The 50,636-nt window shown below is 39.6% G+C and overlaps 2 protein-coding genes across 3 annotated transcripts; one reads left to right on the top strand and one right to left on the bottom strand.

Moving 5' to 3' along the window:
* Window positions 1–5,144: 5,144 nt before the first annotated feature.
* LRRC58 (leucine rich repeat containing 58) lies at window positions 5,145–29,144 on the bottom strand. 2 transcript variants are annotated; one of them, XR_009047725.1, is made up of 6 exons: window positions 28,527–29,144; window positions 19,499–19,627; window positions 17,842–18,119; window positions 8,411–14,959; window positions 7,019–7,306; window positions 5,145–5,504 (listed from the first exon to the last, which is right to left on the bottom strand). XR_009047725.1 is itself a non-coding variant. In XM_057697062.1 (4 exons), the coding sequence occupies exons 1-4, from the start codon at window positions 29,024–29,026 to the stop codon at window positions 14,751–14,753; spliced, it is 1,116 nt and encodes a 371-aa protein (XP_057553045.1). In that variant the 5' UTR covers window positions 29,027–29,144; the 3' UTR covers window positions 5,145–14,750. The 2 variants fall into 2 exon arrangements, 1 of the variants encoding a protein (XP_057553045.1); XM_057697062.1 differs by having other exon boundaries at window positions 5,145–14,959.
* An 8,930-nt stretch (window positions 29,145–38,074) lies between these two features.
* Window positions 38,075–38,986, top strand: LOC130829830 (F-box only protein 27-like). The gene has a single exon (XM_057696406.1). The coding sequence runs from the start codon at window positions 38,075–38,077 to the stop codon at window positions 38,984–38,986; it is 912 nt and encodes a 303-aa protein (XP_057552389.1).
* Window positions 38,987–50,636: the final 11,650 nt, after the last annotated feature.

Raw genomic sequence — 50,636 nt, 5'->3', positions numbered from 1 at the left:
AAAGAAGTATCAAGAGGAGAATAAGGAGCTGCAGGAGGAGTGAGTATGTGCGAAAGCTCCGAGGTGGCAATAAAAACAAGTTCAATGCCTTGCCTTGGACTCTCACTGAAGGCTATTGCACAGGAGGCTTGCTGGGGCTTTTATGGGGGTGGGGGTTCAGCAAGGAGTCAGGACAGGAATATTTCTCTGGAGTAAGTTGGGGAGGGGAATTTGGTACTCTTTTATTTTCACTAGAGCTGTGGTTACACTCTGCACTGTTGTGTGAAATTAAAGAGCAGGAGGGTTTATTGAGCAGAGTGACCAGTTTTCTACCTGAGTAACCAAGGGTTTGACTTACACAAAGTTCTGTACAAAACCTGGGCTGGATTCTTCATGGATGAGACACTGGCCTAGACTCTTGGGCTCCCTAGAATATCAGAGCTGGAAAGGGCCTCGGTTAGACCCTTCTTTTACTTGAGGTTACTGAGACCAGGGAGTGACATGTCCTGGTCCAAGTCACACAGAAACTCAGTGACTGAACTAGGATTGTCACTTGGGTCTCTGGACCCCTGGTCAAATACTATTTTTCTAAAGAAGTGATACCAGCACTATTCTAGTCATGGCTTGACTATCTTCACTCAGTTTCTCTTCCTGGTAACTGCCCAGCTGCTCATCAGATTTGAAGGTCTGGTGTTTGGTCATTTTTCCTTTGATGCGTTGCAGGATTCTGGCTGCCTGATACCCTAGAATGTTTGCACCTGTATTCCATATGTGAGATTATGGTTTTGCACTATTATTTTTCACCAGTTTTGTGACGCATATTGTTTCATGCTTTAGTATCCCTGAAATCAAGGTGCCACTGACAGTTGCCATAGGCCAGGCCTAAGTTGTGTCATGGCTGTTGTTGCTGGTGCCTGTGTGAACTTGTCGGAAACCTTCCATTGACACTTGCAGCAAGAGTATGAAAGCTGTGGCATCAAAACTTGCCAACGTCAGCAGTTTGGGAAAAAAAAAAAAAAAAAGCAACCCAGAGACAGCAATGGACCCTTCTCTTGGGAAAGGGGGTATTACCAACACTTTGGTGGTGTCGAGGACAATATTTTATGGAAAAATACAGACATCAGCAGCTTTGGATTGAAAAGCGATTCAGAAGAGCTTGACTCTAAGTATGAAGACCCTTTTTTATGATGCACAAGAGTGATAGAAGACAATCTTTTAAAATAAGCCTAAATTTGAGTAAATTTAAAATAAAAATTCCAAGTGCTAAGAAAGTATTTTTGTCATAAAATTATGTACATAAAATAATGTGAATTTTGGCATCATCAGCATCTTAGATTACATGAAATATGTCAACTATATCAAGCATTAATATTAAACCTTAAAATGAATTGAAGAGAGTCCCATTTTTTGCTCTAGGCTTTGACCGTTTAAAATAACACGAGAATTAACTAAAAGTCAACTAAGACTCCCCTATGAACCCATGTAATCCTGGGGTTTTTCCAATTCAAGGTTTTTAAGTACATTTCAAGGTTTTCTGTGCTAAGTGGTCTATTTATATTTATCTTATTTTAGGATCCATTTTGGTAATTAATATTTTTACTAGAAAATTACCCATTTTATTTGGGATGTCAGTTTGTTGCCATAGGTTTCTCTTATACTTTAAATTTCTCCTCTGTCATTTTCTACAGAATTCTTAATTTTATCTACTTTTGCTCAGTTTTTTTTCTTAATCAGGGCAGGTCTTATTCATCTTTTGCAAAAGAGGGCTTTGTATTTATTTGCACTTTCTCCTTCTTTTGTATTATATTAATTTTAGCTTTAATTTTGATTAATTCCCTCTTCCTAATTTCTTTTGGTTTACTTTGTTGCTCTTTTTTCCCTAATTTCTTAAGATGGAAACTAGCCTTATTTTTTATATTATTTTCTTTAATAATGAAAACATTTAAGGTATATATTTTCTTCTGAGTACAGTTTCCACTGTGACATTTGGGTTTTGGTGTAAAGTGTTCTTATTTTCTCTGCTTTATAGATATTTTCTAATTTTGTTTTGATTTCCTCTGTGTATGGTTTTTGGTCCTTACATTATTTATTTTCAACCTCATTAAACTAATATCAGACAATGTGGTTTTTAGAATTTGTTAAAGTTTTCTTTGTGGTCAAGTATGAGTGATTTTTGTAAATATTCTATCAGTACCCAAAATGTTTTGTTGTTGCTGTTTGTGTGAGGGATATTAGAGTCTTTACACAGGTAGTACATCACGTTTAGTGATTGTACTATTCAAATCCTATGCCATCCCATGTTCCTTCTATACTAGATTTGCCTAACTCTGAAATAAAGTATTAAAGTCTCTGCTATAATTGTGTTTTATCAAATTCTTCTTGCACCTCTTATAATTTTTTATGATTTCATAAATCATGGATGAGCTAGCCAGACAGTGCTTACTCTCCGTTACATTCACATCTTATATATTTAGCTGTTACATTGTTTGCTATAGATACACTTACACATTCTCAGGCTATGATGACCTTGCTCTATTTTTTTATCTATATATCTCTATGTTTTTATATTGATCCATTTATTTCAAGTTTTTTGCTTACTACCATCTCCTTCCTTCTTCATCACCTCACACTCTCTGTTATGGCTAATCTGGTTTTTGACCAGAGCCTTTCCTGAAGTATTTTCTTTAGGGGGGAATGTAGGTGTTAGTGTATGACTTCTTACATACCTGCAACTATCATTCTTTCACCGTGACAACTGAGTGTTGTCTTGGCTGGTCATAGAATTCTTGAGTTGCAGTCCTTTTTTGTCAGAAGTCTGTCGATGTTAATTCACAAAATTCTAGCTGCTGGTAATAAGACAAAATGTCTGATTGTGTCTTCTTTATAGTAAGGCAACTATTTTTTCTATGCGAAAGCTGGTAAAAATGTCTTTTCTTCCTTAGAGTTTAGAAATCTTACCAGGATATTTGTGTGTGTGTGTGTGTGTGTGTGTGTTTTCATCATTTCAGCTTGGACCTTGGAGAGTCCATTCAATCTGTAGGCTCAGGTGTTCCTTGTTGAAAGAAGAATGTCTCCTTTTATATATTTGATTATTGCCTTTCCTTCATATGTGGCTTTTTCTTCATCCTGAATTCCTAGTATTGTATGCTAAGCCTCTTGGATCTATCCTCAAGTCTCTTGTCTTTTCTCTCATGATTTCAATTATTTTTTATCTTTGCTCTGTGCTTTGAGATACTTTCTCTATTTGATTTTCTAGCCCAATAATTTAGCCTCAACAGTGACCATTCTCTCCGTTCATTCATGTACAGAATTAAGTTGGAAAATCTTTTTTTTCTTCCCTTTCCTTTTTTCCCTCCCTCCCTCTCTTTTTCCCATTCTTTTTCTTTCTTTCTCTCTCTTATTCTTTCTCTTCCTCCCTCCCTCTTTCCTTCTTCCTTCCTTCCTTCCTTTCTTTCTCTTTCTTTCTTTCTTTCTTTCTTTCTTTCTTTCTTTCTTTCTTTCTTTCTTTCTTTCTCTTTCTTTCATTCTTTCTTTCTTTCTTCTCCCTTTCTTTCAGCTCCAGAGGCCTTTCATTTTTCCTGTACTTGTATCTTTCTGGTATATGCTTTGTTCTGATTGACCTACCTTTCTGCTACTGAGCTCCTTTACATATATTGTTGTTTCCTTTGTTTACTCAGTGGGGCTCTAGGACTGGCACTGAGTTTCCTAAGAGGCCGCAGCCTTAGATATAGTGGAAGGCAAAGTGGTCTCTCTTTGAGCTCCCTGTGCGGAGCTAAGCTGTCCACAAGACTTCTACTGAAGCAGGGAGGAAGATGCCCTGCTCCCTGCTCTTTGTAGATTCTCTCAGCCTCAGAGGCAGGGAAGGCACAGCTCCCGTTCAATTCCTTCTTGTCTTCTTGGGACCAGAAAAATCAAGCGTTACCCTTAAGATCCACAAGATCTTTCAGAGCTGAGTTTTCCCTAGATTTAGTGGTTTATTCTTTCCCTGGGCATTTCTAATGGTGGTCTCTCTTGCAGGCTTTGGTAGGAGGACCTTGGACTCATACAGAGTCCACAGCCTCACTTTCATTCATACACTCAGAGTCTTAGCGGCCATTTGACAAAAGATTGGAGTTACTAGTTAAAGAAAAGTCAGCTATCCTCCATTTGCCGTCTTCTCAGTGTTCTAACTCTTAACTGCTCACTAAGCTGTTGGAAGGCACGACTGCCTCTTGTGTCCTCCACGTCTAATTCTGTGACCTGCACGTCATTATTATAATCAAGATGGAGAAGGAGAGGAAGAAGGGGAAGAAAACGAGGGGGAGGAGAATAAGAGAATGAGAAGGAAGAAAAGGAAGGAAAGCAAGATGCCGGCACTAAAAATCTTCAGTGATGCAGCTGTCTTTTGGAGATTGGTTCTTAGTGCCAAGGGATTTCCTTAAATCAGCATTTGCATCTACATGGCCTTCCTACCTGCCTGATTTTATGAGGGCACATGTCCGTGGGGCCTGTTTTCCTGGATCTGCTGGTGTACGAGGGCTTGCCTAGCCCTGATTTGCTGTTCATGCATTAAACAAAAGATTAGTTGCTGGCTACCTGGGACTAAAGGGCTCATATAGGTAAATCACCATCATCAGGGTAATAGGCTCATTAACGATAGCCAGATCCCTCCGAATCTCCATTTAAGAAAAGAGACATCCACTTTATGCCAGATCAAGTACTTTGCCTTTTCTCTAAGCTGGCTTTGGCACTGCACCTCTCAAAGGAGAAAAAAAATCAATCCTCTCACACAGTGAGCCCGGCACTGCCTGCAGTGTCACTTACCAGCTCATTTATTCCTCTCTGGGCCATGTGGTCAGGTGAAAGTGACAGGCGTGTTCTGCAATCTGTGCCCAATGACCAAACTTCAGTCTTTGGGTGTGCATGTGTGTATATTTGCACGGGGTATCTGTGTGTGTGTGTGTTTGGGATTGCATAAGGATTTGGGCTTCCCTGAATGTAAATACTGATTTGACCCAATTCAAGGCAGTTAGGAAGGTAGGAAGGTCATGTAGATGCAAATGTTGATTTGAGGCACTAAGAACCAATCTTCCTCTCATTAATGGTATCTTGAAGAGATTATATTTACCTGAGAGTTCAACCCTCCCCCCCCCAAAAAAAAGTAAAAGAGTAAATCTTTTCTTTGGGATAAGTTTATAACAATTAACATGTACGTAGACATATGTGGTGATTTCATGTAATATGAATATATAACCTCACTTTGGTTCACATATCTGTCGTCAACCTTTCTCACAGGGGGATCCATGAAACGTTGAGCCAAGCATCCTTTCTTCCTCTGGATACAGCACCTCCTGTATCTACACGAGTCAGGCTGCTTCTCAGTCAGGAACACTAGTCGGGAAGCTTCTTGAAAGCATCACTGTCAAGAATTCTCTTTTCTCCTCTCATCACAGCTTAATGTCCAGTTCTTTTATTATTGGATTTATGTCTCATCTGCATAGAACTGTGATCTTGTTGTTCTCTCATTTTTCTCTTCCCAATAGATGCTGCACAAACACAAAGTAGGAACTGTCGGAAGTGTGACTCCTGTGTGCATTGGCTTTTATAGTGGTGGGAGGAGTTTTGGATTAGGAAAAAGGACAGAGAGTGTACTGAGAAGAAGGGAGCAGCAGCATTTGGGAGCTGGGCAAAGGTACTAAGACAATATAATGTGTGTGCCTGCACATGGGCGCGCACACACACACTCACATAATACACTTTGGTCTCACTAGTGTCACTGTGCCTGTCTGCTGACATACATAGTTTAAAAGTTATCTTCACGTCAATCTGGCTAGCACAGATCACAAGAACCTTAGGAAATATTATATTTCCTCTAGTGACAATTGTTAAACTTTGGAATTGTTATAGAAGAAAATTATCTTCTCTAAGGTATTTAAAAATAGGATAGGTTTTCACCCTGATGGTTGAGTTGTTCTTCGCGTAAAGTGGTCTGAAGGTGACGTCTCAGATTCTCGCTGTCAAATCTCTGATTCTGTGATCACTTAGAACCAGAGAGAAATTCATATAGCAGGCCAGGGTTAAAAATGTAATTACAGCCATGCCAAAGCTTAAGTCACAGGGATCTAGCAATCATCTGATTCATTTTTATCCATTGGTCATTTATACAAATGCCTTTCTTTTATGAGATGCTGCCCTCAGCAGAAATAAGAAACATTGTTTCAAAGCTGCCTATTGACTTACCCACCACGACAAACCCTTGGAAATAATATAAAGGGTAGAATTTTAATTGCAGATTCAGGGGCAAAGTCCTCATTATTCCACTCGCACTGCCCCTGGCTGCACGTGCACTGGTTTAGGAGAAAAGATTAAAAGACCTAAACAGAGGTGACTAAAAAGGGTGTGGTGAGTGATGCAAGAACTTACAAATATTTGAGAGCCACAAAAAATAGAAAGGAGTTTCGAACACAAGTAATTGTAGACTCACAGTTAGGAAGAACCTCAGAGATCACTGTCGAGGTTACAAACAGGTGAAAGTTACAAATAATGACAAAATCCTAAAATTGTAGAAGTTTTTCTAACTGTAACATAAGCTTAATTTCCAAGAAGTTAAACTTATTTCACAAATCTTTATTTAATTCAGCTATAAAAACCCCAAAGCAACATTAAATTCAGTCTTTACTCATAGAAAGAAAATACCAATAGTAACATTTTAAGACTATTTTTTTCTTTGAGTTTCCTTGGCATCATGAGCAAGTTTACTTTTCCATTTAAATCTTCCATGTACTTACAGAGGTCTTAATTTTGCATTATTATTTAAGCAGTAAAATAATCGTGTCATCTTATAGCTAGATCTAAAAGAAACCAGGGTAGAAATCATGCATAGTGCTTATAAAAATGTGTAGTTGAATTGAACTTTTCTTACTGTTTTACTAGCAAAAGAATCTATGTTTATGGATGAACTATAGTGTTTTCTTCTAGGCAGATGTCTACATTTTCTTATCTCTCTTGGTAATGTCAACTTGTTCATCACTGCTGCTTAGGATGTTAGCCATTTGTTTACCTGTGGTGAAAAGAACCAGTGTATGACTTGATGGGGTTTTCCTCACCCATGGAAAGGCTATCTCGTGCCTTGTGGCTTTATCCTGAAATATTTGACCAAGCCATCCTTTTACGAATGTCTCTAGTCACATTGATCTGTTTTGCTGCTTCTGTGCTCCATGATTCAGCAGGTATTCTGCCTTAGTTGAAGCTGGCTTCAATATGGCCAATTCAATATTCCACTTGAATATACCATCTTATATCCAGGAAATGTACATCCAATTTACATTTCAGTTCAGGAAAAAGGTAACTGACAGGGAGAAGCAAAGAACATTGGATTAGTAATCAGTGCCTGGTTTAAAGTAGGCATTCAATTAAAAAATTTTTTTATTAAATAGGTGGATTCTAGCTCCAGCTCTGTCACGATTTATCTTAAAAGAACCTGGGCAAGTCACTTCACCACTTTGGGCCCATTTCTTCATCTGTAAAAATCCTAGTTCACCAACCTCAAGTTACTATAAAGGGATTTTCACAAAGGAATCATCACCCTTGCTGGGTAACTGAGTCACAGAGAAGAGCTTCTGTAACTATCGAACCCCAGACTCCACTTCTAAAGATCAGGTTTCAATTGGTCTGGGGACAGCGGCCCATAATTTTGTATATTTTGAAAGCTCCCATAGTGATCCTAAAGTGCGACCAGGGTTGAGAACAGCTGCCCAGAAAAAATCTTTTTAGATCTTTTTCCTCCCTGTGGGAGAAATACTAATTGGGCAGCACAACACAGCTTAAGATTTGACTTGACTTCCTTTGGATTTGTGGTGTTAGGGTCAGTCTTGCAAAATGCTATCTGGGGATAGAGGGCCCATGCAGAGGGAGCCTGATTTTGGTTGGTTATATTCAATTAAGGAGAATAGAAGTTCAACTCTGATTTGATAAAGCTGATATCTAGATCCCTTTCTCAAATCTATGTCAATTTCTTAATTGATTTCAAACTCAGAAGAGGGTAAAGCGTGTGACAAAACCACACCAACAAACTTCACCAAGTCCAGCCCTACCTCACAGTGTCATAAGGATTAAACAAGGTAGAGCCTTGAATGTACTTTGTAAACGTAATGAGCTACCCAGATATTTACTCTTATCTCAAGTTTCCCACTAGATGTAAAATTCCCACTAGATTAGTGAGGACAGCATCACTTTGATGCCGGTTGGCAGATTACAATGCAGTACCAATGCTGTTACTGATGTCCTGTCACACAGTAGAGTATTAAATAAAGAAAGCAGCATACTATAGTGTAGACAGCATTGATCTGGGAAACCAGAGGCTTGGATTTAAGATTTCACCATGTGAAGTCTTGGACAAGCCTCTCTGGGCTTAAATTTTTTCATCTCTCAAACAAGTGAGTCAGTTTCAGACCTTTGAGGTTTCCTCAAGCTCTAACATTCTAGGGCACGTGGATGGACCCGCTGGTAAAGCTGGCAATCACTGATGTTATGAATGTCCAAGTCTCACGTAGCTCCTGAAATGTTCTGGCTTCCCATGCAGTACCTAGAGAGATAAGTCATTAAAGAAGAAAAATTTCTTCTGACACTTGTTCTAAGGAGAACATCCTCAACTAGGCAGGTTAGTTTTATCCTCAGGAAAGATCAGTTACATCCAATGTTTTTTCCCTTGTGCCCTCAAACTTCTGAGCCCATCTGCACCAAGAAGACTTCCCTACATACCAACCACGGAAGTGCTGAGCTTTCTCCATTTCAGCAAATTTGAAATATCAGCTGTTTTGTGGACTGTGTCTTTCCCACCCATTCTGTTTACCTCAAGTCATAACCAATCACAATATTCCTCCAAATTCTGGAATCTAGAAATATGTCAGGTGTTCTAGGGTCACCAAAATAATGGCAGTAAATACTGCAATATCAATGTGCTCAGTTAATACTATACTACTTTGCATTAAGATTGTTTAATTCTGGACTAAATGCAAGAAGTAACTGACATTCATTAGCAAAATGACCTCACTAATTTCTTCTTAGAGTATGCATTCATAAGTCTGTTAAGATTGTGGAAGCAGAAGGAACTCTGATAGAAAGGATCTGGTCTAGTTCATCACTGCATCTAGCAGAGTATAAATACTAATACACGCTTAATGTATTATTCATGTATTGAAAAAATTCAATGAATAGATGAGCAATGGTATTGCAAGTAATCAGGCAAAAACCAACAGTATAAAGATTTTAGATTTTTTAAGTAAATGCTTGTCAATTAAAACTAAAATACTTTTACTTTTCCAGAATACAGAATTAGATTCCAACAAAACACTTTTAATAAAACAAGGCACAATGTTTGATAAGGCAAAATTCACACAGAGGGTTAATATTAGATCACATTCTTTTAAAAGGAGGTATAGAATTGAAGTAGCTTAAATATTCTTTTTAGAGCATTTCCATTACAAGGTAATATATAAATCTGATGCAATAAACTACATCTTATCTTGAAAATAAAATGTAATTATTGAGTCACATTGATGAATTACACTTATTATTACCATTGTTTTAAATATCTATATACCTACAGATATTCTTAATTCACAAGAATTCAAATACAGAAAATTAAGAAATCAGATAATAAAAAGTAATTTCACTAAAGTTAAAGTACATATATTTTCAATATCCTCTGTTGATACTTCAAAGTCCCAAACGTTATAAAAAGTTAAAATACTTGTTATTTAAAATATTTCTCCCATTATAGTTTCTCATGAATACAAAGTGGGCTCAGAAATGCAACAGACACCAATTGCAGGCACACAGTTCTCTTCATAGTTGTTGTAAAGTGATTGTTGACAATCCTTCTCCATAACACATCACTGTCAGCCATTCAAGTTAGTGACAGGATTCTCTTAAAACACCAGTTGCAGACAGAAGAATTAGCCAATTTAGTAATGTTTTTGTAGTACCAGCAATAGTGATGTCAAGCGTATCCCCAGTTTCTTCCCATAACTGGAATTGAAAATAAAATAGTTTTATCCAATGTATTCACAGCAAAAGGAAGAAAGTAACTTCTGGTGAATGCAGATAGTCTCTCCAACCATCACTTTCTGGTATAATGGTATATAAACAACCTTCATTATACTAACAAATTTTAACTAGATTGAATACTGCCCCTCACGAGACACTGAGACTGACAAGCAAGTGCTAGGTAAAAGTCTAGTAGCACCCAAATCAATATTACCCTGTGAGTATTCGATAATGTGTCATGTTTGTTGTTAGAGAACTTTTTCTACATCAATTCTTAGCAAATATTAACCAAGTACGGACAGAAAAAGAATGGGGACATTTATATGCAAAAATATTAAAACATACCCCCCTTTTAACCCAGTATTACAAAGAAAGCACAAAATATGCTAAGCCTCACGGCAATAATATCTTTATATAACGCTATTAATATGAATTGGTTAGGAACTGCTGTCATCCCTTAGTGGTAGCAGATATATTTTCTTTATAAAATAATATGAAGGAGAATATACCTTTCACTGATTTTATTTCGGGGACCCTAATCCTTCTATGACATATGCGTGATTGGGACTCCCTCTCCAGAAGCCCTGGACTTACAGATGTTAGGCCTAGTTTTATGGGAAGGAGTCCTTCAGGATCACAGTCATTCTCCCTCAATTCAAATGCAAAGGGTCATGACATAGTTCCTCAAACTTTGGCTCCAGAGAGGAAGATTTAAGGCACACACTTTCTAAGCACAACTGAGGGCACTGCTGCCTTTAAAAAGATCATAATTATAATAAAGAATACAAAGTTGGATGCTATTAAGTTCATCAGAGTAATGTTATACAGAGTATAGTGCTTAACACAGGAACAGTGAAGGTCAAATAACTTCTTTTCTATACGGTGGGAATCAGAACTATGGATTCCAGGTCATGTTGCTTACTGCCTACACAGCGGCCTTTACTGCTGTTAAATGCTCAACACGACTTCAAAGCTGACTATTTTGGACTAAATGGGGAGTGATATTTATACTGACATAATAAAATCTCTACTCTAGATAAGAAAGGGGGTCACAGGTAAAAATTATGTATTGCTAAATAAATGCAGCTTAACAAATTTTACACACTATATATACATACTATAACTGATAAAAAGTTCTGCCTACAAAGGGTCTTATTTAGAATAACTTTTTATATAAATAGCTACTGCTAAAATGCTTTACAAGATCAAACTTTATTTGTACTAATTATCTGTTTAGTATTTTTTCTCTTTTACATAGTGAAAAGGTAAACATTAACCAAGGGTGTACCACAAATTCCAGGTTAATGAGGTATTACTTTCTCCCTTTGGAAAGAGCAAGGTTGGCTGCAAGAAAATCCTATTATTTGCTGCCCCTTCATTATGGAGGGATGTGGACAATCTCCCATTAGCAGAAACTGAAGAAATTTAGTGATAAACAGGCTTTCAGATGGTAGTTAGTGGGTCACTTAATTTCAAAACAATTCAATATTACTTTAAAAAACTTTCTTGGCTCAGGGATCTCCCTGGGTGTCTGGTGACTTGCCTTTCCCTGCCTTTTCTGGTTTTTAAAGATTTCTTTCATTTAACATTCCAGCAATCAGCCTTTTCCTTGTCTTCTTTTGTTTAAAATTGGTACTTAACAATGTTTGGTAGAACTGGTCTGCAGTATTACCCTGCACTAGTGTGGAACTGCTTTTAACTTTAACACAAAAATTTCTCAAGTTTGAGGTACAGTTTATAATGCAAGGCTTTACTTTTACATTTAACTTGAAGTTCCAAATATCAGGAATTTTAGAGTAAGAGACTCCTTCAGCAAACATCTAGAAGTAAAATATAAACAGTAATCCTCAGATCTACATCCACTACACAAATACAGGGAATGCTGAGAACCCTGCCTAGCTTGTCCCTAGGTCAGCCAATCCCTGGCACCATGGAAGCAAAACATTATATTAGCTAATCTTCCTATTTCCTAAAATCCTAGGACTGTTTCACTGACTCAGTTTGGTGACACTGATAGAACTAGATTCCAGGAATAAAGATTATTAAGAATGTTCAATGTACCCATCTCAATTTCAAATATTAGCACTGAAGAATTCCATTCTAAACACATAAATGTTTTGGTTAAATAGTTTTATCCACTGCAGTTCTGGTCACTAAAACTGTCCAACTGGAGCAATATCAAAAACTTACACACAAACAAGTGACTCAGCAACTAGAGACTATCAAATACATAGACAGCTATAGGACTCTGGAACTGTATCTCACTTCTGGTTAATTTCTACAGTCACCAGTCATGAAAACAGGGAAGGTAGAGAAAAGAAACAGGGAAAAGCTTAGAAATTATTAGCAGCTTTTATGAAAGGTTAGGTCAAAGATTAAAAAAAAAAAAAGATAAAACTAGCAGCTTAAATATAGATTTCAGTAAGTCACCAAAGAGCTGCACACTGATCAGAGATTTTCAAATGTACATACAAAGAAGCATAATGAACGTTTTGTTGAAAGACATTTTGCTGTATACAATGCATATATCTACATTACACAGCAAAGACTAGGGACTGTTTCTGGTTGGACCTATTTACATCTGTAAAAGATCAATCAGTATATCCTCGTCCTGGAAGCTGGCAAGGTTAGGTACCGTATTTACACACCTACCTGTTTATTTCACAGAGACTAGCTCTTAGAAGATTACCCAAGCTGTTACTTAGATCAAACTGGTAATTAATTAGGACGTAAACTCAGGCATTTAAGCCAGAAAAATCTGGTCCTATCAATTTGAGTATTTTATTATGAATACATTATTGTCTATCTTACCTAAATCACTTACTTAAAACACTTTAAATGTTGGGCTTGCCACTTAGGCACTGCCTAAGCCATCTTTATCTTGCATATTGTGTAGTATGCAGCTTGCTGTGGCTCACATGGAGAAGAAAACAAAGACTTTTTAGTACTTCCATTTGATGACATAACCACCCACGTACTACTTTGCCAGGCAGTAGAAAGATACTACATTACTTCTACAGATACAGTCAGAAAATTTCTGGATTAAAAGGAAAAATGAATCTTATGACATCACAACGGAGTGGAGGGATTTACTGTATAGCAGCGTTTCACAACTGCAGTCATGAAACTCTCATGACGTTTCATGAATTAACATATAATAAACTATCCTACAGTATATTTTCTTCTAAAACAAAAAATGTATATATGACAAAAACCTAACATATGTACATATCATTATTATACAACAACCTGCTTTTAGGAAATGATGTGCCCCAATCACGAACGCCAGAAGTCAGAAGGGAGACCATCTGATGCTCTGCTGTGCTCCTGACCTGTGTATCACTCCACAGGTAGTATTTACCACCAAACCACTATGTTATTACAGGTTAGTTATCTAATGCTTGCTAGTGTGTGCTGTGTATTTTATTTTACAATGTCAACTTACAGTTGCACTATAACTCAATTTTTATTGCATACTAGTTAATAAAAATTTGGTCATTTCTATTGGCAATTTGTGAAACCATTTTTCTGCTATAGTTTAAGGGTATATTTTAATACACTTAAAATATTTTATTAATATATTATTTTCAAAAAGTATTTATTTCATGGTTAAACTTGTTTTGGAAACTGCTCTACTGTGTAAGAACACAATAACTGCTGCACCCAATTTTACTTCACTTGTAATGTTTCTCTAGTTTTTCTTTAAAATCAGAGGAAGTTACAGTTCAGTACACATAGGCAAAGGAGTCATACTGGACTGCTAAAACCTTTAAAATCATTTTCCCACTCCTTTAATGCAAGACATAAAGAAATTTCCTATTTTATATCTCCTTTCTGTTAAAAGAAATGACAGATTTTTCCATCGAAAACTATTATTCTGTCTTATGATGAACAGATTGGTCAAGATTGTGGCCTCCCATTAATTATAAAAGTGACTTGTTTAAACAAAAAGTGAAATTAAGGTGGCTATGAGCTCAGACGTCAGATATAGAGTTGTTTACGTAGTTCTGTTAATGCATATTTTAAAGTGTGCTGCATAGTATGTCAGGTTGTAGGCTACTCTGGTATCATTTCTTAAATAAATTTCTAAATCCTTGTTATGATTAAGGCACTGTTACAGTCACTGCTGGACTATACAAGGGTAACAACAATCATACAGAACACAGGAGCAGAGCTGAAGAGTTTTAAAACCCCATATAAAAGTTACATCCCTTACTTTACCAGTCAGTAGCTGAGAAAGGTTTAGGTCCTACGTAACCATCTGTGAGCTTATCTGAGTAACTCTAATCCAGACGTATGGGCAATACAAGAAAGGAGGGCTAATCCTGTTACAGTATAGCGTTCAACCTAAACTCAAGGACAGCTCTGGTAAAAATTATAGCTCTGATCATTTCTATCTTCATGTCAACTGTCACAAATTACACCACTCATGATTTATTACAGCACTGCTCTTCAGGATGTTTCATTCTGCTATGTCATTCATGTAAAACTTGAGTGAAAACTGCACACAATCAGCTAAATTTGAAACTGCCATTCAGAGTGAATTATATTCAAAGAATCCAAAAAACATGGAACTGGACTCATCCCTGCTGAATGGCTAGAAACACAAAATCTTTTATACCATCTCCAACTCTGTCATGGACATTTAAGATGCAGATACGATTTCTAGTGAACTTCAAAGCCTATTCTCTTCTCTAACCACCTCTGTTCAGTCTTTTAGTGTTTCACACACCCCTGCCCCCTTTTCAACCAAGAAGAACTTTCTGCATTCTGTGTGCCGCCACACTAGCTTCATCTTCCGAGTCAGATTCGCTCTGGGATGTGGAGCTGTGAGAGGCAGAACTGCAAGGCGAAGAGCATTCTGGCGAACACAGGTAGTGCATCAGAGGGAGGCGGTATTTCCCACAGAAGTCCACAAATTTAATTTGTCTGACACAGCAATCAAAGTAGACTCCTGGAGAGAAGAAGGAATAAGTGCAAAGTAATCATTACAAAGCAAAGAACCACAGTTTCTTTTTCAACCCTATCTCCAGCATTCTGAAGAAAAGTCTTACAGTTTTCTCTCTTGAGAGTCTTAAGCAGGGGTAGTGACTATTTCCACGGTTGTTTATAGAAATACTGGAAGGTCTTAGGAACAGCAATTTGACTACAAAGAGAAGGCCAGGAGATTTATCTTAAAGGGAGCTGGTGTCAAAAGGACACTGTTTACTTAGCTTGTTTTCTCTAGGAGACTTGGTGGACAGTGGTTGAAGGAGATTACAGGATACCTAAAGTGCCCTTTCTCCATCCCCCAAGCCACTCCTTGGTACTACTGCACAGTCAAGAAACTTAAAAAACAACAACAACAACAAGGCTCCTTTGATAATGATCTTAAGGAATTAGTTGTTATACCCAAAATTTGCAGAAAGGAGACGACTTTTGGTACCCCTATCCTTATGTATTGGGAAGGAAAAACTAAAAGTAACAAAATGCCATCCTATTTCCACAGGTCTAAATCTACAGCTTCAAAGCTATTTCATTATTGACCTCACTTGACTTTCGTGTAATTATACATTGCTAGATAGACTGAAAGTACTATTCAGCTCTTCTGATTCCTAATTTAGTGCTCCTGAATTGTGGCCCTTCAGCTAAGTAAAAATACAGCTAGAGATGACAGGAAAGCAGAGGTGCAGTGTCATGGGTTCTAGCTGCTCCTCCTACTGGATGTTGCACATCTCTAACCCATGAAGGCTGCCACAATGGTTGCAGTATAACCAGAACACCTAGAACCCTGGGTCCCATCATCTCTCTGGGGAAGAATCTCAACCTCTGTTCTCTACTTAAGACTCCTCTGGAACCAACTACTCTGTGTATATCATATAAGGGACCAAAATAAAAAGATGTGATCCAAGCAAAGGAGAAAAAATTTTTCCATTTATTTTTGTTTCCTGTTACTTCTCATTAACTTTCTTATTTTCTGATCCCATAGTAAGTTAGTATAACTCATAGTTTAAAAAGGGAAATTCATGGTATGTTACTTTAAATAATTCAGGAAAGTAAATTCAGTAAACTGATCAATCAATATTAACAATAAATCCCCCAAAATGTGTCAGCTTCTTGAAACAAACCGAATTTATAAAACAAAGCATTAAAGAGTTACCAAGAGCTAAAATACTATAATACTATCTTGTCATTTGTAAGATCTCAGACTATACAGACAAAGTATCTCACAAAATATGAAATTACTTTTTTTTTTTATCTTAGAGTTCAATAACTAAGGAATCTGAGGGGGAAATGTCAATGGTTCACTTCAATTTTAAGCTAATAATTTAAAAAGTATTTTTATTCCTAAGATAAATAACATAGCAGTATACTAAAGAACTCATTAAGAAACCATTTAAGAGAGAAAAGAGAATTCTTGTAGAGGCCCATTTCTAGAAAAGGACAGATTCAAAGCGATTAGATACAGATTAAGCTTGAAGGTCTGGTGTGAGTGTTGTCTCTTGCCACTGTTAAAGCCAACTTCAGAAAGGAGAATCACAGAGAAATTCTTAAGCACTTCTAACTTGGTACAGCAGTCTCTACTTCTAAGAGTAAGTGGCCAGAAATGGCCCAGCGTAGTGTCATTTTTTTTTTTTAAACTAGAAATATCTTTTTTACCTTTTAATATTCTTTGATAAATCTAAATCATCTTCTCTCTTTTTAGCCTTATAATAGTTTCCAAGGCATGAGGAAACACCTGGGGAAAACCTCAGCTGGCTCTGATCATATTTATGTAGCATTTCCTTGGCACCTACAATTATCTTACAATAATAAAAACCTTTCTGTACCCTCATTAAATTGAATTTTTAAAAAAGTAGTCTTTTATGAGGGAGCCAAAATAAAATGAGCTGCTATCATTCACCAACTCCCCTACACACCCTGGCACTTCAGGCCCTTCATAACCTGGCCTCAATGTATCTTTCACTCTTCTCTCATTACTCCCTTAACCGTACATTTGAGCCAAATTATTACTCACCCAACATTCTGCCCATATTGTTTTGTTTCCAATTTTACTTTCTCCATCTGAAAAGTTTTCTGTCCTCAATCAAACCAAATCAAAATTCAACTCATACTTTAAGAACTGTCTCATCTTTTCCAGATCTAATAAATGTATTCTCTCCCTCCTTTTAATGTTCAATAGTAGTTTGGATTCCTACTTTACTCTGTCTTACATTATATTATTTGTTTAATTCTCTCTCTATGCTCTGAACTCAAGAAACTGAACCATGAATTTAAAAGAATGTAAAATTCCAGGGTTCATTCTGAAATTGGCACACATCCAACCTATTCTCATACATCTTGAATTGTACTCTATAAAGGTACCTGATACTCAGAAAGGTGAGTCTAAGAAAACGTCCTTCAAATAAATATGAAAGGTGGTCAGACATTTTAGATACTCTTCTAAAGCAACTGGAACTCTTTATGCTTTGTGTTTCCTCTCATGTTACCAACTTACCTTATCTTATGACAGTTCCAAGAAAGATGAGACTTTCTGGGTATTTTCCTTGTGTATGAATCCTAAAGTATCATGAAAAGAAAAATAAGGAAAGAAAGAAGAGAGGAAGAGAGGGAGGGAAGGAGAGAAGGAGGCAAGGAAGGAAGGAGGGAAGGAAGGAGGTGAAGGAAGGAAGGAACCAACCAACCCAGAGAGGGTGAAATATCTTACTTTTTGGTAAAAGGGTGAAGGGATAAGGCAAACAGGAACAGAGACAAACTGCCTTTCTCTGAAAGAAGACAGATAATTAAAATAACATTTAGATCATTAATTTAAAAGTAACTAAATGAATGGGAAACAAAGACACTGAATTAACTTACCTCCACACTTTGGGTTTGGGCAATTGCTGGCTAAACTCAAGTATCTAAGAAGATTCCCAGGAAGATCATAGGGAGTGTAGGAAATATTTCGAATTTTAATGGTCCGTGCAGCTAACTCCAGGAGAGTTGGAGGATCATAGGTTAAATCTCTAACAAAACGAACAACCAATGGATTTCCTCGCAAACTCAATTCTTCCAAATGAACAAGGTTGAGGATCTCTCGAGGCAAGTATGTCAGCAAGTTATTGTGAAGACTGAGGGAACGAAGTGAATGCAACCTAGAACGAATGCAGTACAAAAATCAACAGCCATAAGCAAGAAAACTACTCAGGAAGTTAAGTGAAGAACTCGATTTCCCCGTAAGAATGAGTAATTAAGATTAAGGTCAATGGAAGTAAAATTAAAAGGTGCTGAAACTAAATTAGAGCCCATGTTTGTGTATGTCACGAAGGACTTTTGCCCATGGAATCTTAGAGAGCTTAAAATACTTAGAGAGTATTCTGATGTGTTAGCTGATATAAATGCTAGATTTAAAGGGTTTTGGTTTTTTTTTGGCATGCTTTATCATTCAGATATCTAAAAAAGGAAAGATTTCAAATGCAACAGGAATTGAAATGCTTCACATTATCTCATTAGGATAGGCATGCTTCATATCAAATATAAATCAATAAAATTCCATAAAACCTCGGGGAACCTATGCCAAAGTAATACTCTATTTTTGATTACAGAAAAGAGGCTCAAGAACTATGGAAAACAGTATGGAGGTTCCTCAAAAAAGAGTTGCCATACGATCCAACAATCCCTCTCCTGAATATATATTCAGACGAAACTATAATTTGAAGAGATACATGCACCCCTATGTTCACAGCAGCACTATTTGCAATAACCAAGACATGGAAGCAACCTAAACATCCATTGACAGATGAACGGATAAAAAAGATGTGGTACATATACACAATGGACTACTACTCAGCCATATGAAAGAATGAAATAATGCCATTTGCAGCAACATGGATGGGCTTAGAGATTATCACACTGAAGTGAAGTAAGTCAGAAAGAGAAAGACAAATACCACATGATATCACTTATATGTGGAAACTAAAATATGACACAAATGAACTTATCTACACAACAGAAACAGACTCACAGACACAGAGCACAGACTTGTGGTTGCTAAGGTGGGGGGTGGGGGGCGGGGTGCAAGAGGGAAGGACTGGGAGTTTGGGATTAGCAAATGAAACTATTATATACAGAATAAATAAACAGCAAGGTCCTACTGTGTAGCACAGGGAACTATATTCAATATCCTGTAATAAACCATAACAGAATAGAATATATATATGTATAACTGAATCACTTTGCTATACAGCAGAAATGAACATAACATTGTAAGTCAACTATACTTGAATAAAATTAAAAAAAATAATAAGTTAAAAAAAAAGAGGCTCAATGATTTTGAGGACTATATCAGAGCATTTAAAAGTAAAATTTAAAATAAGCAACCCAATTCACAGCAAACCTCAGAACTTGCATTCTCATGTATCATTTACTTTGAGAATACTTAATTCTTTTCCGTGTACAAATTATGTGGGTAAATGCAGGATGATAATTCCTAAGCCTGGATCTCTGTGTACATAAGCTGCCTGAACATACTCACTGTGAAAGCTGAGGAGGCACACTTTGGATTTTGTTGTCACATAACACCAAGTAATTTAGAGAAGGCAAATTTCCTAGTTCTGGTGGGATTTCTTTGATGAAGTTTCCTCCAAGATATAAACACTCTAAACTGCAAAAATAAATGAAAAAAAAAAAAGTTGAACAAATACCCCACTGTCTTTATCACAATGAACACATATCATTTATTCATTCAGCAAATGTTTCACTCAGGATTTCTCTGTGCTATTAGTCTCTAGAGGACTAATGCAATCTTCAGGGAGCTTATATCACAGGTAAGTAGATAAGACACACCAGTTAGACAATATTATAGTTAAATGCAAAACAAGGCCCAAATAAGCACAGCATGATTAAAATGCCAAAATAAGCAGAACAATCCATAAATGATATAGGAGTTTAAAAAAAGGAGAGAGAGAGAGAGAGAGAGAGAGAGAGAGAGAGAGAGAGAGAGAAAAGACAGTTCTGATTGGAAAGGCTCCCAAAAGTGTTGTGACTCCAGTGGGATTATGAATTTAGCCCATTTAGGGTGGGAGGAAAGAGGACCTTCAGGTTGGAAGAAGGTTTTTATGGGATAATGAGTATACCTTTTAACACATAAGAAGAGAATTCACATTGAGGAACCCAGAGATACAGGTGGAGACAGGCCAGATTATAGGAGCCCTGTATTCGGGCTGGTGGGCTTGGATTCAAGGCAATACTAGGCAATAGGAAAATTACTAACTTTTTTTGGAGGAGTGGAAAAACACAGCCTAAGTCTATGTTTCTTCCTTGCTCTTATTATAGCAAATGCAGTCTTCAAGAAGCTAACTAAATAAATTATGTAAAACTGACCACTATCATGAAATTAAAGTTCCAGATAATTATCCTGTTTTCTAATAATAAGTTAACAGCATTTTAGACAAAGCATGTATTGCACCAAAATGTACTGTTACTCCTTGTGGTAATGACTGTAGAAAGGCTCTCTCCAAAAGATTTTTTTTTTTGGGGGGGGGATGGGGGTGGTGGCAGAATCAGTTACATTACTATATAAATATCAATTTGTCTTCCTGTTAAATCTGCTCAGTAGACACTATCATCTTTTAAGACACCTTTAAATATAGGGAAAAATACCCTACTAAACTGTTACCCAAACTTCCAGGGTAAGAATTAACTGGGATACTTTTAAAGCTACAAAATCTATGCCCCATTCAGATTCACTAAATCAGAGTTCCGGGGGAAGGGCCTGAGAAGTGGCAGATTTTAGGGTACAAGCTATAATATCAAAAAAAAAAGCCAAATTACCCTGCAGAGTTATAGTTAATTATAATCTACAATTAGCATTTAAAAGCATGCCTTACCCTACAGCCCTGCCAACACTTAACATCATCACATGCTTTAACTTTTTTTCCCCTACGTTTTACTATTTAGCTGGTGTGAAAATGATACCATTCTGTAGTAGCAATCTTCTCTAATTATTAGTGAAGTTTAGCATCTTTTTATGTTTCGGGCCATTAGTACATCTTTAGAAAATTGCCTGTTTCTATCTTTCACCCATTTTTCTAATAGGTTATATGACTTTCTTTTACTAATTTGTTGAGAGGTTTGCTGTTGTTAAATGTTTGTTCTGCATAACCTAGTTCCTCTGTGGCCTAGAGCATGGTCCATTTTTGTCCACATTTTATATGTGCAAGAAGAATATGTAGCTATTAGGATTGCGCTTGTTAACTGCAGTTCAAATATTTTATAGTCTCTCTTATTATTTCACCTTCTTACTCTGGTGGTTAGCTTCCTACCAGAACCATGGTTTTCTTAGTGTACTTCCCTCTGTAGTTCCTGTCAAGTTTTACTCTCCTTCTCCTCAAAATATGGAAGCTATACTGAAGATACATTCAGGCTCATGATGCTTAAAACTTCTTGCTGCATCATTCCTGAATTCATATGAAGCATTTCTCATTCTTCCTTCTAATCCATTTTGCCTTAAAATTTACTTCCTCTGATTATCAATACTGCCTACCACTTTTTTTTGTTGTTGTCGTTAGTATTTATTTAATTTAATCCTAGCTTCACCACTTACCAGTATAAGAACCTGGGCCCATTACATAATCTCATTATGCCCCAATTTCCTGTAAAATGGAATAACATTACCATTTATCATATAGTCAACAAATATGAACTAGGCACCGACCATGTGCCAGGCACCATTCCAGGGAATACCATGTAAATAAGACCAAGTTCTTGACCTTAAGAAGCTTACATTTTAGTGAGAGGAAAAGTAAATCAATGAATGTATATATATTATGCCAGATAGCTTTAAGTGCTATAAAGAAAAACGGAGGTAATCAGATGGTGATGGCAGCAATATTGTAGGTAGAGTGGTCAGAAAAGGTTTCTCTTAGGAGATGCACTTGAATAGAGAGCTGAATGAAATGACTGAGCTTGGTGTGCTGTGAAAGAGCAACACAGTCAGTGTGGGTATACCAGGGTGATAGAGTGGGCAGAGTGGTGGTCAGAGAAGTCAGAAAGGTGGCCTGGGAAGGCCAGATCACCGGGGGCCCTTCAGGCCTTGGCAAAGATTACGAATTTATCCTAAGTAGAAGGGGTTTGAACAAAGGCTAGTTGTGAAACGTGACTTACATTTCCCCAAAGACACAACCATGCTCACTGCTCTGTCACCTTCGTATCATCATCTAGAATTAGTTCTACCTTGATTTGAAAATAAATTGAAATTTATTTATTCCCAATCAATAATTACTCAGTCATCAATATGTTTTACCAATTTCTCTGTTCACCACTGTTTTTGGCACTTGCCATTTCTTTTAAAGTTCATTTTTCTTGATCTACATCCTTTAGAAGTTCTTTTGGTAAGGACTCAGTTGTTAATCTTTGAGTCCTTTATCTCTGATGTTCTTATTTTTTTCCTTCACACCTGAATAATAGCTTGGCTGGACATAAAATTCTAGGTTGATGGTTACTTTTTCTTAGCATGAGGAACATACTTTTCTACTATCTTATTACAGCCCATATTACTATTCCTTTGAAGGTAATCTGCTTTTTTTTTTTTTTTTTTTTCTTCTTAGGAGTTTTTAGGGTCTTTTTCTCTATCCTTCTTGTTCTACAGTTTTATTATGATGTGTCAAGATACCAGTTTAGAGTGCTCTCTTTAATTGTGGGAACTTCTCAACTACTATTATTTCTGGCATTTGCCTTTCCTACATTCTCTCTATTCTCTTTCCGGAATTCCTAGTAAACAGCACTTTGAACTTCAGGATCTATTTTCTATTTCTCTTAACATACCTTTTACACTTTCCATTTCTTTATCTTTCTGTGCTGCATTCCAGAATGCCTCAGTAAGATCTTCTAGCTTACTGACTCACTATGCACCCAGCTGACTTCAGTCTACCATGCAGCCTACTGAGTTCGTAATTATATATTTTTATTTCTAGAAATTCCAACTGGAGTTTTCATAGTTGTCAGTTTTAAATCTTCTTATCCTTGTTTCACTGATGAAGTGCCCTCCTTTATCTCTCTGAAGTTAGGAAACAAACTTATTTTCAAGTCCTTTACAGACTGCCTTATACATATCTTCTCAGATACAATTTTTTCCATTTGTTGACTTTCTTATCTGTATTTCATAATCTCAGCCTTCTTTGATGTGTGGTGATTCAAAAAGCCAATTTGAATCAGAAGTTCTGTCATTTAAAAAATATATTAACAATACTCTCTTTTCTATTTCTTACTGTGTAAATCTTTTCAAGACTGCATTTCTCTCTTTAGATTTACAATGCTCTGTAAAAGTAAGCAGAAAACTTTAACCCTGATAGCCTATTTTTTTCTCTTTTAAGGATTACCTTGTGGCAAAAATCAATGGTTTGGATACAAAACTGAATCCCCCTACATATAAGTGTTTAAGCACTGGTGAAAAGGGTCCCTAGGCAGGATTTTTTGATCCTACAGATTACGGTATAAGTTATTGCTCAGTTACTCAAAAATTTCTATTTTTCAATGATGAGAGCTACTAGAATAGAATAGAGTAGAAAATAATATTTGGAGTCCAAAACGGAAATTTCTCTGGAAAGAAAACAATTTTAATGAGGCCACTGGGAAAAAATTTTTCGCAAACTTGGAAATCCTTTTATAAGGATTCAGTAGTTAAATAACAACTTGCAATTTAGTCTATGAGGGAGAAAAGAAAATAAAGTGATGAAAGGGAAGAGTGAGTCTGAGAGCAAATATAAATATTGTCCTTTCTATATGTTTAAGTCAGGAGCCAAGAGAAACTAGTGTCTGGTGGTCAGTCACTACTCACTGTCTTCTCTCAGTGTTTTGGAGTTAGGGGGGTGGAACACAAACAGAAAGGATGCCAAACCTTAGTAGTTACTGTGACTTTGGCAGAGAAAGATCTGATGTTCTAAAATATAACCAAGTTCATGATTTCAAAAACATATAAATCTCTTTCGCAGCTGATGAGTATCATTAATTAGAGTATACAACCAGCATATTAAATTTACATTTTCAGGCTTATGTACCACTTTGAAACTCAAATAATTTCCAAAGTTCTTGGACTTAAAAGCCTTTCAATGATTTGTGGGCATTAAATTTCTAAAACACACTCTCCTGTTTCCAAATACGCTTTTCTATTAAGGAGAAAGCAAACTATTGTTGAATTTAAAGCAAAACTGTAGTGTTTAAAAGTTCTTGTGTTTGTCAAAATTGGACCTCTGTAAGTCAGCCCTGAAATAATTTTATTCTTTTGGTGTTTGACAAAAACAAAAAACAGGAAAATCATTCACAAAATTGAGAGAATTCTTCCTTTCTTTTTTGTTTAGGGTTAACAGACCAACCTTAAATTTATTTCTTGAAAACTATCTCACCTCTCCAATCCTTAGGGATACTGAAGTGGGTACCTTTCCTCTAGGAAGGGCCAGTGACCCACTGGAAAAATACACTGGGTCCCCTTAGTGCCAATCAACTGAACCACAGGTATAAGTAGGAACTGTTTTGCTTCTCCACCCAAACAAAAATGACGTTAAATATAACAAATGTACGTTAGTCCTATATTACGGTTGGTTAAAGGGAGATGGAATTAAAGTGAGACACGCTTGTACATAAAGAGGCAGAAAATAGAAAATAAGAGAAACACAGAAAAATAAGAACAATACATTTGTGGATAAAGAAAGTAGTTTTTCATTTTCAAATATACTCACCACAGGCTTTTAAAGTACATTATATGTTCAAAAGTAGAAGCACAAATGGAGGAATCATCTTTTGGTACTTGCCCCAGACTAAGGCATTGAAAGAAAGAAGTCAGAAGGAAGAATTGAGAGCCACAGAGAAAAACTCAATATGTGACTCTAAATGGGGAAAAGAGTTTTTATTTAAACTTTACTGCATTCTACTTATCATCTGGTTGTCTCTTTTGTAGGATATCAACCTAGTGCACACTAGCTTCAAAACATTCCAGGACATTAATTTCTTTTATTTCTATCACAATCCTTGTATCTTTAATTTCTAAAACCATGTCAGGCAGATGGTGAAAGACGGGTCATGAACAGAAAAAGGAAGGCATTACTTGAGAAGAAAAGATTGTGGGGAGTAGTACCAACGAAACTCGCTTGTCCTCAAACCTACTCTCCCAATGTCTAGCGCCCTGGATGCCAAAGAACCCTGGAGCTTTTGTTTCCTCTAATAAAGTCTATTACTTGCTGGGTGATAAGTTATTCAGTTCTTCCCCAGTTAATGTCTGAGCTAGTTGAGAGGAATAAAAGTTGAGTTCAGAAAAAGAAACAGGTCAAAATATGAATTACACCTACTCTTTCAACATTATAAAAACAAAACCAAGTTTCTCCATATACTAGCCGAACAGTTATTATACCTACTTGTTGAAGAAGAACCTCGTATTTTGATGGAAAGAGTCTACATCTAGAACCTCACGATTCACACCAAGCCTAATTTACTCCAGGGGAATGAAGTTAATCATAAAAATAAGTTTTCACCATCTACTTATCTGTTATACTTCAAAATTATCTTTCAGAAAACACTTTTCAAAAATTTTGCCACCAGGGAAAAGGATCAACAGAATACAGAAAATATACATGAAGATCCCCTGCTAAATCTGGAGGCTCAGATACACCAATTAAGCTGGAAGTATTTATTTGCTATTCCCTCCCGGAAGGATGGAGGGTGAGGAGAAAGGGGACCTTTATGTGGATTATATACTCTGCATTATTTTTTAAATTGCTGTTAAAGAGAGCAGATACAGTCCAAATGTCTAGAAACACCTCACTTTGTTTTAAAAGCAACATGGCATAGTATATAATATACATCAAGGTTACCAATGAGGCCTAGGGATTCTGCATATATTCTAAGAGAAGATGGTACTCTTGGGCAGGTACCTTAGCGTTTGAGTAACTGCACCTTCACGTCTACATTTCTGAAGCTTTAATGTATTATTTTAGCTGTAAGTAGTAAGCAGCCTTTGAGGGTTGAACCACATGAATCTCACTGTCATTATCTGGCCTCAAGTAAGTAACTGATACTAAATCTCAGTTTCTTTACCTGTAAAAAAGAAGGGGGTGAATCAGGCCAATATACTCTACTTCTAAGAGTATATTTCTACATGACCCTTTCAGCCTATATTCAACTAGAGTTTATATTTGGAGCGGATAATCTAAACCTTTACTGATTCTTAGCAGTAAAGAGAAATAGAGCGTACAACTGAAAAATGAAAACACTGACATAAAAGAGCCTACACACAACTGGAGACAAAGGTACAATGACCAAAACCCACAGTGAGTAAGCCCAGAAAATCGGGTCAGTCAGGAAAATGGCTTTAGCCAATCCTCCTGATCACATATTTAACAGAACAGCAGTCAGAAGAACTAGGTTCTAGCCCTTACTCTGTTGCTGTGGAAAACTCATGGGTTTGAACCCAGAGATCCTAAAGGTCAAATCCAGTTCTACCACTCACTGGCTTTGTGATCTTAAAACTTTACTTCTCAGCACCTCAGTTTCTTCTCATGTCACAGAGTCATTGTGAAAATTAAAAAGCATGTTTAGAGGACCTACCACAGGGCCTACTGCACTGTAAGTATTCAATAAACGGGACTTTTGCCTATGTTTCTCCTGTGATGGAAATATTTGCTCTGAGTTTTTCTCAGTATGTTAAAAAATTCAAGTGAGAATGTTGAAATTACATAACAGCAAAATTAGAAGGAACCAAGGCTTGAGAATTTTGCATCTAAATCTCTCACTAACCCTTCTATCAATATTTCTTACTATCTCTCCCAGCATCACCCTGGTATAAGCTACCACCATCTCTCATTCTACTAGAATAGCCTCCTTCCAACCATCCTTCAAAATCTCTTCTCATCTTTCCACCCACTCCCCACTCCATTCCTGCACAGCAACAAGACAGATGTGCTTTTTAAAATCTCTTTCATGCATATTTGGAATAAAATCCAAGCTTTACCATGGCCTTCAAGATATGACATGGCCTGGGATCAGGTCCAAATTTATATTTGCCACTTTCCCTCCCTATGCTCTAGTGCAATGTCCTCCTTTCAAAATTTTGGCCTTCAGTCCTTCTTGCCTCTGGGTTTTCATGCACACCGTTCCTTCAATCTGGACTGATCCCACCCCACACTCTCCTGGTTAATTCTTACTCTTCCTTTAAAAGCTGGATTCAAATGCTACTTGCTCAAAGACCAAACTAAGTTACTGCGTTTCAAGGCACTCTGTACTTCTTCACAGAACTTCATAACAACCGTAATTAAATAATGAAGTTAAGAGGTGTTTAATGTCTCCTCTGTTAGAATGCTCCACGAGGGCAGGGTCCTGTTAACCATTGTATCCCCAGCACCTAGGACAGTGCCTGACACCAGGTAGGTACTTAATAATAATCTGTTGGTGAGTAAACAAAGGGACATCTTGTCCAACTGCCTCATTTCGCTGATTAGAAAGCTGTAGTCAGGATACTTTAAGTGACTTGCCTAAGGCTGGGACATCAAGAGTTCTTATTCTCAGGTCAATGTTCTTTTCACTACACTTAACTCTGAGGTCCCTTTCAGCTCTAATATTCTGTTATCTCAGAAAATTCAATAAAGGGTGAAAATATTTTACAGATGGAAGATACTTTTTTTTTTCTCCCACTTTGGATAATACACTTGCTCTTGTTTTATTTCTCACTCCCCTGCAGAGCCCCTTTAGGGGACTTCTGTTACCCTGCTTCTCTGCTTCCTTCTTCCATCTAGCTCAACATATATTCACCGAACAATCTAGTAGATGAGGCAGATTTGTAAACAAGGAATTATAAACAATAAGTGCAATGGCAGGGTGAATGAGGTACAGAAGAAGTACAGTTTAGGCAAAATTGTTGTCTAGGAAGCAGTAAAGAAAGAAAACAAAGAAATGACCCTCAAAACACGTTTTGAAGGATGAACAGAAGTTTGCCAGATGTAAGCAGCATTCCAGACAAAGGGAACAGCAGCACAGGGTCATTACATCCATTCAACACATATTTACTCAGTGCCTACAAGGTGCTGGTAAACAGCACAGCTCAGTAAATTCCATAAATAGTTTTGCTGGTAACGCTACAGAGAAGATGGAGCAGGAAATGTAGTGGAAAGCAAGGATGAGATCAGAGCACGTTGTCTGTCAGGCTACAAGACATAAACTTTGATCTACAGGCATGGAAAAACCACCCAAGACTTCGGAGCAAGTAACTATCAACCTCAGGTTAACATCTGAGTAGGTACTCAGTTCGATTCACTTCCCCCAAACCCCAGAAAGACACCAGAAAAAAAAAAAAAAAAAAGCCTCGAAAATCTGCACAGGGCAAAACCCACAAACCAAATGCTGTCACCACCACGATCTTATTAGATCTTCACTGCAACTCGCTGAGCTGGCAGGGCCGTACTCGCAGCCAGAGAGTTCAAGAAGAGCCTGGACTAAGGCAGGTACGTGACAACCGAATGGCGCCCAGAGCGGGCGCGGGGCCCGGGGCCTCCCCACGCTCAGGCAGGCCACCCACTCACCTCCTCAAGTTCTCGATCTCGGCCGGGATGCTCTGCAGCTGGTTGCCGCCGAGGCTGAGGGTCTGCAGCGCGCGCAGCTCCAGCAGCGGGGCGGGCACCTCCTGGAAGCAGTTGCCGCTGAGGTTGAGCACCTGGAGGCTGCGGCGGAGCGGCGACTGGGCCAGGCCCTTGGGCAGCGCGCCGGGCCCGCCGAGCCGGTTGTTCTTGGCCAGCAGCGTGCGCAGGCCGCGCAGCGCCAGCAGCTCCGGCCCCAGCGCGCTCAGCGCGTTGCCGCTCACGTCCAACAGCTGGAGGTGCGGGAAGCCGCTGCCCAGCGCCCGCGGCAGCGACACCAGACGGTTGTGCGGCAGCAGCAGCCGCAGCAGCGCCTCCCTCGCGCCGCGCCGCTCCTCGCCCCGCGCCTCCAGCTCCGACTCCAGCGTCTCGGGGGACACGCTGACGCGGGACAGGTTCAGTTCGGCCTCCCCGGCCGTGGCCACCGCCGCTCCAGCCTCCTCCATCGCGGCCGCCGCAGAGCGCCGCGCGCGACCCACAGGCCGGGAGCTCCGCGGCGCCCCGGAACCTGAACCGAGGGCTGCGTCGGAAGTGGCGCGCGCGGGCGGGCGCTCACCCCGCGCGGCCCCGCCGAGTCACGCGACGCGAGGCGGCGGGGTGCGCGCGCCGGTCGGGGGGCCGGGCTCCGCCTCACGCGGCCCGCCGCGCGGACGAGGCGTACGGGGCGGGCCGGCGGGGGCGGGGACCCGGCGGGCCCCAGTGACCCTCCGAGCTGGGCCGGGTGTGGGTCGCCGCCCCCTGTAGTTCCTGGCGTCTGGTGACCGGAGTCCAGGGCCGCCTCGGGAAACTGCCCGAGGACAGCTTGGCCAGGTGGCGTTGAGGGGTCGCGCGTCCCGGTGCGCCGCTCTCTTGGTTCCCAGCGGAGGAGCGGGAACGCAGGAATTCAGCGATGATTCCGCCCCGTGACGGCAGGCCCCCGGAACTTCAGGCGCCGGGACTAACCGAACCGACTTTGAAGTGCGAAGGCAGCTGGACCAGATGGCAGAACTCTTGGATCTTACCTCGGGCTCAGCCGTTAAATAGCCTTGTTTCCTCCGACGTGGGATTTGATTTCAGTGTCTCCATCCATAAAATACGGATAATCCTTGCTCTGCGTGCCCCGCAGCATTTTTTAAAAAAAAGCGTTTGAAAAGGAATGTGTGTCAAATAAGGACGTTTCGCCATGTTAGCTGTAGAAGCGCTTCTGTGGTTTTTTGGTTTAAGGTTTAGTGGCTAGGAGTGAATTTGGGAGCCATGGAGACGTTTTCGTTAATTTGAGAGAGCTCAAAGTAATTGATCAGTTTAAGAATGCAGTGTCACTTGTGGTTAAAACTGGGAAAATCCACACTTTGGCCTCAAGTTAGTACTTCTAATGAACACATTTTCTGCCTTGCCCTAAACCCAGTCTTTTCTGAAGTTACTTTTTATAATTTTGAAAAGTCATGAATAGAAATGAGAATATTTAGCGTATTTTTTTCTTTACAAAGTTTATGAACAGAAATGTTAAAAGACTGTGTATAACCAACGCTGTTAAATTGCTTTCTTTCTAAAAAGGAGAATAAAGTAACTTTTTTCTTGCCAGTCATTTGTGTGAGAAATTTTATGCTTCTTACCCACTGCCAAACTTCACCTTACTTTCTGATTGAGTTACAGTTGTGGGAGGTTACACACTGTGAGTTTAAAGCAGGGATGGAATGTTTTTTTAAAACCGATGGAGTGTCTTGAATTTGCAACCTGTTTTCAAAGGGCCCTTTTCAAAATGAGACCTTCCTTATTTTGGATCAAGATTACATTCTGGCAGAAACGCAATATGTGAAAATTACAAGTGTTTAAAGTAATACAGTTTTCTGCTTTTAAAAACGTGTATGTGTCTGTGATAAAAATAAAATGACAGGAATGTAGTGTAAAATGAGAAAAAATAATTCAAATATGATTCAGAAATAGAGTTAAGATCACAAATCGGTGAAATTAAGAGGGAAAAGAAAGATAGGAATAGTCTCTGTATTAGAGAATACAGCTACCTGGTAGAAAGTTTTGCAGATGTGTTAAGAGTGATGGGAGGATTCCCCTTATGGCTCATTATAAGAACCCTCTCTGTCTTAGCTACCATAGATGCATCTTTATGTTGAAGCCAGATGGGTCTAAATAGAGCAGCATCCCTCAGCACTGCAGTGGGCCTTGAAACTGTCCAGTGAGCGTGGGGAGTTCTGAAAACTCCCTGGGAGATGGAGCAGCTTTGTTATCTTGTGAACCTTCACCGTGGTGCATGCAGTGGGGGCACCAGAAACTGACGGGAAAAGGAGACTACATGATGCATTATCTAGAGAAAGGGAGATGGATTACAGGGAGTTGGGAAAAACATGGCATACTTGCCCACTTATCAAAACTTCACCACTGAATCACTTTTGGGTCAAATTGACTGTTTCACGATAAGGCTCCTGACTAGAATGTTACTGAGAAAAGGGAGACCAAATGAAGAGCGTTCCTCCTTCAGCCCCCCCCCCCCCCCCCCCCCCCCCCCCGTCCAGGTTTTCTGAAGGCAGGAACTGTGTCTGTTTACCTTGGCACCGCCCCTGAGGCATAGTAGGCACTCAGTAAACAGTAAGTGAATGGAATGAATACAGGAATAGGTTTTGGTATACCTGACTAGGGTGGCTGTTGTTGCCCAATTGACTGCAGAGAAAACAAGAAATAGCGGAGTGAAGAATCCTTTCATAAACCACACTAGCTGGGAGGCAATGTACTAAGTATATAAAGGTGGGCTCTGGCTTTTATCAGATAGAGGTTTCAAATCACACATCTGGAAATCAGATTTCTCTTAATCTGCATTTTGTTACTTAATCTCTTTTAGCCTTGATCTCATTATCTGATTATTGTCTGTTTTGTGGGTGATTATAAGGGTTAAATCTAAAGAGTTCAGCTTAGTATCTGGCATGAAGTAAATAATCTGTAAGTAGTGGCAATTATTATTATTAGCAGTAATAGTAATAGCAGTTATTGTTATAATGATTACCCTCTCCCACTTTCTAGATCATGATCAGGGTAAAGAGAAACAAAGTTGAGAACAATCTTATGATGGCACAATTTCCTGCATAAACCGTGATTTTCTGTTCTGGGCCAGGGATTGTTTTGGGGATTAGAATTTGAGAGGTTGGTATGAACTCTCCTTGCCCTTGGTCTTGACACCCAAGATTTATTCTTATTACCCTATCTATCTCCAAGTTATATCAAGACCTCATACCTCCTAAACTGGACTCCTACCTCCATTCCAGCTACCTCTGATGAAGCACTGCTTTTATTATTTCAAGCTATGTCTCTCCTCCCCTTACCCCATGTCTCTTCATTCCTTATTAGGTGAAGGTCAGTTGCTTAGCCTGGCATGCAGGGTTTTGGATTATTTCCATTGCTGAGTCATTCTCAGATTGGCTTATCCAATTTGGCCTGAGATGGTTTAAAGTTCTGCCATCTTCCTACCAACTGTAGTCCAAATCTCAAACAGTTACTCTCTGTTCAAGGCAGCACTGAAGGCAGAGGGAGCTGTAGTCTTTCAATCCATCGTGAGGAGGCATCCGCCTCTATGTTTACAGGAGCCTAGAGTGAATCTGCAGACAGTTTTGTAATTCAAGGTCTATAATTTGGTTATTAGCAGTTCCTTCTTCTGCCTCAGTGTATTCTTGCTGCAGAATTGATAGATCAATATTAATTGGTAGATTAAGCTTTCCTCAGTACCTTTCCCCAAACAAGTCTTTATTGAAATATGGGTTCTCTTTATTTTGAAGATTCAAATAATGACATGACATTTTTGGATCTGGGTGTCTTTGACTAAGAGCTATAAAAGCATCTTCATGACTACTTCCATTGAATTCACTTCATGTAGGGGTCTTCTCACACCTGGTGAACTGTTTTCTTTGGTGATTGTTTTGGGAATTCGAGTGGCTATGCATCTTTTAAATTTTATCCACTTGTTCAGCCTGTGTTCAATAATTGGGTTGTTTTACTTTTTCATAGATAGCTAGTCATGACAACAACTATAAACAAGCAAAAATACTTCTAGTCCCTAATTTATTCATTTGTAAATACTTACTGAGCACCTCGTGTGTAGGAAACTGAACTATCCACTGGAGATGCATAGAGATAACCAAAAATAATGGCTAACATTTATTGAGTGTTTTCTCAGTGCCAGGCACTGTCCTAGGGGCTTTGTAGTCATTATTTTATTTAATTCTCATACTCATTCTGTAACATATTATCCACATTTTATTGACAAAAAAACTGAAGTGTGCAAAAATTAACTTGCCACATCACAGTTATGAAGGGGCTGGATACGAGCATATTAGAATGTGACTCCAAAGTTTATGATTTTTTCCAAATACAATCACTGCCTTCAAGAGATTTATAGTATAGTAACAGAGATTAAACATGAACCCATAAAACCCCAAAAAATCCAATTTAAAATTGGGCAAAAAAACCTATAGACATTTCTCCAAAGAAGATCTACGAATAGCCAATAAGTACATGAAAAGATGCTTAATATCATTAGCAAATGCAAATCAAAGCCACAAAGAGATACCTTTCACACCCACTAAGATGGCTAAAACCAAAAGATAGATAATGAGTGCTCACGAGGATGTGGAGAAATTGTAACTCTCATACACTGCTGGTGGGGATGTAAAATGATGCAGCCACTTTGGGAAACAGTCTGAGAGTTCCTCAAAAGGTTAAAAAAACAGAATTATCATATGACCCAGCAATCCCACTCTTACACATATACCCAAGAGAACTGAAAAAATATGTCCAACAAAACTTGTGCACAAATGTTCATAGCAGCATTACTCATCATAGCCAAAAAGTAGTAACAACCCACATTTCTGTCAACCGATGAATGGATTAAAAGAATGTGTTTATCCATGCAATAGAATATTATTTAGCAATAAACATGAAGTACTGATATGTGTTACAACATGGGTAAATATTTAAAACATTATGAGAACACAAAAGTGGAAGAAACCAGGGACTTCCTAGGTGGTGCAGTGGTTAAGAATCTGCCCGCCAATGCGGGGGGCATGGTTCGATCCCTGCTCCAGGAAGATCCCACATGCTGCGGAGCAGCTAAGCCCGTGCGCCACAACTGTTGAGCCTGTGTCCCGCAACTACTGAAGTCCATGAGCCTAGAGTCTGTGCTCCGCAACAAGAGAAGCCACGGCAATGAGGAACCCACGTACCACAATGAAGAGTAGCCCCCGCTTGCTGCAACTAAGGAAAGCCCGTGTGCAGCAACAAAGACCCAACACAGCCAATAAATAAATAACTTAATTAATTAATTTAAAAAGTGGAAGAGACCAGTCACAAAAGACCACATGATGTATGATTCCATTTAAATGAAATGTCCAAAATAGGCAAATTTATTTATTTATTTATTTATTTATTTATTTATTTATTTAATTGGCTGTGTTGGGTCTATTTTTGCTGTGCGCGGGCTTTCTTTGGCTGCGGTGAATGGGGGCTACTCTTCTTTGTGGTGCATGGGCTCCTCATTGCTGTGGCTTCTTTTGTTGCGGAGCACAGGCTCTAGGTGCGTGGGCATCAGTAGTTGCAGCACATGGGCTCAATAGTTGTGGCACACGGACTTAGTTGCTCTGCAGCATGTGGGATCTTCCTGGAGCAGGGATCAAACCCGTGTCCCCTGCATTGACAGGCGGATTCTTAACCACTGCGCCACCTAGGAAGCCCCAAAATAGGCAAATTTATAAAAACAAAAAATAGATTAATAGTTGCCAGGGGCTGGAGAGAGGAGGGAATGGGGATTGACTGCTAATGGGTACAGAGTTTCTTTTTGGGATGATGAAAATATTTTAAAGTTGATTGTGATGGTGGTTGTATAACTGTGAATATACTAAAACCATTGAATTGTACACTTTAACTAGAAGAATTGTATGATATGTGGATTCTGTCTCAATAAAGCTACTATAAACCCAAAGCAATTAAAATATGAAGTAGCATTTGGTAACTGTCATATGGAGGCATAAACAAATACTATGAAAATTCAGAGGAAAGAGACCATTTCAGGCTCCTGAAGTTAAGGAAGCTTTCATTGGGTTGAGGCATATGAAATTGGAGAGAAAGAAAGAAGAAGGTATTTCTTGAGAAAGAATGGCAGAAACGAGAAGGAAAGCTTATGTCTGGGAAGCGATGAAGGGTCTGACGGCTGATGTGCTTGGTGCTGGTGATTATGACAGCCCAGTGTTGGTGCACTTTGGAGAATAATGGGAGAAAATATTTTAAATTGTAACTTTGCCCCCCAAATCTAAGGTGTACTGTTATTATATTGTATAAAGGAAGGGTAACGCTTACTGATAAATTGGTCTAGATTATGGTGGGAGATGTATGAATACCAGGTGAGGAGAGCATCTCTAATTCTTTCCTTACTGGAAGCCTGAAATCCTGTTTTCTTATTAGCTCTTATAGACATACATGAAAAACTCCCAGGCCTGGCAGAGTCTATGGAGTGTGGCACCTATAGAAAGAACTTTATATATGAGGACAAAGTATTCTTCCCCATTTCTCAAGACTGTGGTAACATTAGGATGTTTCTCCCCTGCCTCAGAGTGGAAATCAAATGTATCAATAGATCGAGCCTCAAAGCCTTGTAGCAGGAATTAGAAAAGTGATATGAACTGATCACAATTATTTCATTCCATTATGTTCCATTCCACAGTTGTTTTACAGAGCAGCTGTGTAAAATATCTATGTTAGATGTTGTAGGAGTTTAAAAAAAAAAAGACATTCTTCAACGATTCATGTTTGTGGACGTAGCTTTAGGTTTACTTTGAAACGTCATCCGTGTTTCCTTCACTCAACCACTAAAGATGGTTCGAGGAATGGAGTGGTTCTAGAGATGCAAAGGGAGGAGCTAACTGCTTCATTCGCAGTGAGAAAGGGCCAGGGATCCAGGGTGAAGATGCCTCTGGCCCTGATCCCCCGCAGGAGACCTCCCAATTGTGTCTTTATCTTTTTGGCCAAATGTTCTCTCACATCCTTGTCTGTAGTTCACCTGGGTTGTGTGCTGTGTGCGAGGATTAGGGCAACCCAGTTCAGACCCAGATCCAGTAGTTCATTTGCTGTGGTGGTGGGAGAGGGAAAGGCACCCTAACACAGAGCTGGCCATCCCTGAATTGAGTTTAAAGGTTAATTGGAAAGGCTTTAAACAGGAGACACAAGTCGTATGCATCCCTAAGAGGAAGGCAATAGAGAATAAATCTCATTTGCTCTGCTTCCTGTACCCTCACTCTTTGAACCACATTATGGGCATAAGTTCTGTCTACCCATTTCGTTATTTTTCCAGTTATAAACTATTTATTGTAATGCAAATGTAAAAGGTCATTACAGAGAATTCAGAGATGTGTAATGAAAGCAACTAAAATCACATATAATCTCACCATCCAGAAATAGCCACTGCTGACCTTTTTCCTTCCTTTTCTATATGCACATATTTTTTCCCACAAAGTTAAAATCATACATGTGTATAAACAAATATTAAATTTTGTATTTTGATTTTTTTCGCTAAAAATGTACAGTGAGCATTTCCCGTGTTATTTAATGATTCTTCAAAAATGTGATCTTTAAAAACCAGGTGTAGAACGATTCCCCAGTATTGGACATTATAGTTCCACTGTTAGCCAAATGCTTTACAAGCATACTTTTTTAGCCAACAAACATATCCATTAGAAATATTAAATCTCACAAAGCTCTTTGCTGAGCTTTTGCTACAACTGCTTGGTAATAACCAGTATCACCAAGCCTTCTCCCTGGGGACAGCCACACACCTCTCCCTCTGAAGACATGCTGACTCCACCTCACTTGCTTCTCCCCTGGCTGGTCAGAGGGACCAGCTGTGATACAGGTAAGCTCTTTCAATACATAGATTATTTATTTGGGAGAAATTGTTGGCCTTGATTGTGAACTGGAGAGCCAAATGAAGGATAACATAACTGAAGTATTTAGATATTTACTCCATCTGTATGTGGTCCCTTTACACATATGCCTCTATTGAGCTATTTCATAGTCTTCTCATAGTTTTCCTGTAGAGGAGAGATGAAAAGGGTGCAAGCCCTGGAGGCAATAGCGGGGTACACTGCTGGAATTTTCTGCTTTGGCATAATTCATGCTCATCTTTAATAGTGTATGAAATTCTTTTTTCTGTTTTTTTCTTGTTTCCTGTCATGGAGTGAAAATTTGTAAGAATGTTACACCAGATTAAATTTAATATAGTTAATGCAATAAACACGTATTGGGTCTCTACGACTTATGGAACACAATGATGGACATGGGAAAGGCAAGGAGGACCCAGGCAAGCCCTTGGGGACTCACAGTCTAGCAGGCATGATAAAATATGCGCGCACATAACTGTAAAACAGAGAAGACCAGGTTATAGGTGTGTTTTTAATGATGAAGAAATGCTCACCAAACAGTGTCAAGAGGAAAATTAAACCAGACACTAAACTGTATGCAAATTAAGTTCTCTTAAAAAGTACGCACACTGGGTACATGTGCATACCACCAACATAGTTGTCTGGAAGGACTTAAAAGCGGTTGTAATATTCTTCTTTATTCTTTTGCATTTTTATAACATTTTAAAACAATGAACACATGTTACTATTAGAACTGTTAAAAATATGCTCTATTAAATGTGTGAGAGTGCTATATAAAAGCACAAAATACGGTGGAAGTATGGAGGAGCAAAGGTTATATCTCATTGGGGTGGGGGAATTGGGAAGGCTTTAGGATTTATGTCTTTAATAATGAAAAACTTTCAATCTTGGAAATAGATAATGAAATTTCATTGAGTTGAAAAGGCATTTTATATTTATGACTTTTTATGTCTATGACATTTGGCTACAGTCTCTCTCTATTAACTCTCTGTAGCTCTAGTAGCTGCTATCTGGCATATTACCTTTTATACTTTTTATTATTTTAGATATGTCTTTAAAACTTTTTGCTACACATACCACAGACAGATATTTTCTAAATCAGTAGTTGTAGTCAATCACTGGTCATATTCCTAGTCAAAGTATGTATTTTTGGCAAAGAATCTTTCCACTTGTCCCACTGACCCCAGAAATGCTTTATTTGGACATTTGCTGGCAGGGGTGGCTCCTTTATCCTCTTCTTCTTCAGAAGATTTCTGTATCTGTTAATATTCAACCCACAGAGCACCTATTCTCCAGGGTCCAAAAGGCCTCTAGGAAAGAGACACTGTAATATACCACCAGCCATCTGCTTCATCAGCCATGAGCTTCCTGTTCTTTTGGTGGACACCTTGGGTGATGGGTCTTCCCATGGTGTGTGGCGAAAGTGCAGGGGTTTGTCAAGACAGAATTTAGGTGACATGACAGGCTTCAGCTAACCTGAAAGATGAGTGTCTTGGTTCTGTGCGACCTTGATGAATTATTTACCCTCTCTATGCCTTAGTTTCTTTACTTATAAAATGGAGATAAGGGAACAAGTGAGGCAAGGTGATGGCCCACCAGGCAGGAGCACTGGCTGAGTTGCCTGTGGCAGCCGGGCCTGACCAGGAGACCACGTGCGCCTCAGCCTCTGGGGGCCTGTCCGCCCGGGTCCCCGCTCCGGATCTGGAACCTGAGGAGACGCTGGGTCTGGGCCAGCTGCCCATGGAGCTGCTCGAGATGGTGCTGGTCCACGTGCCCCCCCACCCCATGCTGCTCGGGCACTGCCGCTCTGTGTGCCGGCCCTGGCGCGACCGGGTGGACTGCCAGCACCTGTGGCTGAGCATCTTGGACCGAGACCACGCCTCCCTGTCACCCATCCTCCGCACCTACCTGCCCCCCGAAGACAGCGACCCCAGGCCGCGCGTCTTGGGCTGCTTCTGCGCGCGCAGACCCATAGGACGCAACCTCCTCTCGATCCCCAGTGGCGAAGAAGGCTCCTGGAACAGTCCGATGCAGAGCGGTGGAGACGGCCGGGGAGAGGAGGAAAACTTGGGGGACAGGCCTGGGGCCATTTCACAGACAGGCTTACGGTATTCCTACAGGTGTTGTTACAAGGGAGAAATGTTGAACTTGGAAAAGGAGGGTCTGTGGCCGGAACTCCTGGATAGTGGAAAGATTGGTATTTGTGTCTCTGCTTGCTGGAAAGAACTACAAGACAGTGACCACACGTATCATCTAGTCATCGGACTTCTGGATGCCAACCATGACGTCCTGCATCGTTTCTTTCATGAAGGTTTTCCCATCCAGAGGCGGAGAAACCGTGTCTCCTTTAAGGTCAGACCGTGTTCTCCAACCTCAAGAAGGGTGTCCGCTTTGTGTTTTTTGACCACAGTGTCTGGGGCTTGGATTATTGGCTTGAGCAATATGTACTCTCTATGTCCGAATCCGAAGTCATCGTGCGGTTCCGTCTGTCCTAGTTGAGGGTCGTCCTTGCAAAAACTAACTTGACTGGTGCTTTCCAGGAGCTGGGACCATGGGCAGGGCCATCTCAGTAATCAAGGGCTTGTAGCTCTCCTGGCATCCGGGGATCTCCTAGGTTCAGTCGAGCGTCCTACTGGGCCCTATCTTCAGATTCTGGAAGCTGCTAGAGGAACGTTCTTCCACCAGATTTACTGGCTGCTGCTGCTCTAAGGCAGCCCCTGTTCTACCGAGTGGAGGCGCAGGGGGGAGCACAGGCAAGTGCTGGATCGGGAGAGGGCTCCTCCCCCTCCCCCCACTGCCAGGCCCCCGTGGTTCAGCCCCAGTGCCCTCTGCCCTTGTCTCCTGGTTCTGCATCAGAGGCTTTATTGGTCCCTCCTGTGTGTACTAGAACCTTGTCCCTGTAGCTGAGAAAATTCCAGCCCCTAACCTCCTGATGTTTTAAGACTCAGGGCTCACAGCTGAAAGTCAAACTAGCTCAAAAAAATGGAGACAGAGGGTTCTGCCCACCTTGTGAACAACGAAGTGGTCCTGTGAGCCCAACCCTGCCCTGAATTGTATGGTGTATGAAATTATTTTGTTATTTTGAAATTCTTTTCACACATGGAGAGAATAAATCAGGAATATATCTGCCAATCATAGGTAATAAACATAATATTATTTTGCCAAAATAAATAAATAAAATGGAGATAATAAGAGTACCCATTCCATAGGCGTATTTTGAAGATTAAATTTGGCATTTGTTAACATTTGATAAATAGTAGCTATTATCATGATGCATCACAGACCTGGGGGATTGTGGAGTTTTATTTTTCTCCTTAATAGATTATAGAAAGAGGCAGAATTTTGAGTGATGAGTAGTGGAGGGCAGGTGAGGGTGGTGGTGATGGGGGATGTGCCAGGTGAGGAGGGTTTGGACAGCACCATGATTTAGGGATGGTACTGGTGGAACTTGAGGTGTGGGGGAGTAGTGAGAGATGAGACCAGAGAGGGAGACTGGATCCAGACTGTAAGACTGGCTTTCCCTGCTGCAGATGTACATTTATGTCAGAGCTTCTTAAAGTGGCTGAGTGCTCCCCAAGCCCTTTCTCCCACCCCCTCTGGAGCTGTCCCAGGCTTGTTAATACCATTCCCATTAAAGTGCAGCCCTGGCTGGGCTGACGTGTTTAGTACCGTCTCTTGGTTACTTTTCTGTTTGAGAAGCATCACTCCATAACTTCCCAGATACAGCTGTATATCTACTAATTATACCTCCCTCACTGCTGACTTTCCCCAAGCAACATCCAGAAAGGCCAGTGACAATTGCTTGGGAAGCTGTCACTGATCCCCCGAACATCATTTCAGAGCTAACTCTGATCCAGAGGAATTCAAATGTAACTCACCTGCAGGGCCATGTTTGCATATTATAGAAAGAGAGCTCCAGGTTCATACAGCAAACCAAACAAATCTGCGTAGAATCAGCCTGTGGGAACTTGACTCAGTGGACAATCCCACACAGAATGTTAAAGTGCTGGAAGCCTCTGTCTGCTAAGAGAGCATCTGCTGGGCGTGGAGTCTGGCGGTGGTGCCTTCGGGGCTTCCTTGGACCCAGCAGGGTGGGGGCTGGGTTGTGCTGGTTCAACACTCTTTCTCAGCTGAAGCAAACGTTCTGCCTTTCTTTTTGCTCCTTACAGAATGTCTTTCTTTTTGGTGACTGTCAACACACTTCTACTTATTCATAATGTCGGTGAGTCACTTTTCAAAAATCTTTGTGGGTAATTTTGAAACAACTTTGGGGATAGTAAGGAAAATAGCAATTTGGAGATTTAAAAAAAACCCCAAGCAAATGACTTAATCTCTCTGAACCTCAGTCTTTTCATTTTTTTTAAGATGGGAGTAACAATGCTGTATTTGTTTAACAGGAAATGGTGAAGAACAGATGGGAAACTCTAACAGACCCAAATTGTAGAGCATTATTGTTTATTCTATTTTCATGCTTTTAAATGAGAAAAGCCTCCCCACCCCCACTGCCATTTTGAGTTGCTCATTTGAGGCCATATCTGGATAACTACACTTATTCACATCTATAATTTGAACTACCGCAATTAAAAAATATCTAGACATTCCTTCCTACTTCAAGTGCCTGATAAGTGCTGATTCAGAGCCTAGCATCACAGAATATTTGAGATCAGGTCTGTCCTGAAAAATCTGGATGGGCAGTCAACAGAGTTTGCATAACTTTTTATACTCAATTCTTCAAAAATGTTGAGATAAACAGTATATAGATGTTGATAATGTTCATATAATTCAGCTAGCCAAAATATACATGCAAAAATTTCTTTAGAGAAAAAACACATATATCCAAAACCTGCAATATAACTACTCAAGAAGTGGTCAAACACATTCATAGGTTTCAGGTATACGCAGTTTCTCAGGGAGCTACAGCCGTTCTGCCAGTCTCTTAAAGTTGGCAGCAGCTGGATGGCATCTTCAGGAGATGCATCCAGAGATCAACTCAGGAGTTAGTGCAAGGCCTGGGGTCCTCCTAGATTATATTTACTGGTTCTTTTCTTTTTTTTTTTTTCCTTTTTAAATTTATTTATTTATTTTTATTTATTGGCTGCATTGGGTCTTAATTGCTGTGCGCAGGCTTTCTCTAGTTGCAGAGAGCGGGGGCTACTATTCATTGCAGTGCGCAGGCTTCTCATTGTGGTGGCTTCTCTTGTGGAGCACAGGCTCTAGGCGCACGGGCTTCAGTAGTTGCAGAGCACAGGCTCATTAGTTGTGGCTCATGGGCTCTAGAGCTCAGGCTCAGTAGTTGTGGTGCATGGGCTTAGTTGCTCCGCAGCATGTGGGATCTTCCCAGCCCAGGGATCAAACGCGTGTCCCTTGCATTGGCAGGCAGATTCTTAACCACTATGCTGCAAGGGAAGCCCTGGTTCTTTTCTTTGATGCTTGGTTTCTCTCCCTCTCTCTCTCTCTCTCTCTCTCTCTGTGTGTGTGTGTGTGTGTGTGTGTGGAAGGGAGCAGTAGGCAAAGTGAGTTGGTAATCCACTCAGAGTTAGGAACAGCTCAACCAAATAAATTAAAGGAATGGGTATATATGTAAGTTAGAAAGAGAAAGGTGTGTTGGTTCTAATAATATCTTATTTTACAGCAATAGTGAGAACCTAATACTAGGTGCTAGGTACTATATTAGGTGCTTCAGATATAGTATCTTTCTGCAGTTTTCAAAATGTTTTCCCATATTATTAGCTTTTTTGCTGACTTTTGCCTCAGCTTCTTAGGCCTTGGGAAGCTAAAGATACAAAGGTCTGGAAATAATACAGATTGAAATAGACAAAAGAGTTATTCAGATTCAAGTAGGACCATCTGCAGACACATCAGTCAGAATTTGGCTTTTATATTACCAGTTACATCATCGGCAGATCCTGTTTCATGATTCATTGGCTACCGCCTTTGGATTCCTGAGTCTGAGACCCTTTTCCTTGGGGCCAGAAAGTGTACAGCTGTAGCAAGACCTCCTAGATATAACCTGAAAAGCTAGAATCAAGGATGTCTCATGGGTGAGCTACATATTTTTATGAGACAGATTGGGAAGAGGGGCAGTCTGTCCCTCTGGAAAATGACTGAACCATGTCATATAAAAACAGTCCCTGAGATCTCAAGGTATTTCATAACAACCTTGGGGCAGGTGTTCTTACCCTAATTATTCACAAGGAAACTGTAACATAAGAGAGATTAAGTGAGTTGCCCAATTCCAAATAACTAATAAAGAAAACTTAGAACTAGAGCTTGGATTTACAAATCCACCAAGATTTTTTTATACCTGCAATCCACTGCTTCTTGATTATAACCACGTCAGATAAATAACAATTTGAGCAGGAAAGCACTTAATTTTTGATATGCAAATCCATCCTCTTAAAGGGTAGATAGACAAGGTGTTTCTCCCTGCTTCCTTTTTTCCATTGTTGTCTTTCTTCATATTCAGTCAGTCACTTATTTCATTAGTCATTTTTTCATTCATCAAACTTAGAAGGCATGCCTACTGTTAGAAGGTGACACCCAGCTCAGACTGAGGGCTGTGGAGCCAGACTGCCTGGGTTTGAATCATGGCCCTACTTCTCAGTAGCCATGTGTCCCTGACCAACTGCACCTCACTGTGCCTTGGTTTTCTCAGTAGTGCATTGAGGATAATAGTAGTACCCACCTCAGTGTTAGTATGCAGATTAAATGAATTAGTTCAGGAAAAGCTCTTTGACTATGCCTAGGACATTGTAAAACTTAATAAAAGTTACCCGATATATTAGAGTTCTCCAGAGATACAGAAAAAATAAAATCTATATAAAGAAATCAAGTGATTATGGAGGTAAGAAGTCCCCAGAATTTCAGTGGTCAAGTCGGAGACCCAGGGAAGCCCATGGTATATTTCCAGTCTAAGTCCGAAGGCTCACGACCCTAGAAGAGCCTACGTTTCAGTTTGAGTTTGAGCAGGAAAGGACCAAAGTCTCAGTTCAAACGGCCAGGCAGGAAGAGTTTCCTATTACTCAAGGGAGGGCTGGTCTTTTTGTTCTATTCAGACCTTCAACTGATTGGATGAGGGCCACCCACATGGGAGAGAGCAACCAACTTTACTCAGTCTACTGACTCAAATGTTAATCTCATCTAAAACCATCCTCACAGACATGCCCAGGATAATCTTTGACCAAATATCTGAGTACCCTGTGACCTAGTCAAGTTGATATAAAATTTATCATTACACCTGATATTTTTTTACTGTGTCAAGTCCTGTGCTAGGCACCGGTGAAACAGGGTGGTTGATGTGCCCTCTGCGGACAGTCTATGCCCAGCCCCATCAATAGTCATGTGGTTGCTGCTGCTGAAATGAGCAGACTGCATCTGTTATTCGGTTGGAATGTCCTCTACCAGATGTCTCTCTGGCTGGTCTTTGCTGCACTGATGGCTTAGAAGCTTCCTTGCCTATTAACTTTCACCATTTGGATTTTCCTTGGTGCCTCACCTATTTCTTTCTTCTATTTAGTCTCACTTCATTATATCAAACAATATCCTTACTTAGGCTTATATGACTAGTTCTTCTTTCTTTATGATGCTTCTTACTTGCATAGTGTCTCTAGGAAAAAAAAAAAAAGATTGTCTTCTTATTGGAGTCCCTACTTTCTTTCTTTCTTTTAAATGTATTATTCCGTAGCTTACTTTTTTAAAAAAATTTATTTATTTATTTATTTTTATTGATTGCATTGGGTCTTCATTGCTGCATGCAGGCTTTCTCTAGTTGCAGTGAGCAGAGACTACTCTTGATTGTGGTGTGCAGGCTTCTCATTGTGGTGGCTTCTCTTGTTTTGGACCACGGGCTCTAGATGCATGGGCTTCAGTAGTTGTGGCACTCGTGCTCAGTAGTTGTGGCCCATGGGCTTTAGGCGCATGGGCTTATTTGCTCCGCAGTGTGTGGGATCTTCCTGGACCAGGGCTTGAACCCATGTCCCCTGCATTAGCAAGCAGATTCTTAACCACTGCACCACCAAGGAAGTCCCTGGATTCGCTACTTTCATAATGCAGAGTTTCATTATTCTGTCTTACTCAAGTTGGGAATTTAGTCTTTTAGGCTCAAAGGTTTGGTAACTATGACCCAAAAGGTTCTTTTTAAATTCTTAGAGGTCTTTATTTCTGTTGTGCTACCAGTATCTTACTTTGTGATCCCAAGCAACTTGCTCCCTGGGTTTCAATTCTGTCTTTTAGTAGCAGAGACGTTTGACAGAAGAGTTCTGACTTGGAAGCCCAATTTATAAAGTAAATTAGAGAAGGATTGTTCTGATTGAAGTGGTAAAGGAATGCAGGGCTCACTGATTTGTTTTTCACCTGGTGTCAATGAGGTGGGCTTTGGAAAGATTGAATCAGATGATCCCTACGCTTTCTTTCAGCTCTAACGTATCAGGATTCTATTCCAGGCCATGATTCTATGAACAGTACACAGTGCATGGCTATATTCCCCATAGCCCTCAGCCCCTTCTGTTGATAACTCTGCCCAGACCAGTAGATATTTGTAGCAGGTAGAATAGACTGACTTACTGAAATTCTGTTTTTGCCTTTTTAACGTGCCTTCCTGGACTGCTGAGACGAGAGAGTAAAAATCAACATTTCCAAGATTCCTTTGTATTTTGGGTTCTGGAAATGACGTAGGCTCTGCTGAGCACATACATTTGCTAAAGGACCAAGTTAGCAACTGATTTAAGTGAGGAGAATGGTGATAGTGCATGAAGCATCCTTTCTGTTTCCAGTGTGAATCTAGAAGGTTCACTTTGACTCTGGAGCCAATACTTGCAGTGAGAACTTCCTGATTTACCAGCTTCCTGATAATGACAGAGGCAACACTTCCATTGGCAGGCCAGCTCAGTGTGTTGTTCTGAGCCTATCATAATTCAGGGAAGGACAGAACACATACATTGTATGTCTTACCTTCGATGCCCTTCTTTGGGCTCATTCCTCTAGCTTTCCAATGATTTTGTAAATGTTTAATTCCCTGTACTAAACCGCTTTCTGTTTGAAATAGCTAGAGTGATTTATTTTACCTGTTATTAAACCCTACCTGATGCAGTATTCACTGGTCTTTACAAATTCTTTGCTAACTTCATTTCTTCTTTGACATCCTCAGTGTCTATAGAAGAGTTACGGGCCCATCCTTTCACTGATGTTACCCTTTCCTGTCATTTCTCCTTTGTGGAGGGCACAGAAAATCTTGAGTTTTCTTGGAAAAGAGAAGACATCAAAGAGGAATATGAGGTAGAGGATGATAAAGAATATTACCGATTTTTTAGATACTATGATTTTTTTGAAGTTTTCTCAAAGTTGGTTTACCAGTTTGGCAATAACACAGAGCAACTAGAGGACCAAAACTCCTTGTATGAGGGAAGAGTCTCTGTGGATTGGGAGGAAATTTCTGAGGGGACTCTATCACTTTTATTAAGAAATGTGGATTTCATGGATGAAGCTATCTACAAATGCTCAGCCATCACACCAAATGGAAGAGGCGAAAGTACAATTCAGCTAATCGTAGAAGGTAAGGAATTTATTGGATTAACTTGGTTCCAAGCTCTGCCTCTGTTCACAAAGATAAACTACACATTTCCTTTTCTGGTGTTCTGACTTTTTCTTTTCTACTCAAATCATTATAATTACTTCTTATTCCCATTATGAGAGTCAGGTATTTGGAATGTCAATTCATCTTAGCTAAAAATATTGCTCTGAACCAAAGGTGTTATATCTGTACCTGACTACATCATTTATTCATTCATTCATTCAAAGAAGCAAACAAAACATAAGAAAACCAAAAACACTGGTCCTATCCCAAACTCACCAAACAAATTGTAACACCAAAAAACCAAAATGTTGCATAAGATTCCTACATGAAAACTCTGAGATATGATGTTTGGTTTGGTGAGAAGAGCCCTGTGTTGGGAGTCAGGAGGCCCAAGTTCTAATTCTGTGACTCTGGACAAATCACTTGATTTTCCAGGCATCATTTTCTCACTGTTAAAATGTAAGATTGGACTGGACCAGTGGATCTCCATAGTGCCCCAAGGATCCTCACCCTTTTCAGGATTACATGGAGAGTGGTCTTTTCCTCATGAGAGATCTCACAAAGGTAGGGGGAGGCGTGGCAGAATTCCTCAGGGTAAGAGTTGAAAGAGATGGGAAGGTGGCGCTGAGAGTCATTTATCTTCCATGATTCTCATCAGGGTTATCTGAGTGCAGCAGAGAGTCTGAAATGAACACCCTCTCGTAGAGGAAGGTTCCAAAAATAAAGACATCAGTGGTAGTGAGACCTGGAGGTGGGAGCATGTGTGTAATCCTGATATTCTCTCACTGTACCTGGATCAAAATTTTAACCCACAAGGGTTAATGTAAAAACTCAGGGCAAGATTTCTGCTGGCCTGATCCTCTTGGGGCCAAAATTTAAAAAGGAACTAATTGTTTTGTTATTTTTTCCAACTAGACTCTGAAATGCCCCAGATGCAGTTTGATAAGATTGATGAGGAGGACGTGGCCATGTGCGTCTCCAAGGGCTGGTACCTCACGCCCAATGTGACCTGGCTGGACCGGGCAGAGAGGGACCTGAGCAACCACAGTACCGTGGAGGTGCTGGAGGAGCAGGTGAACGGCTTCTACCGGGTGTTCTCTGTCCTGAAGTACCCTGTCAAATTAAATGAGAAGTATGTCTGCCAAATAAGAGAGACCGATGTGAACAACCAGCCGTCCAGAATCATCCGCAAGTACCCAAGTAAGTGAGTTAAGGCAGGGTGTGTTTCCTCACAAAGAAGTCATTATTCAGTAATATTTACCAAACGCCAAATGTATCAGGCACTTCTGGGCACGTTGGAGATTTAAAGAAACTCAGGGACAGAAGCTCATGGCCTGGGGCAAGAGAAGGTGGTGAGGTGGAGTCTCTCTGGGTTTGAAAAAAGACCACACTTCAGGGACTGACAGCTTTCATCCCAAATGATGTGGCTGTTACTGTTGGTAAGGCTTCTCTCCCACTGTTAAGGACGTCAGCTTTATGATGTGACAGGCTGAGTGAGCATAGCTGCTCTCACCGTGTGCCTGGCACTTTATGGACGTCATTTCAAGTCCTTGCCTGAACCCTGCAAGATAATTGGTATTGCTGTCCCCCTCCGGTGTGAGGGAAGCAAGACAGCAAATGGTTTGACCAAGGACATGGCTAATAAGCACATGACTTGGAATTCAAATCCATTCTTTCTGAATCCAAAGCTCATGTACTTTATTTTCTTACACCACCCAGCATTTATATATGTAAGATTATAGACTCCATGAACAGATTTAAATCATCTAAGTCTGAAGAAGGGGAGCCCCTGTGCAATAAATAATGAGACTAGAAATGAAGTCGCTGCTCCACTCATGAATCACGGAAAGTCTTAACATTGCTCTCTAACTATGCTCTGCGGAACCCTGCAGCTCCTTGAGAGAAAATTTGATGGATAATTTTGTGTGTGTCGGTTCTACGACTTCTAAACTGTGCCTGCATTCTTCAAGGAAGGGTTCAAGGACTTGAACACGCATATAAGAAAGCAACATGTATTTATCGAACACGTACTGTGTGATGGGGTGGACCCAGATACCTTCTCGTGCCATATTTAATACCACAGTGACATCTGAGGTAGATACTAATATTACCCCATTTGGCAGAGGAGGAAACTGAGGCTGAGAGAAGGTAAATTACTAAAGGCTAAACAGCTGAAAGTGTAAGAACCTAGGATTTGAACCCAGGATTAACTATTAACAAGGCCTGGGTACTTTCCACTCTACCGTGGCTGATTCAGGGGCATTAAGTTCCTTGTGTTATAACATGCAGAGCCTCAGATTGGTCTGTGTTACCATGTGTGGCCCCTCCTGCCTCTCCTTTAAGGAGGAAGGTGATGGTGATGAGGACATTTGCACGTAAGCATTATGATGCTACTTTCCAGTGTCTCTGACTTAGTCTGCCTTTGGAAGGTTAGATCTGGCAGTGACGTTAGCTGTCATCATCTACTAACCACAGCGTGTGGGAGTGAGGAAACGGTAGTCCAAAGAGTTGGGGTACTTGTCCAAGGGTGTAGAACCTCTATACAAGAGGTAAGAAGGGAGTCATGCAAAGGTTTCAGGTCTAGTCTATATGGACCTAGCAATTAATTAAAGTGTTCAAGACACTTATAATCCTGGATCTGTCAGTAACTAGCTGTGACTATTATACAACTCTTAAAATTATTCACTAAAAATTTTAATGACGTGGAGAAGGGCTCACAAGATACTGTTAAATTTAAAAAAGCAAGATGTAAGCCTGCATGTGAAGCATGAGCCCAAGTTGGTTAGCTGTATGGAGATTAAACAGGAAGTATAATAATTATTATTATTAACAATGATTACTGGCTACCTCTGCATGATGGGATTATAGGTGATTTTTGTTTTCTTCTTTGTATTTCTCTGACTTATGCAACATTCTATAATGAACACGTATTATTTTTATAGTCCAAAAAAGCTATTCTTTAAAAAAATTTTTTAACATCTTTGTGAAATATAACTTGCATGCTATAAAATCCATCCATTTGAAGTGTTCACTTCTTTTAGTATATTCACAGAGTTGTACAACCATCACCACTATCTAAGTTTAGAACATTTTTATTATGCTAAAAAGAAGCCTCATATCTCTTCACAGTCACTTTCCATTCCTCCCACCGTGTCCTCCAGTACTAGGAAAGCATTAATCTACTTTCCAATTACATAGTTTGCCTATCTGAGCCTTTCATATAAATGGAATCATACAATGTGTGATAACTGGATGCTTTCATTCGGGGTAATGTTTTCAAGGTGCCACATGTTGTAGCATGTCTCAACACTTCATTTATTTTTATTGCTGAATGATATTCCTTTGTGTGGATATACCACATTTTATTTATTCATTCGTCAGCTGATGAAAGTTGGGTTGTTTCCATGTTTTGGTTACAGTGAATGATGCTGCTATGAACATTTGCGTACGAGTTTTTGTGTGGATATATTTTCGCTTATCTTGGTATAGACTGGGAGTGGAGTTGCTGAATCAAATGGTACCTGTTTTTAACCCTTTGAGGAATTACCAGACTGTTTCCCAAAGTGGCTGCACCATTTTACATTCCCACCAGCAGTCGATGAGGGTTCCAATTTCTCAACATCCTTGTCAGCACTCATTATTAGCTGTTTTTTTTTATTTCAGTCATCTAGCAGGTGTGAGTGATATCTCGTTGTGGTTTTGATTTGCATTTTCTTGATGACTAATGATGCTGAGCATCTTTTCATGTGCTTATTGGTAATGTGTATATCTTCTTTGGGGAAATATCCATTCAAATCCTTTGCCCATTCAAAAAAATGGATTATTTATTTTTTTATTATTGAGTTGGAAGAGTTCTTTATGTATTTTGAATACTTGTCCGTTATCAAATATATGATTTGCAGATATTTTTTCCTCTTTTGTGAGTTATCTTTTCAGTTATTGATGATGTCCTTTGAAGTAGAAAAGTTTCTGACTTTCATGAAGTCCAACATATCTATTTTTACTCTTACTGTGCTTTTGGTGTCATACCTAAGAAAGCATTGCCTAATCCAAGATCACAAAAATTTACTCCTATGTTTTCTTCTAAGAGTTTTATAATTTTAGCTCCTACATTCAGGTCTATGATCCATTTTAAGTTAATTTTTGTATACAATATAAGATAGGAGTCGAAAATCACTCTTTTGTGTATAGGTAAGCAGTCTTCCCAGGGCTATTTATTGAAAAGACTATTCTTTCCCCTGTTAAAATAAATTCATATTTTATGGTAAAACAAGAAAAATTTAAACATATAATTTTTCTTTGCCTGTTTGGGCCTCCTCCCTCCCCTTTAATGTGTGTTGTGTATCTGCATTAACTGGGCCTCCTTAGGAGATAACATTCTTTCTTAATCTCATAAAGGGTAACCTTCTTTCTTAATTTTCTAAGGGGCTACAATGAACCATAATCCACTGTATGCTTGGTATTTGTAGATCTGGATTGTGTAAACCATCAGTAATACGTCATTTGATGTACAGCCCTCTGTCTCAAAAACTTAAATAATTGTGCTTTGACCTCTCATGGGCAGAAGAGTCCTCAGAG

This window comes from Hippopotamus amphibius, chromosome 10, assembly GCF_030028045.1.
Source record: "Hippopotamus amphibius kiboko isolate mHipAmp2 chromosome 10, mHipAmp2.hap2, whole genome shotgun sequence".
NCBI lineage: Eukaryota > Metazoa > Chordata > Mammalia > Artiodactyla > Hippopotamidae > Hippopotamus > Hippopotamus amphibius.
The sequence above is the reverse complement of the archived record's forward strand: the minus strand, read 5'-3'. Positions and strand labels throughout refer to the sequence as shown.

What these genes read in the sequence shown, in the direction of transcription:
- LRRC58 (XM_057697062.1), bottom strand. Translation starts at nt 29,026, where the DNA reads ATGGAGGAGGCTGGAGCGGCGGTGGCCACGGCCGGGGAGGCCGAACTG. An exon ending in GTGCCTCCTCAGCTTTCACA is followed by an intron (nt 18,120 to 19,498) that starts GTGAGTATGTTC and finishes CATTCGTTCTAG; the next exon opens with GTTGCATTCACTTCGTTCCC. An exon ending in CCCAAACCCAAAGTGTGGAG is followed by an intron (nt 14,960 to 17,841) that starts GTAAGTTAATTC and finishes TCTTCTCTCCAG; the next exon opens with GAGTCTACTTTGATTGCTGT.
- LOC130829830 (XM_057696406.1), top strand. Translation starts at nt 38,075, where the DNA reads ATGGCCCACCAGGCAGGAGCACTGGCTGAGTTGCCTGTGGCAGCCGGG.